The sequence below is a fragment of the Cibotium barometz genome, chromosome 3 (assembly GCF_041138505.1).
Source record: "Cibotium barometz isolate CiBa-2024 chromosome 3, ASM4113850v1, whole genome shotgun sequence".
NCBI lineage: Eukaryota > Viridiplantae > Streptophyta > Polypodiopsida > Cyatheales > Cibotiaceae > Cibotium > Cibotium barometz.
The window spans coordinates 66,600,167-66,667,811 of record NC_141048.1 but is presented as its reverse complement, the minus strand read 5'-3'; the positions used below and the strand labels follow the sequence as shown (position 1 = coordinate 66,667,811).

The 67,645-nt window shown below is 42.2% G+C and overlaps 2 protein-coding genes across 7 annotated transcripts; one reads left to right on the top strand and one right to left on the bottom strand.

Annotated features, from left to right (window-relative positions):
* Positions 1-32: 32 nt before the first annotated feature.
* On the top strand, positions 33-9,075 carry CYP704B1 (cytochrome P450, family 704, subfamily B, polypeptide 1). Its single transcript, XM_086825311.1, has 8 exons — positions 33-374; positions 646-861; positions 1,681-1,977; positions 2,802-3,209; positions 4,135-4,335; positions 5,167-5,351; positions 7,513-7,777; positions 8,968-9,075. The coding sequence occupies exons 1-8, from the start codon at positions 33-35 to the stop codon at positions 9,073-9,075; spliced, it is 2,022 nt and encodes a 673-aa protein (XP_086681437.1).
* Positions 9,076-31,679: 22,604 nt separating this feature from the next.
* Positions 31,680-61,939, bottom strand: LOC147640431 (uncharacterized). Of its 6 annotated transcripts, none has more exons than XR_015263037.1 (4): positions 61,491-61,864; positions 32,670-33,805; positions 32,221-32,528; positions 31,680-32,059 (listed from the first exon to the last, which is right to left on the bottom strand). XR_015263037.1 is itself a non-coding variant. In XM_086780453.1 (2 exons), exons 1-2 carry the CDS (start codon positions 61,827-61,829, stop codon positions 32,765-32,767), a joined length of 1,380 nt encoding a protein of 459 aa, XP_086636579.1. In that variant the 5' UTR covers positions 61,830-61,939; the 3' UTR covers positions 31,680-32,764. The 6 variants fall into 6 exon arrangements, 1 of the variants encoding a protein (XP_086636579.1); XR_015263039.1 differs by having other exon boundaries at positions 32,289-32,375; XR_015263031.1 differs by having other exon boundaries at positions 32,221-33,805; positions 61,491-61,939.
* Positions 61,940-67,645: the final 5,706 nt, after the last annotated feature.

The window sequence follows — 67,645 nt, the reverse complement described above, 5'->3', positions numbered from 1 at the left end:
ATTCGGTTTAAGTCTTTGAAACTCTCATCTTCATGGAGCATGTTGAGACTAGTTTTGCAACTGATGTTGGGGGCAAAAAGATCAATTCCATCTTTATTTTTACATTAGTGATGGGCATGGGCTCCTTGTTGATCTATTTATTTGTGTATAGATGGTGCCAACGTGACAAGGTTGGCCCAAAATCATGGCCACTTCTGGGGGCTTCTATCGAGCAATTGAGGAATTATGATAGGTTGCATGATTGGGTGCTAGGTTACTTGGAAAAGGCAGACACAGTACATGTCGCCATGCCCTTTGGCTATAGTTTCACGTACACTACTAACCCTGACAATGTGGAATACATCTTGAAATCCAACTTTGCCAACTTCCCTAAGGTTAGCCTTTCCATGATCATTTCATTTCTTTTATATTTGAGAGCACATAAATATATAGTAATTTTGGAAAGTGAAAATATGTATAGGAACCTATTATTTATTTACATCAAAGTGTTCATATGCACATGTGGTCATGTATCATAGAAACCTAAAAACAATTAGAAAAACATTACACCGATGGGGCTAATTAAACAGCATATAATGATAATTAGGCAGCATGCAATGATAATTAAACAACATATAATGACAATTAAGTGTTCATGTCATGTAGGGGGAAGCGTTTCATGAGAACATGGAAGAGCTTTTGGGCGATGGCATCTTCAATTCAGATGGGGATATGTGGAGGCAGCAAAGGAAGACAGCTAGCTTTGAGTTTGCATCAAAAGTGCTTCGTGATTTCAGCACAGTGGTGTTCCGAGACTATGCTCAAATGCTCGCTTTCATCTTGGCTCAGGCAGCTCGCAGAAAGTATCCAATGGACATGCAGGTATTATTATTATTATTATTAAGGCCTCTTTCTACTACCAACTAGTTAGTTTCCCAAAAAAATCAATTTAATCTCACAATAATTGTGGCACTTCTATTTATCAATCGCTATTAACCTTTCACACCTGTATGGAAATCCTATATATAATCATGGTAATGAGTATCTAATGAGGCAATTTATATACTCACACTTTTATACTCACCAGTGTGGGCAACCCGTCGTCGAAGCACTCTTTTTGAGACTCCAAATGGCAACCCAAACCTCCTCCTCCCCTTCCTGAACCTCCAAATTCTTCCTGCATGGCAGCTTTGTGAAACTCTTCCTTAAGATAATATAGACATAGAGATGAGACAATTTACATACTTATGGTATATTGTTGTATTTAACCTATTGATTAAGTTTGACTCATTTGCCTATGTAATTTTTATGAATATGGCTTCCGTATTTATCTAGATATAATTTTAATCAACCCTCTCAAAGTAAGTTTGGCTTTTTTTCTATGCGGTTCATGAAATACTTTTTTTTTGTTGTTACCTAGGTAACTTTTGCACACACAAGTTTGGTATTTATTTAAGTAGATTTTACAAATGTCACTTCTTATTGCTTTTGTATTCAACCACACCTAACTCCTATATATAAAGATTTGGTATTTATCTGGTACATACCTACCTATTTTTTATAAACATAGTTAAGATTGGCTAGTGTTAGCTTCTGAAAACCATTTTTTCTAAAAGCATAGTTAACATTGGCTGTGCTAGCTTGTGAAAAAAAAGCTAGCATTGGAGGCTCACAAAAATGTTAATGCTTTGTTTGGCATAGGAACTCTTTATGCGATTGACATTGGATTCAATATGTAAGATAGGATTTGGAGTGGACATGGGCACTTTGTCTCCACTCCTTCCAGAGGTACCCTTTGCAATTGCCTTTGATCAAGCCAACTACATTGTTAGCCTACGATTTATTGACCCACTCTGGAAGCTTAAGCGGCTACTCAACATCGGATATGAGGCCCTTCTCAAGAAAAGCTTGAGAGTTATTGATGATTTCACATACCGTGTAATTAAGACTAGAAGAGAAGAAATCAATGATTCAAAAGCTATAAAGAATCAAGATAATGTAAGTCCTCTTCATATAACCATTACAAAAAACTAAATATCTAACAATAATGACGTACCCATATTGGATAGCTATCCAATATGGGTACGTCATTATTGTTAGATATATATCAAGAAATACCTCATGAAATCTCTCTCTTATTCAGTCTCATGAGATAGGATATATTTGTATTTGAGAGACGCATTAGGAACTAGCATTCATATAAATCCTCATATTTGTGTGTATGTGTGAGAGAGTGTGAGTGTGTGTGAATGTGTGTGCAAGTGTGTGTGTATAAACATCTCTCTCTCATGTGTTTGTGTGTTAATTTAAATGGAAAAAAAATGAAAACTCGTGTTTGTGTGTGCGTGCGCACATCTCTCTGTCTCTGTCTCTCTCTCTCTCTCTCTCTCTCTCACACACACACACACACACACACACACACACACACACACACACACATTGTGCAAGTGCGTGCATGTGTGTATACGTGTGCATGTGCATAAACATCTCTCTCTCACACTTTGCATGTGTGTACGTGTGCATGTGCATAAACACATCTCTGTGCACACACAAGTGTACACACACATGCATGCACGCGTGAAGTGTGTGTGTGTGTGTGAGAGAGAGAGAGAGAGAGAGAGAGAGAGAGAGATGTGTGCGTATGCGCGTGTACACATATACGAACACGAGTATTCATTTTTTTTTGTTCCATTTAAGTAGTTTTTTTTCCCTTGTAAAAGTAGCTTAGGTACATCAATGCATTATTTATATTCGATTTTTTTTTTCTTTGGGGTAAGAATGTACAAATAAGTAAATAAATAATGGGCGCGGGCGGCTTTCAGGCGGGGGCGGCGGCGGCGGCAAGGCCAGCAGATATACTGTCGAGGTTCATAATGCTGAGTGAGGATCCGGAGAACAGGTTGAACGACAAATCGCTTCGTGACATTGTTCTCAACTTTGTGATAGCGGGACGCGACACAACGGCAGTTACGCTATCTTGGTTTATATACATGCTTACACGCCATGAAGATGTCGCAGCAAAAATCTATGATGAGCTTTGCAGTTTTGAAAAGCAGCAGCAGCAGGCGGCGGCTTCCAAGCAGCAGGAGGCCGCCGAGGAACGTCATGCAGATCTACAGGCTCGAATATCACAATTTGCACGGCTGCTCACGTATGATTCTATCACAAGCTTGCCATATTTGCACGCGGCTATCTCAGAAACACTGCGCCTATATCCAGCAGTACCAGAGGTAAGCTAGTAAGCAAGCTACCTCTCTCTCTCTCTCTCTCTCTCTCTCTCTCTCTCTCTCTCTCAGTACCAGAGGTGAGCGCTCACACACACACACACACACACACACACACACTCTCTCTCTCTCTCTTGTTTTTTGTTTTTCGAGCCGGGGTCAGAGATGAGCGAGCACGCTCGTCTCTGAGACTTGAGCAGAGAAACGCTTTTGTCATTAGCAGAGAAACGCTTTTGTCATTCTCTCTCTCTCTCACACACACACATTACATAATCATATGCACATAGCCCACATGCGCGTAGTCTAGTAGAACAGTTGGTTCCCATTATGGGGCCCTGAGTTCGATGGCAATGAGCTATATTGCAACGGGAGTTGCTTGTGAGCCGATGAGTAATCCACCTTCCCACTAAAAATGGTATGCACATAGTATGACTCAAAGATTTCAAGATGAAAAGATTGAATCATAACACCTTGAATATATAAATTTACCATTTTGGCCCTCCTTTGAGAAGACACTATGTTCACTTTGTTTTTGTCCAAACACTCAATAAACTTTTGGTTTGAGTGCATACCTCTATGTGTCTGTCCCATTTCATGCCATGTCTTGATATTTGTAGAGCCACTTGCCTAAGCCTTATCACTCAAACTTTCTTTCTCATCTTCTCCTTTTTCCCTTTTTATTTCTCTCTCTAGGGCACCCTTGTTATTGTGCTAATATTTTGCTTCTTTTACTATTATCTTCTTTTATTTAAGGATTACTACATCCACATTGACATTTGAGAGGAGAAAAAAAATCAAATCATTCCTTTAAATTCTTATCATTAAGACCTAAAACATAGATTAGAAAACCTATTGATTTTATCTTTATGAAAAGATAGAGTTATAAGAACAATGAACTTTGTAACCCTAAATTTTGAATCCTAATGTGTAGGACCCAAAAGGTGTTATGGACGATGATATTCTTCCAAATGGAGCACGGTTGAAAAAAGGTTGCATGGTAACCTATAGCCCATATTGTATGGGAAGAATGAAAGCAATATGGGGAGATGATGCAAATTCCTTTAATCCAGATAGATGGTTTAAAGATGGCATATTGCAATCTATCTCACCATTTAAATTTACACCATTTCAGGTCTCTCTCTCTCTCTCTCTCTCTCTCTCCCTATGTGTGTGTGAATTTATGTATTATGTATTTACGTGTGTATGTGTGCGTGTGTGTGAATTTACGTATGTATGTATGTATTTACATGTGTATGTGTGTGTGAGCATATATTTTTGTACGGTAATGTACATCTTTTTATTTACAGGAAAGAAGAAGGAAATGGGAGTATGAAGCTGTATATGTTTTTATATATGGGGAAGAAGTAGGCAGGAGAGGGCAAAAATGGAGATGTGTATATAAGGAGAGTGTGCATATACACATTGTGCATATACACAACACATCTCCTCCTCTCTTTGTATACATCATTTTATCATGTTTCCCTACTTCTTTCCCATATATAAGAGCACACAAACACACGAACATCTTAATTTTTGTGCTCCTTCTTTGCTTTTCCCCATATACGTGTGTGTGCGATGGAAATGGAGGTGTGCATGTGTGTGTGTGTGTGTGCGTGCACGCTCGCATAAGCACAAGTGTGCACATGTGTGTAAATGCATCTCCCTTTCCTACTTCCTCCCCAAATGAATATATATATATATATATATATATATATATATATATATATATATATATATATATATATATATATATATATATATATATATATATAGACATAGAATGAGGAAGACAAAGAGAAGATGCATGCATTTTATATGATATTGATTTAAAGTAAAGAATGGGTGGTACTATTGATTTTATATGGTATTGAATTAAAGTAAAGAGATGTAGAGCATGTAGCACAAATATGGTAGCATATTTCCTAGACATGACCGATTTACATTGAAAGCTTTCCGATTGCAGGCTGGACCACGCATTTGTATTGGAAAAGATTCGGCATTTCTACAAATGAAAATAACAACAGCAATTCTATGTAGATTTTTTTGCTTCAAGCTTGTTCAAGGACACCCTGTAAAATACAAAACTATGGCCATACTTGCTATGTCACATGGCTTAAAGGTGTTGATCTCTACTCGAGCTTGCCAAATGTAGTAACCTAATTTTAACACTATTTGCTACAAGTATTAAGATATGAATAAAAGGCCTATGACACCACCCATCATAGTTAATTAGGGTGAGATTCTCATGTGGATAAACTACATCCTTTATAATGGTACGTGGCAAGTTCTATTTAAGTTTTATTCTATTGACAAGTGATGATGTATGCATAAAGTAAGTGTAGTCTAGCTTTGAGGAATTACAAATGACCATTGCAACATGGTATTACATGATTTTTCCATAGTTTCTCCTTTTACCCTTCAATTGAGATTACATGACCCTGCTTGAAAAGTGTTATAACAATGCATAAACTAGTATGAAATATTTCTTTATTATTATCAAACAAGCATAATTTACATGCTTTTAGATGGATGTCTTTGAAATTTGAACCACAAGAAAATGCATGCACTAAATTACAACCACAAGAAAATGCATGCACTAAATTACAATTGCTTACATGCATATGAGAATATGCATGCACTAAATTACAACTGCTTACATGCATATGAGAATATGACATTAATAATACAACCACCTAAATGCATATGAGAATACGACATTAATAATACAGCCACCTACGTGCATATGAGAATGAGACATTAATTTTCTTTATAATTTCTTTTCATGAATGGGAATCAAAATGGCATGAACCTCTCTAGTAATCCATCAACATACATTGTTTGGATTTTGTTTCAAAGTTTTGTTGATTTGCGTTTAGGTTTCCTTTGATATAGGAAGCATCAAACCTTTCTCTCTCTCTCTCTCTCTCTCTCTCTCTCTCTCTCTCTCTCTCTCTCACACACACACACACACACACACACACACACACACACACACACACACACACGCACACACACACACACGCATGCATGCACACACGCACACACGCACACACACACACACACTTTTAGACGTATGTCATTGAAATTTGAATCACAACTTTAAGAAAATGCGTGCACTAAATTACAACCACTTACATGCATATGAGAATATGACATTAATTATACAACCACCTACATGCATATGAGAATAAGACATTGATTTGAATGGGAATGGCATGACCCTTGATGCATATAATAAAAGCCCAACAAAGCTATGAAGCATTGCTTTTAGCAGCTTAAGGCTAGTTTCAAGCATTTCTAGAGAGCTTGAATCATGCATAAATCTTTTTCCTCTCTAAGCACTCTCTGAATGCTTTAAAGCAATGTTGTATGTTTTACAAAGCTTTAAATCAATGTAACAAAGCTTTTAAGGCTATTATAGGGCTTTATAGCATTGTTTCTATGCTTTGAAAGGATTTAAAGCATTAAGACATGTGTTGATGAGATTTTGGAGGCTTTAAAGCTATATGTTTCTCCTCTGAATAATGGAGCAACTTTTACAGGTACTTGTGCTCTATGTGTGAGACATGCAAACCAAATTGGTCCATGTTTCATAAATATAAATGTCTCATGGGAACATGTTCTTCACGTGGTGTGCACAAATTGCCTCTTTGTCTCTCGAAGAGATGGTTGAGAATAACTTGTTGCTCCTCCCTGTTAAGGTCTTTCAAGATACAGAGACATGTATAGATGACAATGGGAAGTGAAAGAAGAGAAAAGATCTGATACATATAAAGATGCAATGTAGGGATATGATCAGCCTATTCCAATCTCACCCGGGCTTCTTCATCCAGACAACACAACTTCATTTAAAAGTGAAAGGCTGAGCAGTTTAAGGCATGCGTATCAAAATTTCCAGGTGATGTTGTTGTAGTCATAGACTTTGCTGAGAATTACTCATTTAAGGAGCAGAATGAAATACAGTCCATGCATTTAAAAGTGGCAGGCTAAGCAGTTTAAGGCATGCGTATCGAAATTTCCAGGTGATGTTGTTTTAGTCATAGACTTTGTTGAGAATTACTCATTTAAGGAGCAGAATGAAATACAATCCATGCAGTAGTATTCTAACTAGGTCACTATTTTGGTGCATATATATGCTATTAGTATCGCACACGAGGGTGAGGTGAAGAAGAGCACACACATTACTATATCTCATAAGATAAGGTACATGATAATTTATTTGTGCAACATTGCTTTCTTTTGCGTGATGCGTGGCTGAAAAGTCAAGATGTTCAGTGTAAGAGCCATTGGGTGTGGTTTGATGGAGCAGCGTTGCAGTTCAAAGAGCAAAGCGACCATTCTACTTTGTGGGTAGATTATTTGGGTTAACAGGAATTGAGATGACTTGGAACTTCTTTGATTTAGGTCATCGGAAAGAGGAACATGATGGGGTAGGTGCTGTGAGAGAGCACTCGCTCAAGTTGAATGGTGCAATTCTGAAATGTGCTACTGATGTGGTAGTTTTTGTTAGGGCTAGGTTTGAAGTTGCTGAATGCAGTGGATTGGTCAAAACTCGTGTCTTCTGGGAAATCAAAGTAAGTGAGGTGCAAAGATCACCAAAGTGGGACTGTAAACATATCCTAAATACACGCTCCCTATATTTTGTGAATGGGTATTCAACACTGACTCTTTCTTCTTTGAGATGCAGGAGGTTGTCATGTATTTGTGATTTTTGTATGCAAGGCTAGTAGAGAAGATGTGTCAACCGACCGCACATGGAGAGTTGGCAGTACTACATTATAGTCCCAGTGGATGATGGGTTGAAAGATGAGGGATTTGGATGCTTTGATGGTCCAACAAATGCGGGTCATTATGATGCTATATCTGATGCTTTTGTGTCTAGGGATAACTTTGTAGTGAATTGTGAGGAGACAATGCCAAAGGCGCAACCTTAAACATTCTGAAATGTGTAGCAGAAAAGGAATTAATCTTGAAGGCACAAAATGATGGGTGGGAAAACCACATCTTAGCTAGTTCTTACATAGTGAAGGCATACTGGTATGATCAGCCCATTACTCTCATATACTCACATTTGGTGAGAGCCATTAAGTTGAAAAGATGCAGGGGAGAAGGGAGCTTGAGCTCTTGCAAGCACACACAAACTCTCACAAAGCTTAGAAAAGCACACACAAGGTGAGAGGTTGAAAATTATTATTCTTCTTCTTCAACAAAAGAGGTCTACTAAGGAGATAAAGCGACTAACACACATACTAGAGTATATACAAGCGGTCCATAATGTGAACATGCTAAAGTGGAGTGGGTAGGTGTGGACTAGTCAGTGTAGTCCATTTGTAGAATCTCTGGTGAAGATATGTCGATGCCAGCTACCAAACCCACCAGTGATGTAAATGTCAAACACACAAGAGGTCTACTAAGGAGATAAAGTGACTAACACACATACTAGAATATATAGAAGCGGTCCATAATGTGAACACGCTAAAGTGGAGTGGGTAGGTGTGGACTAGTCAATGTAGTCCATCTGTATAATCTCTGGTGAAGATATGATGGTGCCAGCTATCAAACCTGCTAGTGATGTAAATGTTAAATGGTCATGCAGGTGCCTTGTGAGTGTCAGCTCATGTTGAGCTTTATATCTAAACACTGCCCCTCAAGCTCAACTCCAGCTCGTGATGAACTCCAAGCATATCTTGAAATTTACAGAGCTTCTTAGCTCCCAAGTCCTTTGTGAAGATGTTAAACGACATGATCCTGTGTGCTAACGCAGGTCAAGTCGATGTCGCCTGGGCAGCAAGACTCTCTTCTTGATGAAGTGGTAGTATACCTCAATGTGTTTTCTCCGTGCCTCTCCGTGCATGGAAAACTAGGTTCTTGAACAACTGTATATTGCTAGGATTGTCACAATATATGACAACCTTTCTCTCCACATTGTACTCTGTCGTTGTACTCGACAAGGCGATTGTGGGCTGCTTCTTGTTGCTCCATGTCATAGTAGCACTACCCAATGAAAACATAAATTCACTGTTAGATCTCCTATTTGAGATGCTAGTTGCCCAATCTGTATATGTGTACCCATATAGCTCCAATGGTACACTTGCTGCATAAAACAATGCACAATCAATAGTGATCCTCAAATACCGAAGTGTGCGTCGCACACTGTCAAGATGTGGTTTGTGTAGAACCTGCATAAAATGGCTCTCTAAGCCAACAGTGTAACTCAAATCTAGCCTGCTGATCGTGACATAGATCAAACTCCCCACAATCTTTCTGTACATAGTGGGGTTCTCCAACACATAACCTGCATCTACATTGAGCTTGCTATTTTGATCTAATGGCACCGAGATTGGCTTACATCCAGCCATCCCATACTTGGACATGTCCAGTACATACTGTCTTTGTGACAGCCAAATACTATCAAGTGTGCGAATGACCTCAATGCTCAAAAAGTAGCGGAGATCTCCCAAATCCTTCATGTCAAACTTTCTTTTGAGAGAAGACTTTTCACATGCTCAATCTCTTCCAAGGTGTCACCCCCAACAATAAGATCATCTACATAGATGATGATGATCACAATACCCTTATCACCCTTGCGCACATACAAAGAGTGATCTACATCTATGAAAACCAATAGTGACAAGATACTACAACAATCTTGTCATGCCATGCTCGTGGAGCTTGCTTCAGCCCATACAAGGCTTTACAAAGCTTACATACATACTCTAGGTGACCTGTATCCTCAAAACCAGGTGGTTGATCCATATACACTTCTTCTTGCAAGTTAACATGCAAGAACACATTTTTTACATCCATCTGATGTAAAAACCAGCCTTTACATGCAGCCAACCACAATCACAGGTCTCACAATTGCGATATTTGCAACCGGGGTAAATGTCTCCTCATAATAATCAATCCCATGTGTCTGTGCATATCCTTTGGCTACCAATCTAGCCTTGTACTTGCTTATGCTACCATCACTATTATGTTTCTCCTTATACACCCACTTACATCCAATAACTTTCTTACCTTTAGGCAATGGCACCAAATCCCAAGTCTCATTTCCATACAATGCATCCATCTCCTCATCCATTTCTTTCTCCCAATACACAGTTCCAATAGCCTCATTAAAACATGTGGGCTCTACAACCTGCACAACTTTTGCCATGTAAGCATAGTGATGTGCCACATAACTATAGCAAGTCAACCTCTGCACATGGTTTTTAACTCTTCCAGATCTTTGTAACTTTGCATTCATGGCTTCCAAAGCCTTCTTTACACTAGCTGTCCTCATTTTGTTGGAATCCCAAGCTCCTCATTAAGGCTCATCTCCAAGCCACTAGACTCTCCACATCAATAAGAGAATGCCATGCATAAATATCAAGCATACCAAGGGGCTCAACCACTTTCTCTTTGCCTTTATGTGATATACCAACTATATTTCCAGGACTCGTATTATGACGCAACGTGCCACTCCATGGTCTATCAACATAACCGCTGAATGAGGATTCTCCTAGTCCACTCACTGATTGTGATTGCTGACTTGCATTCTGTGGAACCACATTTTCACTTACATCAATCCCAAGATCATCTTTTTTAGCAACATACTAGCTACTCATCTCATCAAATACAACATCCCTGCTTACCCTCGATTCATGTGTCCCAGGATTATAACATCTATATCCCTTTTGCTCAAGGGAATACCCAATAAACACACATTTTCTACCTTTGGATCCAGCTTAGTACGTAACTCATCTGGCACACGCACATATGCAATACATCCAAAAACTTTCAAGTGAGACAAATTAGGTTTCTTGCCAATAAACCTCACCTCTGGCATTACATCATGTATGGTTGCAGCAGTAGGAGTCCTGTTCATGATATAAATCGCTGTAGACATAGTCTCAGCCCAAAAGCTGTGCGGCATATTCTTCTCTACCCATCCATGCTTGTGCTATCTCGGCAATGTGCATGTTTTTCTGCTCAACAACTCCATTTTGTTGCAGAGTGTATCTACATGTAAACTGTCTCTGAATGCCATTTTTCCATAAGAAATTAGAGAACTCATTGGAGAAGTATTCTCCCCCTCCATCTGACCATAGGAACTTCACATGCTTTCCTGTCTGCTTTTCAGCCAATCACTCTGAAATTCTGAAAATGAGTGAAAACTTCACTCTTCTCCTTCATGAAATATACCCACACTTTCCTCGTGTGGTCATCAATGAATGTTACATAGTACCTGCAGCCACCCATAGACATAGTCTTTGTAGGACCCCATACATCTGAATGCACAATATCTAGTACATTCCTGCTTACATTTATGTCATGTGGAAATACATGCTTTGTTTGGTTTCCAAATTGACATTCTTCACATACTTTCTGCATACCTTCAACCTTAAACTTAGGCAGCCCTGTCACAATTTCTTTAGTCTGCATAGACTTCATTCTTTGGACATTTACATGCCCAATTCTCTTATGCCAAATGTCTATATCTACAACAACTCCTGAACCATTTGCAAACATTGCAGCACTCACTTTAGGCATATTTACATTCAGTGTAAACATTCTGCCCACTCTGTTCCCTTTTGTAAAATGAACATGCACTTATCTTTAAAGTCTTTTATATAACAACCATCAGGGTTAAACAACCCTACTCAATCATCTATCCAACAAAAACCAGATTCTTTGTAATGTTCATAACATGAAGTACATCTACAAGATACTTCACTTTACCATCTTGCATAGACAATGGGATATCTCTAACATGGGCAATCGGATGAGCAGTGTCATCCCGTGTTTTAACAAAGCCTGGTCTTTCAAGACTCTTCCTTTCCTTAAACCACTCACCATGACTCGTCATGTGGTTTGAAGCACTTGAATCAACATACCATACATCATCCTTACATGCTACTACATCATTTCCAGACATAGCATTAACTACATGTTGCATAACAAACAGCCTCTCATTATTTTTGCTAGAGGATGCATAGTTATTTTGCTGCACTTTTCCATTTCGCATGCTGCTTCTTATAGTAATCTGCTTGCACATGTCCATGCTTACCATAGTAAAAACAGCTTCGTATATCATTATATTGCCTTTGCCAATTACCACGACCTCTTTGACTCCCCCTGGCTCTAAATTGGCCTCTTCCACTTGTGCGTTGTTGTGATTCATGGGATTGTTTGGTGTTGCTGCTGACGTAATTCTGATTACCTGTTCGGCCAACACCTTGGTCATGTCCACGACCTCTATCTCATCCTCTACCTAAACTTGTGTAGAAGGCCTATTGCTTTGAACTATTTTTGTTTTGTGAAGACTATTGATCTTCACCCAAATTCTTCTATTCAATAATCAGCATTGACACACCAAATTTGTAAAGTTGGGAATGTTTCTCCGAGTTTGAATAGATGTCTTGAATGCCCTATATGGCCCAAGAACATGTAGACATACTTCCACCTTATCGTCATCATCAACAGAAACACCAATAGATACAAGGGATTCCACAATGCCCTTGATCTTCGAGGGGCATAATCATTCACAGACATGTTTTTCTTCTCCACAGTATGAAGCTCATTCTTCAACTGAATCTTTCGTGTCTTAGTGTTAGTTTCATTCAGCTTCACCAAGGTGTCCCATGCCTCCTTGGGTGACTTGGCATCTTGTATATGCCCAAGGTGTCCCATGCCTCCTTGGGTGACTTGGCATCTTGTATATGCCCAATCACGGTGTCCTATATGCTAATAGAAAGAAAATACATGACTTTCCTTGCTCCTTGATTCCAATCCTTGTACTCTTTTATATCTACAGCAATTGGATTAATCTCCGATATCTCTGGTGCCTCCTCATGTTCACCTTCAATGTAGTCCCAATAGCCTTTTCCCATCAGAAAATTTGTCAATCTAAACCTCCAAGCATTAAAGTTGTTCTTGTCAAGCTTCTCTGTAGTAACAATCTGGTTAATTCCATCATTTGACATCTTGTTTGCAACACAAACTCACCAAAAACAGCATTCTTGTTTGACCTGCACAAACTGCTGTATTCTTTGTTGTACAACGGTACTATGCTACACCCAAACTGTCACAACCAATGACCTCAACTTGCATACATATACCCAATAACACCTATAAGACCTCTTTGTAGTACAATAGTGTCTGCACAACCAATCGCCCTTCTTGCAGTACCAAAAACAGAATTCTGCACAGAATTGAAACTTACCTCCTGCAGTGCCTGTGAACTAAAAAACGGAGGTCCAGACTCGTCCGAAACGTATTTTCAGCTTGAAAAATTGACCAAAGGAGAGTATAGTTGCCCTTACACTCCACTCCCATGAATAGAGCTCCTCAATCAGAGTTCGTTTGCTCCCGAGAGTATAGTTGCCCTTACACTCCACTCCCATGAATAGAGCTCCTCAATCAGAGTTTGTTTGCTCTCGAAGATCTCCCGACAAGGGTATAGTAGCCAACACAAAGGGGGAAGAGTAGATGAAACTCTTACCCTCGTACTGCTTCCTGTGCTTCTCTTGCTTGCCACTCAGCTCTTAGCATGAACCAAGCTCTGATACCATGAAAAGATGCAAGGGAGAACGGAGCTTGAGCTCTTGCAAGCACACACACCCTCCCCCTGTGTGAATAGACTTAAGGGAGAAATCTCCCCCTCTCTCGTTGTACGTGTAGCCCTTTGCCTCAAAATCCAGTTTAAGGACACCTTTCCTCCCCCCGTTTGCGGGATGACTTTAGTAAGAGCTCTTTGGCTCTTTAGAGGTGGTTCTCACCTAGGAGTTTTATGCTCATAATGTGAGCAAACGAGCTCCGATTTGTGATCCGACTGAAGCGTTGCACTCGCAGCAATGTGGGCTACGAAAGGTGAAGAGAATGGCTCCTGCATGAAGATGCCAAAATACCGCTCAGGAAGCATGCATAACAGCGACCCCTTGGGAGTCCCACAAGGAATTAATGGCCAAGTTAGCATGGTCATCGTTTAAAAAGAGGTTTTTGATTGAATTTTTAATATTAGCATTAATTAATTAAGAAGAAAGATATCACTATTCTTGCTTTGAAAAATACCAAAATAATTGTGATAATATTGTTTTCTCGTGAAGGTGATGTTGATATCGTATTATATAGTTTAGTTTAGCAATTGTTATCTTGATTAAAAAGTATAGGTACATCTTCTCCCTGCCTCGATGCTAACCTCGTTTCCATGCTTGTGTAGCCAGGCAGCAATGTTAGCAAGGCTCGGAGTTGGCCTAAGGTATCCCTCCTACCATTGGAAAGATGAGATTCACTAGTTTAGGTGAGTAATATGATGCTGCCTAGTTCTACGGGCCCAGGCTAGTGTGGTGAATAAGCCCTCCCTAGCGTGTAGACATCCCTCTGAGAGGAGCGAGAGGATCAAGCGATGGAGCCTAGAGGCAACAAGCCGGCTTGAGTCCTTGCCAGCTGCTGCTACCGACGATGATGAGGCGTATGGTCTCGTAGGGATTGCCCCAGTCTATGTGAGAACCCTGCCCCCTCTACGCAGCAAACTCTGGAGTGCTAACAACAGAAGTAGCAACCTCGCGTGCAAGGCAGAGCTTCCCACTCAGGGCCTCACCCATGATTGTCCGGACAAGAGACTAATCCCTTGGTTCCAAAATTGAACCTGAAAGAAACTTCCCTCGCCCAGAAAGCATAGGCGATTCCTCCAGGAAAAATCTTCTAACGTAGTCAAAGAGCCTTAACTATCCTTTGTATTTCGACCAAACCCGTGGGTCACATGGCCAGTTCAAAGGAGGAACTTGCACTTGGTTCATAGAGACCAATGCTTTTTACCCCATCAAAAGAGGCACAACCGTTGATTCTTTTTCATAGAGCAAGAATTATCCAGTGACTTACTTCAACTATCGTAACTTGAACAAAATTGAATTTTATTATAGGAATCCATCAATCCAGCCTAACCCCATCCAATCCTATGGGTTAGCCAACTGCCCAACCACTGTATTGATAGGATTCATTATAAAAATTTGGTCATGTTTTGTCCCGAGTACTAGGGAAAAGAGTTTTCAGGTCCCCTAGCTGGCACTCATGAAAAATTTAAATAGACACAACACTTATGCACCCAATATGAAATTGCCTTTTTCTCGGATTCAACTATTTCCAAACAAAATTACAATAAAACCACAGTGTTTCTCGGATTCAACTATTTCCAAACAAAATTACAATAAAACCACAATGTTTCCATCATAATCCTCAGTATTCCATTTCCACGGTCCAATTTCTAACTTTTCCACTTAGGTCCCCATGACCTTATTCCAAATCCAATTTCCAGTCATTCCTTCCTCAGTGTACCTATGGCATCATCGACAACCTGGTTAGTCCCTCTAGGCTCACCTAGTACTTCACTCAGAGGCCTTTCCTAGCTCATAGTACCCAGGAGTATAATCACGTTTTTTCCATAAAATCCATATGGACTCTCCGTTGAAGATCAGCTAGATCAACCAACAAGATCCATTTACCAAAAAAAGCCATGAACTCATCCGTTTGAAGACCAGCAAGGCTAATCAACCAAATCCATGCCCGTGTTCAAAAAATAACTCCAACTCATTTTCTTCCTCGACACATGCGTGGATATCCTGGGCGACCTAGAGCCCGCCGAGCACCGTATGGTCAGCACCGTCTAGGCTCCTTTGCAGGTGACCTAGCGCTTCACTCATAGGCTGCTTCCTTCGCCCCTCGAGAGAGGCTTGACCATCAAGTAGGAAAGGGTAATCTCCAAGAGAAGAAGAGGATTAGTGAAGCACCAAAGCTTCACAATTTCAAAGCTTCACAATGGAGAGGCAAGGAAGAGGGAAGATGAAAATACACTAAAATGAAAATTACACTAGCATGTAAATACACTAAGATGAAAATACAAAGGAATTGGGGTCTATTTATAGGTGAGGGAGGCCACCAACCAAGTCCAACTGGGATTTAGAGGCTTCTAGCTTCAGTTTGATCCAATTTGGACAAGTTTTGGACTAGTTAGGCCCACTTTTTTGATCTAGCTTGAAAGAGGTGAGAGGAGAGATGAAATATCTCATTTTTTGAATTAAAAATTGGGGTAATGATGAGGATTCTAGGTGCCTCCTTCATGAGCTCGACTCACCCTTTGAGGTGTCAAAATTTCTATTTTTTAACTATTAAGTGCTAGTACTAGTCAACTCTTCATCTTATGTGAGAATTTACTCATTTTTAGGAGATTTTATTTTATTCTTACATTTTTTTAATTCAAACACTTGGATTAATCCTATAGGCCCATTAGAACACTCTTTGGGCCTTAATTTATAATTTTCTAAAAATAGATACTCTTAGGCTAAGGTGTCCAATGCACATTTCAATTAATTTCTAATGCACATTGGAAAACTCTTTTTAAACTTTTGTTTCAAAGGATCACTTTCTATTGAATGGAAGAAAATACTTATCCAAAATATTTCAAAACTGTATTACCTCTCTCTAGACCAAAACAGGGTCAAACAAGATCTTTTTCCATTTCTGAAGGGGGGGATGATAACAAGAGACTGAAGGGGGGATGATTACAAAGAGACTGAAGGGGAGGTTCTTACATCTTTACATCATCAAAAGCTGGAAGGAGGAATCTTACACTATAGGGGCTGGAAGGCCGAATTCTAGATCAGAATAAAGTAAAGAAATAAGAGAGCCTGGATTTGGCTATGGATAATTTTGAACATTGTATCTATTTCTTTTATTAAATCCTTTGTTTGTAAGCATTGTTGTATCATTGTTAAAGGCTGTTTAAACAAATGATGTGTAAGGATATTAATTAAGGAACTTGTCTATATATGTCACATAGCGTGGTAGGACTAATCAAAAAATAAAATTGATGCGTGTGTTGGGTGGAAAGTGGGAGGATGGAATGCCTTGACGGCACCATCCTATGGATGGGTGGACCCGATTAGTCAGGTGACGGCACCATCCTATGGATGGGTGGACCCGATTAGTTAGGTAGCTTTCCAACAGATTAATTATAGGTTCTACATTAGGTAAGTAGGTTCTCGGGCAACTCTACTCTAGAGGACTAGGCCAGTGGCTGTGCCTTGCATATATATGGAAAAAAGCGTTGTTTCTAGGAATCAAAATACAGGTTGCCCCATTTAAGGTCAGCCACTCTATGAGTGATCTGATTTTAAGAGTCGTTTAGAAGACCACGCTCCCCCTGCAGGATAGAACTAGGTCTTACCTATACGAATCGTATCCTTGTATCTTTACATGGTCAAGGTGTCGATCAATAAGAAATTTTTGAGTTAGACTTAGTAGACTATCTTATGGTTTTCCCTTGTTTCTTTAAGGGGGAGAACCTTACAACCATTTTTATCATGCCATACAATATGCAAGGTTTTTTATCTTGTTGGTGTAATGCTTTATCTTCTCTCTAGTCAAACTTGGATGTATATATTTTTAAAATATACAAGTGTCTAGAATATTACACAAATTGCTTTTTGAAGCAGTTATCAGTATGCTTTCAAGCACTCTACCAGAACATCATCAAAATAGCCAAATAGGTCTATCTGCACTTTTTAAAGTTAGTGACTTAGCTAGACTTGCATGTATTTAGATTCCTCCTTACACTGCCTTGAATCAATTCAATATTGATTTTCAGTAGTACTTTAAAATACTGCAGTAGAGATATAAAGCATTGTATCAAAGCGTTTAAGCACTATACTAGAGCTTTTAGGCACTGTGTTAGAGATTTTAAGCACTATACCAGAACTGTAAAGCATTGCACATCAGAGCTTTAAAGTGTATTGAAATTGCAAAACTTTCAATGATCGAAAAAAGAAAGATGCAAAAAACTAAGAACTGTTAAAAGTTCAACCTCTTCAATATTAAAAGCATAAGTGTCAGTAGCCCATTGGAATCTATGCATAAGCATCAACATGGTTGATGTATATAGACCTAAGTAAAAGGATGTTGAAACCTATACAATTTTCTGGAATCTATACATAAGTATCTGAATAAGTGTAATCTATACCTTATTGACTTGGGGGATTTGGGGGACTTAAGGTTCTTTTTAGAATCAGGGGAGTGTTGGGTCTTTGTTGCACATGCATGCTATGGAGTCTTCATTGCTGAATGGCATATGAGACAAAATGGACCTGTGGATGTACAATTAGGAAGTTAACATTAATTACATTCAAGGAATTACATTACTCAATTTCTTTTTTCAAAACATAGAGTTTCAATGCCGATTTGTGCATCAAAGACCTATGCATTAGTAGAGGGAGGGAGGAAGAGAGAAGACTTTTGGGGTAGGGGTAGGAGGGAGAGAGAGAGAGAGAGAGAGAGAGAGAGAGAGAGAGAGAGAGAGAGAGAGAGAGAGAGAGAGAGAGAGATGATAGTTGCTTCTTGAGCCAAGAACAAGCAGCTTTCAGAGAGAAAGGGGAGCCATATCCACAGTTTGGAAGCTCTCGCTGCTTTTACTTGGGAGCCATATCCACGCGTTTGTTTGAATCCACAGTGCTTTCACACGAGGTCAAAAGAACCTTACACTAAAGAAAGGGCCAATTTGAAAATTTGAAATCAATCAGCATTTGAATTTTAAAATGCATTTGGATTTTAACACTTTAAAATATTTCCACCCAGAAATTCCCACCCACCTAGCCTTTCAAGCTCCCTAAAAATATTACTTCCATGTAACTTTTATAAGTGCACCACTTTTTAGAAAGAAAAAAAAGAAAAAAGTGTACAACCCCTTTTTCCTTTCACCCTTGTACGATTAAAAAAATAATTGCATCACTGCATTGCATGAGCAGCTGCCAGGATAAATAAGGAGCTCTTATACTGCTAGGAGATGAAGCTGATTGCAGCTTGGCTACTACATATGCAGCTATGCTATTGCTCCAATCCTACTATGAAGCTGTGTTGCAAACTAGAGCGAGGGTTGGGGAAGCTGGTACAGTCCTCTCTCTCTCTCTCTCTCTCTCTCAATTCAGTACCTGCAGCAAAATGCTTGTCTCAAGAGACCTACAGAAGGAGGAAAAGACTCATTTCCAAACCCTAAATCAACTAATACCTTCCTTTGTGTCTTGAGAAAGATATTAGTTGATTTAGGGTTTGGAAATGAGTGTGTTTTCCAAACCCCAAATCAGCCGATATCTTCCTCTGTGTTCTCTTTCTGTTGGTTCCACTTCGTTTTCTTGGATATCCTTAAGTTCCTACGTCTTGAGCTTCAGCTTCTGATAGTCTGGTTTGCAAGATTTTCTCCCTGTATGACATAAAAATATGTTCTTTAGCTTGGTTGGCCTTTTTATAGGTTTTCTTCTGTGCTTGCTCCCTTTTGGTGATTGAATCAACCCTCCCTTTTGTCTTTTGTTTCAGGGCTTCCCTACTTTCTCTGCATTCTTGCTCTTTACTATTCTTGATCTTATCCTAGATTTTCACAGAGTTCTTACTCACCTCTAGCTCTTTTTGTTAACCCTCTTGCTTTCTTGCCTCTATTTTGCTCATATTTTTGTTGTCTGGACCACTTGTTCTTGATCTCCTCCTATATTTTTATAGGAGGAGATCACTTGTTCTTGATCTCCTCCTATATTTTTGTTGTCTGGACCACTTGTTCTTGATCTCCTCCTATATTTTGCTCATATTTTTGTTGTCTGGACCACTTGTTCTTGATCTCCTCCTATATTTTTTTCCAATCTTCTTCTTATTCTTTTTGGCTTCTTCCTGGGCTTTATTCTTTCTCTCTGGCTTTTAGTAGCTAGTCTCTCCTTTCCTATTTCTCCTTTGAATCATGCATACTTCCCAGGCTCTTTTGGCCCCTTTCTGCTTTTCCTCTAGTCTCTCTTTCATGTGCTCTCTTGGCCTTGCCTTCTTGGACTGCTTCTTCCTGTTCTTTCTAGAGTTCTTAATTTGGCTTGACTTCTTTTTGAGCTTGTTTGGCCTTCTTCTTTCTTCTATCCTTCTGCATTTAGTTGGGTCATTCATTCAAACTTAAACAATTGGTTGTTATATTCTAGCTATGCTGATATTTCTAATTCCTTCTCAATCTCTTTGGTCATTTTTTATTGCTACCTAGATTGTTCTTGAGCATTCAAGTAGTTCTATTATTTCTTTCCGTGCTTTTTCTTCATTCATCCTATTAGAAGACTTTTGTTGCCTACCTTTATCTCTACTCATGGGCGGTTTGGTTCCTCTACAGTCGTTCTTCTTATAGGCTTTCTGGATTGTGGCTGTAGTTTGCCCTCTTCTTTTGTAATTACTAGGCTAACTCATGGAGTGTTTTCCTTTCCCAAGCTTTTGTGGCCTTTCTTTAGTAGTGGGCATTTTGTTTTTATGTGATCCACTTCATCATAGGCAAAGCAGCTTAATGGTTGCCCTCCTTGACTTGGAAAACTTCATTCCATGTGAATGTGATTGTAGGAGATTCTTCAATTCCTACATAGTTTACTATTGGTACCTTAGGTTTATACCAGCAATCATGGGTGAAATGGCTTGCTTTATTGTAGTGTGTACAAAAATGTTTTCCTAGCAACAATCTCCTATAGCATGGCCTAAGTTTCCACACCTAGCACGCTTTGACTACGAGGCTACTTTATTTTTCTTAGTTATATCTATGCGCTTTTGCCGCATGTGTCGGAGCTAGGGACTTGCCAAGCACTCTGTGCGAGCCACGAATGGTTGCAAGCACACAACCAGGAAACCAACAAAAGCTCAAAACAGGCTGCAATGGTGTGTCATTCACCGCTCAGACCGCCATCGTTGAAGGATTCTCGCGCGGCGATGAAGGAGTCGCCGCTGTCGCCGCTCTGTCGCCCACGTAATGCTCGATCGCCACACACTCTCTCTCTCTGTCTCTCTCTTACACACACACACACGCTGGAGAAGGAGATGGAGAAGATGAAGCAAGAGTACTCCGTGTATTCAACACTTAGAGAATGAGAGGTTTTAGGTTACATTTGACTTTTATATGTGACATGGCCATTCACACATGGGTGCCCACACATGGCCGGCCGATCCTAACCCTTATCCTGATGAAATTCGAGGTGTGCCTCTCATCGACGATCACCCAATCCCTTTACCCTTTACATGTAGTGCCGACAAGCCCGGCCCATGACTCAGAATACGTAAAATAACTATATGACGTAAAAAGTAATACGTCTCAATGTCCGCCACTATAGGTTAACATGCCCCCCTTCCTGATGTAGATTCTGTCCTCGGAAGCTATAGTATGGTAAGCTCGACAGGCTGGTAGGCTGTATCTGCAAAACACGGAAGTAGAGTGAAAGCATGCTTGGTCTTTAAAAGATATAGAGTGTATCAAAAATAAAATCAAGCATGTTAGACCATAATGGAAGTATGCCATGAGAACCTAGTTTAAGAGGTCACATTAAGGAGCTAGCGTAGCAAATCAATAAGAGTTTAAAACTATTGAAAATAATTCAAGAGTTAGCAAGGTGTCGAAGGTTAATTAAGGTCTACAACTGGCCTAAGTCAAGGAAAATTACCAAGCTTAATAAATAAACAAATGACCACAATGTGTCTATTCTAAGAACAAGCTAATCCCAAGAGCTTAAGGACACAAGAAATATTAGAGTCATAGGAGTCTTTTGCCTTTATTTCTTTTATGCACGTGACAATTTTTACAAACAATGGCGACCTCCCTAAAGCAAAACTAGCATCGACCCTGGTGTCATGTTTACCACAAGGCCTTCTCCAGGACTTTATCCCCAACTTAGATGTCCTTGTTTTTCAGGTGGCGATCAAACCATTTCTTCCTTCTATCCTTCTCTACAAGGGCATTGTACACTGCCAATTATCTTTCTTTGTCTAACCGCTCAAGGATATACAAATGCTCTACTACGGGATTACCATCCCAGCCCTCTTGAGTAGCAACACGAAGACTAGGAATGACAAATTTCCACGGCATGACTGCTTCTTAGCCATATACCATCTTGAATGGTGTGCAATTAATAGCCACTTTGTACGTCGTACGATAGGCCCATAAAGATGACGTAAGCTTTAGATCCCAATCCGTGCGATGAGCCTTAACTGTCTTTGTCAGAATAGAGATTGTCTTGTTGGTACTCTCAGCTTGGCCATTCGCTTGCGGATAATAAGGAGTAGATTTATAATGGGATATCATGAAATTTGTTGAGCTCCTTAATTACTTCATTTATAAAATGCATACCATTGTCACTCACAAGTTCAAAAGGACAACCGAAGCGTGTGATTATATTTTCAAAGAGGAACTTGGCTCTTGTCTTCGCATCTGCCTTACGTGTCGCTTTCGCTTCAGCCCATTTGGTCACATAGTCGGTGGCCACAATAATATAGTGAGATTGTATATTACGGGCTGCTGGGCTAATTGGACCTACAAAGTCTAAACCCCACTTTTCAAACGGTTGGTTTACTTTAATTAGATGTAGGGACATCTGATCTTTCCGCTGGGGTTTCTTGTTGCGTTGGCATTCATCACAACCCTTCACAAAAAGTGATGCATCTTGGAACATAGTGGGCTACCAATACCCTGATTGCAATATCTTTCGCGCAGTTAAGTCTCCTGAAAAGTGACCACTTGCTACGCCCATATGTGCCTCTTGCAAAATATATAGATACTCATCCTCTCGGACACAATGCCTAAGAACGTCACCCTTTCCTCTTTTATAAAGAGTCCCGGCCATTAGGCAATAGGGTTCGCATTCTTTGATCAGCTTTTGAGCTAGATCTTTACGAAGCTCTTTGGGTGGAAAACCATTAACCGAGAAGTTAATAATCTTCTCACTCCATTCAGGTGTTGTCTCCACCATGAACAAGGAAGTGTCAGGTAAGTCATCATCAACTCCCGTAGGAGCTTCACCACCATTAGGTATGCGAGACAAATGATTAGCCACAATGACATGTTTTTTGCCAGGTCTCACAAACAATAGTGAAATCAAACTCAAGAAGAATCAACAACCATCGTGTGATTCTTCCTGTGGAGCATGGTTTGTTCACCAGATACAACAATGCTTGATGATCCACATAGAAAACAAACTTGGTGGCAAGAAGGTAATAACAAAATTTCTTTACTGCATATATCATTGCCAACCCTTCTCACTCCGTAGTGGTGTAGTTCATTTCAGCATCGTTCAACTGGCGAGACTGGCAAAGCTAATGGAGTAGTCTAGTTTATGTTCTCCAGGTTGAGTTAGTACACACCCAATAGCAAAGTTTGATGCAATAATATGCACATGGAAGATTAAATCCCAGTCAGGTATTCGCAAGATTGGAGCACTCACCAGGATCTTCTTTAATAACTCATATGCATGCACAATCTTCGGTCCAAATAAACTCGATGAGAAGCTTGTACAATGGCCGAGCTATCTCAGCGAAGAATAAAATAAACCTTTGATAATAACCAACATGGCCCATAAAGTGCTGGACTCCCTCATAGTTGGTGGGTGGGGGCAATTCCAGAATGACCTTGATTTTACTTTCGTCGTTGGAAATCCCATTTTTGGACATTATATGCCCTAGAATAACTCAATGTTTAACCCAGAATTGGCATTTGAAAGGATTCAATGAGATGCGATATAATCTACACCTTTCAAATACTTTTCATAAAACACATCAAGTGCTCGTCCCAAGAGGAATGAACACAAAGATCATCTAAGAAGGCTTCACAAAAGTCCCTTAGATATTCCTTAAAGGCTGTGTTTATCAATCATTGGAATGTTGCAGGTGCATTGGTTAAGCCAAAGGCCATGACGCGAAAGGCAAACACTCCAAACACTCCAAACTCCATTATAAAAGCTGTTTTAGCTTGGTTCTCTACTGCAATTGTGATCTGATTATAACCAGAGTACCCGTCTAAAAAGCTATAAGCCTCCTTGCCTACAACTCTTTCAAGCACATGTTTCGAATACGGCAAGGGGTAATGATCTCTTCTAGTGGCTGCATTAACCTTTTTGAGATCAACGCACACTCTGAGTTTTCCATTCTTCTTTGGTACAATGACTATCGGAGAAACCCATTCTGAGTGCTCAATAGGACATATGAATCCACATTTTATAAGCTTTTCAAATTCCTCTTGTACAATCTTTGCATACTTAGGATTCATTGGGTAGGGACGTTGCTGGACTGGTTTAGCAGTACTAATCATTGGAATTGTGTGTTGCACCACATTGGGTGGAACACCCTTCATATCATGGTATGTCCAAGCAAATATGTCCTTGAATTCTTTAAGAAGCATCTTAAGTGTAGCTTCTTCCTTCTTGGTGAGTGAGCAATAAAAACTGGTTTAGACTCTTCACCTGGATCTACTAGTGCTATCTCCTTAACTACCGCTGGGCCATCGTAGACACCGCTACTCCCATTGGTGGTAGGCATTCGTTGGGCTTTTGTGTAGACGACTTGGTAAAAGATTTGAAATGCTCAGGTGTGAGGTGTAATTCTACCGGTTCTTATTGTGCCATGCTTTTTTCTTTAATTTTCGCTTCCTTTTGTTGCTGAGCTAACTCTCAGTTTTGATGCCTTCTCGCAGTATGACTTAGTTTCGGCTTCTCTTCGATTTCTAATTGGGTGATGTCATGAGGTTGCGGACTACACCACACGACACTTTGGAGGTATTCTCCCCAATTATCCACTAACTTCCGATGAGCGTCATATGCTCCTACATAACTAAGCCATTTTGCAGTGGATCTCTCTTTGTTTATTCTAGCTTGTACATTATCTTGATAGCGTTGTCGCTTATGTCTCGTCTTCTTCTTACCTAGTTTCTGATTTTTGTTTATATCAGATTCAGACTCACTTGATCGATCTTTTTAAGATATCAACCCTTGACTAGGGACTGGTGAAGATGGAATCACTTTCTCTTCGATGGGGTCTGGTATTCCCTCACTAAACATTCTTTCAAGCAAGAAGGGTGTCTGCCCACTTCCTGATGTCCTATCCTCGCTTTCTTCTTGAATGATACTAGGTATAGCTAACGGTTTATGGCTCCTGTGAGGCTGAACTCGTGTAGGAAACATTGTGTCTGGGATCTTGATTTTTCTAGGTTCTGGCTCCAGTTCTCTTTGTGTTTCTTTCACCAAAACCCTTAAGTGTTTCACTTGTTCAATCTCCTCTACTGGGTTTGGATAAGTCCCAATCTTTTCTTAAGGGTTTTTGGCCCACGTGGCTTGTCTTTGAGAGTCTCAGTCAATCTGGGTAGCCGAGAGGGTATTAGCTAACTTGGTTGTAGGGCAGGAGGAGTTTCTTTTTGTTTTCCCTGATTTATGTCTTTGCTTGATTCTCCTTCATTGCGCTCCCGAGTGGGTTTCTCCCTTAAAGTAGTGGCTTTGGTCTCCATGGTTTCTATTGACATTCATCTTTAGTAATAGTTTTTGTGCATTGGCTTGCTCCTCATGTGCATCTAAGTCACATGTCACTATCTCCTGTCCCTATATTAGTCTTTGAACTAGGTTTGGAGCTTGTCGCATTAAGCGATCTCTTCCGTCGCGTTTTCTTTTTCTATGCTCGAGCAATTGATGTAGTATCTCTCTCTTCAAGAATGTAGTTTTGATTTTGAAGCATTGACCGTGTGACTACATTTGCGGGTACAATAGGTGTGGTTTCCTAGTGCCTCATTGGTGACCTCAACCAAATTCAATGGCGTAATCTTGGGTGCAATTGGATTATGTGGACATTGAGCAATCAAATGATCTATGCCACAACGATTACATGTAAGTACCGGCATTCCCGACGTACTCCCTTGATTTGGTTGCATTTGAGTAGCGATCTTCTGTAGCCTATTAGGGCACTCTGCTACACGATGCGGTCCACCACAATTGTAGCATTGAAGAGGTGGTCTCCTGGCAAAGGTATTAAGGTTTTGCCCTCTTGTGACGAGAGCAGCCGCTTGTTGATATACAGGCTTGACTTGCTCGAAATGATCCTCCATGTAATACTGGGGGGAGTCATTTCAAACGTATCAATCCCATATGGAACAGTGGGGTCTATATCCTCTTCATAATCCCCACACGCACTATGTGACTCACAACCCATCTGGTTTATAGGGGTAACCCTCGGATATGGAGGTTGTGGTCCACTGGCGGTGATAACGGCACAGACTGGACTAAATTTGGGTTCCTTGGTAAAATGTGTTGGGACGGTTGCTCGACAGGTGGTGCAGGCATCAGTGCGAGTACCTGAGGTGTGTTTGACCACGCTAGTGGTGCTTGATTCGCTAACATACCCTTAAGTACTAGGCAATCCTTAGATTGATGGCCATACTTACCACATGTATTGCAAGTCCCATTGAATTTAACTCTGAATGTGGGACATTCACTCGTGCTATGTGGTCCTAAGCAAACCGAAGACCATTGTTGCTCTCTTCTTGGGTACATATGGCTATTTTGAGGAGCTCGATTACCCCTAAAGTATTCTTGGAGAGCCTTAGTAAGGTCAGCTATAGACATTTCGGATATCTTGGGCTCCTTGGCAATAGGTTTTACAGTCATTAGATACTTGTGAACTAACAGACTTTGTCTCCGAAGAAGACATCTTTTTACCTACAATCATCAAGTTGTCTTCTAACTGGATTGCATTGGCAGTGACTGCTTCCCACCCCGTAAGACTAATGACTAGGCCATTGTATATGTCCTCATGGCACAATCCTCGGATGAATCTATCAAGAGTTGGTTGTTATTGAATCTATCAAGAGATGGTTGTTATTGAAGCGCTCGTCGGGAATACAATGAGAATTTAGATGCTTTAGTCGACTAATAAAGTCTCTCACAACACTGACTCTCCTTCCTCGCGTTCAACTTTTTGGAGTTGAGATGCTACACCCCAAAGCACACCCTCACGTATGTATTCTTTCAAGAACAATCTCTTGAGAGTGGGATAGAGTACGCTCTTCAACCCTTAAAGTTCGATACCAATCTCCGGCTTTTCCACTCAAGGTTAAGCCTAAGGCTTTACACTTACGTAGCTCATTGTGCTCTTCCAAGGAATCACACACGTGTTCAAAAACTTCAATGTGCTTCCTAACATCTTCGTTACCACACTGAAGTTCTGAGTGAGCTTGGCAACTTGTATCGCCTTGCTTCTAGGCTCTCTCTCTCAGGTATGCCACGCATGTTTTCCGTAATAGATCATCCGATCGTTTGAGAAAACGCTGCTAGATCACCTAAGTGAGCAGGCATAGCTGGTGGAGGCACTTCTGGGATGGCCTGGTTGATAGGAGTTAGCATTGGTCTTGGTATGTATGCAACTGACGTAGGATATGATATGTGACTATGCATAGCTCCTCTTGGATAAGGGTTCTGATAAGGCATTCGTGGAGCATATGCCATTGGCATAACAGGAGGCGTAGGAGCTACATGAGCATGAGTAGCAATAGGTACATATGTGGTCGATATGCACTGGTACGCACTGTTGTAGGTACTGTACCACTAGGTAGCGGTGTTGTACTAACTACAGTGGTAACGGGTAAACTTTTCATCATGCTCATCGTCGGAGTAGGCATTATGGATTCCCTAATGATGGAAAGTTGAGCCAAAGTTGGAAAGCTAAAGTTACTGCTCGTGGGCTCAACCTCCATTGAGACTTCAGGTGAAACAACATACGAAGGATCTACAGGACTCACCAAGGGAGTCTCCAATTGCGACAGGGTTGGTTGTTTAGCCTTGCCCGTATACAAAAATCTCATAGGGCCAGTTGAAACTAGGTTCACTCCCCTATTCTGCCTCTCGAATTGGATAATTCTATAGATAACTTCACATATCATTTGTTGTTGTTCATCTAGATTGGTGACACTAGATGTAGATCGTATGACTTCTAATCAACCTACATGGTATGTGTAACCCGTGTATAGGTCAGTCAGAGTCTCCGTGTGTAGGTCATATTCCCAATCTTCATTGAGAAATATCCCATCCAAACTTGGAGTGCCAAAAGGTTCTCTCGAAGTGGACGCAATGTCACTTCTTGTGGTTTGACTTCTAGGGGCCTCTACTTTAGGAAGAGCGTCAGAAGGTGGTAGCTCAGTAGGGCCTTCATCAAATGAAGTGGGTAGAATATCCACATGGACACTCTTTGGGAGGGCAGGGTCTACATGAGATGTGAATGGCGAATCTACTTCCCCATCTCCTTTGTTTACTTCACTTGTTTTGCAGGTTCAGAGCGTAGCTCTACTAAAAGTCTCTATTAGACGACTAAACATGCTGCAGGTTCAGAGCGCGTAACTCTACTAAAAGTCTCTATTAGACAACTAAACATGCTAGATCTGGGTTGTGAGGCCCAAACTGGCATGTTTTGGCTTGCTTCCTCAGAGTTATGGGGGGTAGAATGCCCTTCCATGACTTCAGAGTCAAAGGACGAGTCACTAGCCGCTATTCGTGGATCTTGGGTTGCACTTTCTTGGGTTCCAAGCCAAGATGCTAACGTGGAGAGATGGTGTGAGCTTGTGTAAACTGAAACGCTTTCTAGTTGCTCTGACTCTAGCACCCGTCCAGAGCGTAGATGCATGTGACGTGGGTATCCTACGGGCGTTGGTAACTACCCTTGAAGCCCACACAAGTGGTTTCTCAGGTGTTTCGCACCCCGTTTTTACTTGTTTTTGTCTCGTTTTTAACCCGTTTTTACTCCCTTATGGTCGAAGCTGGACTAAGGCGTGTGATAGCTCAAGACGAGCGTATCGTTCAAGGGATCCTAGCATGCTTTACAGCACAGTGTTCGCCTATCCAGAGCTCCCGTGGCCCTCAGAACACTCTATTTGTGCCTGTGGGTGGTGGGTGAAGGCTTTGTCCCACATGCCCACTCCACTCCTTGGGGGGTAGACTATATAGAGAGCTTCACTGTCCTTAAGCTTCCACTTGAGAGAAAGCTATGGAGGCTCACTCTCCTATATATATATATATATATATCAAAAGACCGAGGTTGGGGTCGGGATCGATTGGGGGTTTTTTCTTTTTCAAATTTTTTTTTCAATAAAAAAATTTCTTTCCACGTGGAGTTTTTATTTTTAAAAATATTTTTTTGGGTGCACACACACACTAACAGCTAACACAGAACTGATATGTGTAGAAAATGAAGAAAATAGAACTAAAAAGTGACTGAAGAACAGCAGCAAACACACAAACACGCCTCTCTTTGCCTTTTCTCCTGCAGGATAAAATAGGCTTCAAGCAACAGGTCGAGCTGCATCTGGAGCTTGGTGCAGGGCAATTCCTCGGCAGCGACACCAAAAATGTGCGCTTTTGCCGCACGTGTCGGAGCTAGGGACTTGCCAAGCACCGTGTGTGAGCCATGAATGGCTACAAAAGCACACAACTAGGAAACCAGCAAGCTCAAAACATGGAGCAATGGTGTGTCACTCACCGCTCAGACCACCGTCGTGAAGGATTCTCGCGCCACGAATGACGGAGGAGCCACCGTCCACCGCTCTGCTGCCCCGCCGACAACCGTGCTACCACGCAATGCTCGATCGCTACACACTCTCTCTCTCTCTCTCTCTCTCTCTCTCTCTCTCACACACACACACACACACACATGCTGGAGAAGGAGATGGAGAAGAAGAAGCAAGAGCACTCCTTGTATTCAACACTCAGAGAATGAGAGATTTTAGGTTACATTTGACTTTTATATGTGACCTGGCCGTCCACACATGGGCGCTCACACATGGTCGATCGATCCTAACCCTTATCCTGATGAAATTTGAGGTGCGTCTCTCATCGGCGATCACCCAATCCCTTTACCCTTTACATGTGGTGCCGACAAGCCCGGCCCATGACTCAAAATACGTAAAATATCTATATGACGTAAAAAGTAATACGTCTCAATGTCCGCCATAGGTTAACAATATCTCAGATATTTGGTTGGTTAATTTTTCCACTTGTTTCTTCAACTTATTGAGTTCTCTCTTCTTCATAGTGTTGACTCATGACTCAAGTGGTTATTAAGTAAAAGGTGTAATCGCTAAAGACTAGAGCGGGTTACTCGAAAAGAAGGGACGAGAGGGAAAGGAGCACGAAAAGACGGGGTAGGAACAAAATGAAGGGGGAGAGTGAGGGGTTGTGCAAGGAACGAGGGGGCATGTGCAAGCCCAGTAGCTCACTAAGCTAGAGCTTGATTATCATTACTACTTCAACTACTTTTTGTAACCAAGTGGAAAAATCACTCAATCTTCTTTGATTAAATGCAAGAATTCTTCTTGTTTTGATGCATCATCCTTAGGTTAGGGTAGTCTTGGTCTTGTGCAAGGGCTTCTTTGTGGCATGGGTTGCCCTTATGTTCTTCAAGGCTTCTTCGTGGCATGGGTTGCCCTTATGTTCTTCTTTGGTACAAACATTTACATGATTTGAGCCTACTTTTGGTGGTTCATGAAGGAGTGGCTTGGAAGAGTTGCTTAAAAATTATGCTCTTACGAAGTGTTCAAACCTTCCTCTTCTCTTGAAAGTTTTTTTCAAGGACAAGAAGGGCTCCTTTCATTTGAGCCAAAGTTGTTTCTTTGGATGTAGAGGAGGGCTAGTTAGAGATTCTCCATTGTGGGGTTTTGCATATATGCTTGTGTGGGAACTTGTGTTCCTATTTGGATTTCTTCAAGAAATACTTCAAATACGACTGTTACTTCATCATATACAAGCAGTAAACATTAGCACTTGATCTTCGTCGTAGATGACCTTGATGTTGAGGGTCGCACAAGATCCATAAAATTGATAAAATGACCACGACCCTTGTTTGATCTAGTTTGTCTTGCTTTCTCCTCATTGGAAAAAGCTCCTCAAAGAAAGAAAATAAAAGAAGTTATTTGCTCAATATAAAAAGGATAAGGGATTAATTAAAATTAGGAGTGAATTTTTTGCTCAGAGTAGATATTTATAATCACCATAAATCTGGGTTTAACTAGGACGAAATAAGGACCATAGATCAAGGATTTTACCTTGGGTTGATAAGGATAGATATAAGAAGAAAATTTAAGGGAGGTGGGAAGTTTATTTCTTTAGTATGACATAGAAAATGATTTAAAATTAAATCAAAAGAGAAGGTGGAGTGAAAGCGACCAGGGCATCCTTGAGCTTGGTCCTACTTGTTAGGCACGAACCCATCGAGACTAGAACTCAACTTATTGCACAAGATCCCGTCAATAAGAGGAGAGCATTAGAACCATTCTTTAGGCTTTTTCACTCTCGTGTCGAGGAGAGGCACAAACATTGATAGGTCATCTACTTACCAAGAATGCTTGCAGGCAAGATAGCCTGGAATACACATCAATGCTTAAGGATCATTCTCTCTTAAGAACAAACCTTAAATAAACAAGCATTCTAGCAATACTTCCTGACAATCATCATCAAGACCCTTGACCCTTAAAACAAGAAAGTAGGATCTTCCATTAACTAAAGAATGGTAATGGTATGAACTTTGCATGGTCCGTATGAATAATCGATCTCACCGCTCAATTCGAATTCTCACATGCAACATCATGCTGAATCCCACTACAAATAATTCAAATCATGACACAAGCATGAAACCTCACAAGTTCCAAGGAGAATGGAAAAACCTCACAAATTAGTCCTTGTGGAGAACTCAGACTGAGCGATGAAAATCATTATCATCTTTGTGTCCATCCCTTTAAATGGCTCAAATAGACTGGGTAGGATACACATGCTTTTCTAATTACTTCCATAGAGAGAAGCAAACACAAGCAATATGGAGACGAGTGGCAAATACAAGACATATTAGTTGAGAGTCTCTGTCCAAAACCAGAAAAAAAAAATCTTTAGACCTTTGACATGAAAAGAGCACATTAAACCCATTCACCATGGCTCATCTTTGAGTAATAAAACAACAATCAGTCTACTATATAGTAAACATCCATTAAGGATTCTACTCATCTCCACAGTTTAGCATTATAATCAAGACTGTCACTAAGCCTGCACATAAACAAAGGGCAAAGTCAGCAGGGTCTCTGCACGAGTGGCTGTTTGAACCACTCTGCCCAGAATGGGCATGATTTCAAACCCTCACACCTATGTTCAAATATATAACTCACTACCGGAAAAAATGGTAAAAGGTAAAGATCTTAGTTTCTTACCCTCATAACTTACTTGCAATGTTGCTAGACAGACACTCCAAGCCTTCATACCATTTTTACCCTCATACCTTGCTTGCAATGTTGCTAGACACCCACTCCAAGCCTTCATACCATCATTAAAGGCAGGCTAAACTGTCACTGAAATGGTCCCCAACCTGGCAATCGGCCCGGATGTGCATGTTGACATCCAAACAGGCTTGCACATGCTCAAAAATTCAAAGCCTGATACTTGGTGCAGCTACTGTGCATTCTCAAAACAGTGCCTTCACCATCTGGACCTCTGGTTCCAGCCTGCCCATGCTGTTAGCCTAACAGCAAGCTCACAGAATTAATCTACATATCATACCTTCTCTCTTCATTTTGAAGAGGCTTTGTAATTTTTGGAAGCTCTCTCACAACATATTAAGATACACCATTACTCTTCAGACTCTACTCCTCTCGTTCCTTACCTGCTCTCTTCATTTTGACGAGGCCTTGTAATTTTTGGAAACATATTAAGAACACCATTCCTCTTCAGACTGCCAATCACCATCTACTCCACCTCTCATTCCTCTTTCCTGGTAGCCATGCTAAGGATAGCTTTTGTGTACCTGTCAGCCTGAATGCCTCTATCCTCCATTTCCATGAGCACTTGGTGCATCTCAACCTTCTTGTCAGCTCTTCTATATGCATCCAAAGCAGCGTTATAAACAGCAGTATCAGGCTCCACATTTGAATTCCGCATTTGTCGCAAAATCTTCTCAACCTTCATCCAAAGCCCTTGTTTGCCAAAAGCATCTATCAGAGCACAGAATGTGCGTACGTCTTCTCTCACCCCCTGTGTCAACATCTGTCTGTAAACCTCTTTGACCTGCTTGATGTGGCCTGCTTTCCCATAAGCATCAATGACAGTGTTATAGGTCACAGTAGTACCTCTGTAGTGATACGTATGAATGAAATCTAGCACCGATTCCATTTTCTCAAACAGAGACTCCTTCCCATAAGCAGTTAGAAGGGTATTAAATGTGATGATATTAGGTTGGTATCCAAAGCTTTGCATCTTGGCATACCAGTACTCCATTCGTTCAATATTTCCTACCCGGGCATGGCTTCGCAGTATAGCATTCTGAGTCCAAGTATCAGGGCTGCATCCCTCACCTTCAACCATCTCCATAAACACATCTTCCATTTCTTCAAACATGCCTGCCTTCCCATAGGCATCCACTATAATATTGTAAGTCACCGTATTTGGTATCAACCCAACGCTCCTCATCTCTGAGAGCAGCATGTAAACCCGATCGAAATCTAAGGCTTCACTACAAGCTCTGATCATTTCACTGTACGTGTACACATCGGGCTGACAATCGGGCACCTTTCTCATTTCTTCCATGATGATGAATGCTTTGTCCAAAAGATTGCTTCTAGTATACGCTGACAGAAGAGCTGTGTAAGCTTGCACAGATGGGCCACATTTCTCATCTAACATTGTGCGAAAGACAGAAAATGCCAGCTCAGGCTGTTTGCATTTTCCAAGCATATCGATTAGCTTTATGTGCGTCCCAGCATCAGGCTCATACCACTCTTGCTCCTGAAGCAGCTTAAATACCTGCCAAAAGATGAGGCTATAAGAGGGGTTGAAAAGGAAACAATCTCAGATAATTCAACAATGAAGATAGGTATGGTTCAAAATAAATACATTATTTAGTGATTAGAAACAGCTTCAGGCCAATCTTCACCCATAGAGTTGTTTGCTTGGGTTAATCAACTTGAAGGTAATCAAAACTGAGGGTAGATGCAAAGCCCACCCCAAAGGACCACTTGATACACAAGCTAACAAGGTTAGTACATACAAAAGGGTGCAGGCAAACTCAAGGAATCGTAATCTTGTCCCAAATAGAGATCATGAGGCTGTCATAAGTCTAGAACACTAATCCATGACAATCCTGCCTCAAGTAAAACTGTGTTTGTAGCAACTCATTGGCCCAAATCATACCTACATAAGGCTGGCCAGATCCTGATTATGCTACAGGTAAACCCTATGAACCTAAGTTCAAAACTCGGGAGGATAGTCTCAGGGAATGCCATCTTTACCCGGAATAGTACCGTTTCTCGAAAGAAACCATAAATCCCATTCGAAGTTGCTAAACTCTCCCAAGGAACCGACCATAATACCCACCTCCACCTTTGTATTTGCGCACTGAAAGAAACTCAAGCCCCCATCCAAAAGATAAAATCATCGGATAATCAAGTTTTATCCAAGAACCCCATCTTACATGCAATAAGTGATAGCCTCACTCATCTCAGAATCTGAGATGACACAAAGGTGTATCCAAAATGCTACCCGCTACCATTATAGCATGCAAGAACTCCAAAACAAATGCTATCCAAACATTTGAAATGATCTTGGGCTAGAGCACATATGTGAGCCAAAGGTATCTAGAAATCAAGTATAGGTCATTCCATCAATGCTGTGTATATCTATCACGTGCATCTTGCACTGGAGTGCTATGTGACACACTCGCTCTACATCAGCGCGCCATTCAACAGTAGGAATTACCTTTTTTTTTGGAATATTTTGTCGTATGCCATGGCCCCATTGTGAGCCCTCAGTCCAGGGATGGTTCGGCATGAGCTACGTAAATCAGTGTCTAAGCCTTAGAGGTCAGTCAAGTGTTAGTCCTCTTAACCCACTTGGAGAATTATCAGATAGTGCAGTCAGCCTTAGTATTAGGTTGCATTAGAGCATATAGGTAGGCCTTGGGGCAGGCCATGGCATGGCCAGCCCAATGGAGCAACATCCAAGCCATAGGAGGGCCTGGGCAGCCAGTTGGCAGCTCACATAAGCCCTTCCTGCAGTCGGGTAGCATTTAATGCTACCAGGCTCTAGTCGGCCAGCATAAGAAGGTGCTCAGCCTGCAGTCGGGGGACATCCAATCGGCCAGTATCAATTATAACATTTTTTGCTAAAGCGCATCATTATTATTAGTAGTTAATGCTAATTTTTGTCCAAGAGCTGCTGGCCGACCAGCAGCCTAGGACCATATAAATACAAACGCTTCAGTCCCCTACTAATTCATTCAAGTATTCAGCAAATTCAACACTAGACAGGATCAGTTCCAAGCATTCCCAGGTCTCCATGAAGGGCATCTTCATAATTCAGCCAGCATACGTGCATCACTCAGTTTTGGGGTTGCATAGTGGTCATTGAAGTGCCATTCAAAGGAGCTTGGACAGCATCTAGATCAGCCTGTGTTGGGTCTACATCGTCCTTGTGTTTGGCAGTCCTCAATCATCCTTCATACTCACTGTAAGTTCTCCAAAGATTAATATAAGCAAATACTCCTGCTTGCAGAAGGGGTGGGAGGGGCTTTGAGTGGGTAAATTGGGACCAAATACTGTGTCGACTCTTATTTGCTTTCTCTCTCTCTTTCTCTAAGTGAAATTGCACAAACTCACGGAAATAAAGTGTTAGAATTGTGCATCTCAGTGTTATGGGGCTTCTACTATTTATCTGACATTTTTTTGTATCTCTCCTATTTATTTGTCCTGTGAGCACTCAGCCAGTACTAGAGGCAGTCGGCCAGCTCACTAAGGCACTATATAAGGAGTTCCCCTTTATTCACTTCTTCATCCAATCCACTTGCATAGTTCAACATTCAGTTGTCGGCCATTGCCATTGTAAAGCTTTACTGCTGTTATAAAAGGTGATCTTGTCCACCTCTCTCTATCTACTTTGCACTCTCATATGTTTACTGTTTATGCTTCCGCCTGTGCTATCTCCTTCATGGTATCATACGCTTAGGTCCAGGCTGCTCCAAACCTTGCAAATCTGCCCACTTCTGCTGTGTGTTTTGCCTCCATCACTTCTCCGGCATACAGTTGATGCGTTTTCAGTACCTTTCTGCGTTTCTGGTCCAACCCTCTTTTGGATGCTGTCGGCCAGCCTACAGGCTCTGTTGTGCTCTTCAGAAGCAGATCTTGAAGTGTTTTGCCTGCGTTTTCTCCTACAGAGGATTTCCGGCCAGTTTTGGTGGCTGCGTTTTCTTCTATAGAGATAGACGGTGGAGTTGTGGCTGTGTTTTCTGCACTAGCATCAGATGTGGTGAGTTCTCTTGCATTTGGAGTTGCCAGACAAGTGGCTGTACATTTTCTTCTTCCTCCACGAGTCCTTGTGTAAATGGAAGGGCAACTGAACACGGAAAATCTAATCAATCATGAACTCTGAAAATACATATAAGCATGCCAGATAAAACAAGATGACAAATCTGCACAGTACACCACACTAGGGGCCAGAAGATGGGCTGACCCCCCCCTTTATGGTTAGATTACCAAAAAGGAGTCTGCTTCCAATACAACTTTGAAGGTGCCCAGGGTTCACCACTGGCTGCACCTATTTCTTCCAATACAATATGAAAACGAGAAAACATCACATAAACTGAATTTGCTGACAATTCTCAGCACAAGTGAGCATTCCCGGCATCAAGCACATGCAGGACAACTATGGACAGCCCATAGCACACCCACATCAGCCCGGGACAGCTCAACATCATCATCTTCTTCCTGTCTGACTCGTAGAGCAAGTCGACCAGCCCTCAAAGGCTGTTTTCAGCAGTCAACCGGCCCTCAGTAGCCTCAGAAGAAAGCGACCAGCAGTTGTACACAAGCCTGCAAACCCCCGGTCGGAAGGAAAACTGTCTAGATGCCCACAACCAGCTCTTCCTCTCTATTTTTAACCTCTGTCCAGCCTCTGTTGAAGCTGTAAATCACCCAGCCAGCAATGGAGAACATGCATGAGGAGTCAGCCAGCACCTCCCATGCACTTGTTAGGTATTCGTCATGATAGAAAGCTGTAAACAGCTTGGAGAAGCAATCGACCAGCCCCCATGCACCTGGAAAAACAGGCGCCTACCTCCAAACTGGAGTTTTCTCCCATAATAGGGCTTCCCTGCTGAAAATAGCCCACACGTGTGCTTTTCTGGTCCAGAAAGGGGGTGCCTACATGGAGGTCTAAATAATGTCCAGTGCCCAGTTTTTGGCTGCCACGTGTATTGAATAAGTCCTGCTCAATGTGTACTCACTTATAAGTTGTCCGGTCACTTATAAGTGAGTGTGAACTTGCACCAATAATTATTAACATGTGAACTCATAAAGCTGTAAATCGAGTTTTTGGGAATACTTACCACCTGCAAAACTCATGTAGACCACCTGTCAGTCCCAAACAGGTGTGCACATACACGTCCACAAGGTGCCCAAGCATCCCCAGTCCCATGGTCGACACAGGCAGAAATCTCAGGCATTGTCCAAGCAAACAAGACAAGTCATCCAAAGATAAAATCAAGGTCATGCACACACATGAGTGCAGTTATATTGGAAGAAACACCCATCTGCTCAGTTGTATCTCATAAAATGTCTAGGGCTCATGATCCTTCCGGAACCTTCCCAGAACATAAATACAAAAGATCTCCAAGATAGCTAGTCCCAGAGAATTTCATCTCGTGTGGAACAAATGTCATGTCCTCGACATATATGATTTCTTGAGGAGTAACTAATTGGTTTGTTCCACCCAGTACTTCCTTAAGTCTACTGACATGAAATACAGGATGAACCACGCTCTGATACCACTGTAAACAGAAGGGCAACTGAACATGGAAAATCTAATCAATCATGAAATCTGAAAATACACAAGCATGCCAGATAAAACAAGACGACAAATCTGCACAGTACACCACACTAGTGCCAGAAGATGGGCTGAATCCCCCCTCCCTCCTTTTATGGTTAGATTATCAAAAAGGAGTTTGCTTCCAATACAACTTTGCGGGTGCCCAAGGTTCACCACTGGTTGCACCTGTTTCTTCCTATACAATATGGAAACAAGAAATTATCACATAAACTGAATTTGCTGATAGTTCTCAGCACAAGTGAGCATTCCCAGCATCAAGCACATGCAGGACAACTATGGACAGCCCATAGCACTCCCACATCAGCCCGGGACAACTCAACATCATCATCTTCTTCCTGTCTGGCTCATAGAGCAAGTCGACCAGCCCTCAAAGGCTGTTTTCAGCAATCAACCAGCTCTCAGTAGCCTCAAAAGAAAGCGAGCAGCAGTTGTACACAAGCCTCGGTCGGAAGGAAAACTGTCTAGATGCCCACGACCAGCTCTTCCTCTCTATTTTTAACCTTTGTCTAGCCTCTGTTGAACCTGTAAATCAACCGGCCAGCAGTGGAGAGCATGTAGAAGGAGTCGGCCAGCGCCTCCCATGCACCTGTTAGGTATTCGTCACGATAGAAGGCTGTAAACAGCTTGGAGAAGTCAACCAACCCCCATGCATCTAGAAAAACAGGCGCCTACCTCCAAACTGGAGTTTTCTCCCATAATAGGGCTTCCTTGCTAGAAATAGCCCATACATGTGCTTTTCTGGTCCAGAGAGGAGGTGCCTACATGAAGGAGGTCCAAATAATATCCAGTGCCCAGTTTTTGGCCGCCACGTGTATTAAATAAGTCCTGCTCAATGTGTACTCACTTATAAGTTGTCTGGTCACTTATAAGTGAGTGTGAACCTGGACCAATAATTATTAACATGTGAACTCCTAATGCTGTAAATTGAGTTTTTGGGAATACTTACCACCTGCAAAACTCATGTATGAAAGAGTGCACAAATCGGAAGCAAAGGGGCACTAGAGTGTGCTGAATAGAGAGTGCAAGAGAGAGAGATATGGAGCAAACTATGCTGAATATACTGAAGCAAAACAGTGCCAAGCAAGAGACACTACAAGTCTCATAAGTGAGGGAGCAAATATGTACAAGACTGAATGAATAATGAGAGGCCAGCACCTCCTATTTATAGTCGAGGTGAGCTGGCCAACTGGGGCAGCTAGAACTGGCCGACTGGAGCTAATAAACTAGCCGACTGGGAAAATGCCAGAAGGCTGGGAAAAATCCCAAAAAAATATATAAAAAAGGGGTGGCCAGCCCACAATCTAGGGCCATACAAGAGGGACCAAATGGGCACCAAAAATGGGTAGAAACTGGGGATGAATGTGCTCACACCCCCTCTCAGTACCAAATGCTGAACGAACTCCAAGAAGCCGAAGAAGTCGTCCTCTGTCAAAGACAAAAGAATGCAGCAACAATAGGAAAGCTCCACAAGCAATCTCCACAGCAACTCAGCTACAAAAGCAACAGAACAAGCTGCCAGGTACATTGTTCTTCTAGAAGAAATCAACCATGAAGGTTGCGTCGTGCTGCTCCAAATATCAGTGCCAAACCCAAATATAAACAGAGTGTCACAAGAATCCCTAGAAGCCTGTAGCTCCAAGAAGATAATACCCTCAAAAGAAATAGAGTCCATCTGCTTCAACTCTGTACCAAGAGTAGCCAAATGCTGTATAATAGCACCCTCCTCGAAGGTCGGCATCACCAGATGTAAGAACTCAACTGCTCTCTCTGAAAACTGATGTCGGAACTCCACAGGCCCAACCAAATCCAAATCCCAATCCTTCAATCCGTGGAAGTATCACTGTGCCCCAGGCACGGTCACAGACACACCTGACCACAATCCAAAATCCTCACACAGAGTAAGGGAAATAGGAACATTCACAGTAGTGTTAACTGAAGTAGTAGTAGCCTCCTCAATAGCATCACACAGCGTAGAAGCAAGCTCCTCCATAGAGGACAAAGACACCAGCAACATGTCACCATTTGGTCCATCTCCATTTTTGGAGCCACTTCTGAGACTGTCACTCCATAGAGCGGCCAAATTTGTGCCATGTTCACATGGGACCAGGCCAATGTCCCATGTGAAAGGGCCAGTTTTATGGTGTCAAATGGACGGGAGCTAGGTCAGTGCCACCCGTGTGCGCTCACACGGACGGGAATCAATTTTGTGTCACCCGTGTGTGATTTGCTTCGTGTTGTATGAACGGGAGCTTGTTGGTGCCACCCGTGTATGGCCAGGATGGTGTCTTACCTATGGGACTGTCACTCCATAGAAAGACCAAGACATATTTATTTATATTTGTCGCGCCAGTTTTGTGCCCGACAAGAACCTCTTGTACAAGTTTCATGAAAGGGAGATTTCGTCCACTATTTGTGCACATGCATTTATGCCTACATGCATAAAATTGTTTTTGCATGACTTGTTTGCGTGTGTCTTCCTGTTATGCCGTGCCAGTACACTGGACGGGGACGCCCCCAGTGTACCGTGGAATGCTATGGTTAACTTTAATGTTTATAAGCTAATGTGTTCACACACATTTAAAAAGGGGCTAGACATTTTCTTTTGGATGGTGCCCATAAGTGTCAATTATGTATTAAGGTTTTATAACCTTTGATAAGGCTTCTGCATGGAACATTATTGAAAATTTCCCACGTGGTGGGTTGGTGGTCTCTTTTCTCTCCATCGCCTGCAGCCTATTCTATCCATCGCCTATACTCGCCTGAAGCTGCCCACGCCTCCTTGCTGCTGGTTGTACCCGCCTCCTTGCTGTTGGCTGTACCTGATCTGTACTTGGCTGCTATACCCGCCTGTACCTGCCCTGTACCTACCTGCTGTACACGCCTTGCAGCCTTGCTGTACACGCCTGGCAGCCCTGCGGTACCCGCCACACAGCCCTGCTGGCTGCCCACGCTTGTACCAGCTGTTGTACCCGCTTGAAGCTGCCCACGTGTACGTACTGGCTGCCCTGGTGTACTTGTTGTACCTGCTGACTGCCCTGGTGTACCTGTTGTACCTGCTACAAGTACACGTAGTACCTGCATAGTACCTGGCTGGTTGTACCTACACGTGTGAAGTACCTAAAGTGCTTGATTGTACCTGCTACAAATTGTACTGGTTGTATCTGGATTGTACTCACCGTACCAGATGCTCTCATATTCTTTTTCTCATTTGACTAAATCTGAAATTTGCTAATTTAAATTCAAAAAATGCTTCAAGTTGTGTAGGAGCATGGAATGTATATGCTGACCATGTTCAGGAAATTGTTCCTGGTGTGGCTAGTATATTTCCCTGTGTGGTGTTGTTAACGCGCTCTCAGAGCTTCTGAGAGCCAGTAAAGGTTAGACTCACCAGGGAATTTGGGAGCAAAGCTCATTGGGGAGAACCATGCCACGTTCCCTCCGCGGTGTACCCCTTGGCCTGCATTAGTATGGGCGTGCCTGTTTTTGGTGCACGGTCCCGGAAGACCAGTGAAAGGAAGGTGTTCACCCAGTGAAGGTGGGAATGAGCCTGTGATTTGGGGCGACTCCAACCAACATCTCTTCACATCGACTTGAACCAGTTTTATTTGGTTGTTTTCACTCCCTTGTGGAGAAATCTGGCCTGTCAGGCCCGTGACACTTGTACAAATATAAATCCTCCAAGAAATACAAAAAGTATTGAGGGGGGGGAGGGCAGCCCTTTCCAGTCCCAGTGCTAGTGTCATTTGTATTTTCAGTATTTCCAGTATTTGTATTGTTGATGTTGTTTCCATTGTTTAATAACAGTTAAATTAAGTGTTCTAAATATGTGTATATTGTCTTCCAATCTGTAGGCCTCCTGTAGGGAGCGGTCACATTTGTATCAAAGCCCGGTCGTCTCTCTTTCTCAAGAGGAGACACGGAGTTTTGAGATCGGAAGCAAGCACGAACACTTAATTCAATGGACAGCCAGGGCAACCCATTGGAAGTGCCGAATTCGAGGGGCCAATCAAGCGCTTCACGGGAATCCGATGCATTGCATGGAAGGCATAAGTCTCTTGAGAGAGTCTATGACAATGCATACATGGGATAGCCATCACGTGGTAAAGAACCCAGGAAGAGCCCATGCATTGAGGGCTAAGTTGGAGCACATGAAGAGGCTCTTGCAGGCAAAAGAGCAAGAGCTAAAATTCTTGCATGAGGACCCCCATGTACAAAGTGTCATAGAAGGCAAGAAAGCTGATGCTATGGTGGACATGACTTTTGAGTCTATGGCTTGAGAAGTGGGTAAGAAGCCAAGGGAGCTGGCACTCTCTTATCTTATCCGCAAGGGTGACCTTAGAGAGGGAGAGGATGGACAGCTTATGTTCAAGAATCCACTCCGTTTGCACCATGGAGACCCAGCCTCTCAAAGGTTGAGATCATATTTGCATAAAGAAGAAGTATCGGTCACCTCTCGCCATGCATCCACTCCTCAGGGCACAGGAGGAAACAGATTTATGCATGCTCAAGGCCATTTGGATTCTAGGTATGTACATCATGGGGACAGTGGTCGGCATGCAATCCAAAAGACCTTGCCTATTGAGTTGTCTCGTGGCGAGACAAGGCATCTTCAGCGAGGTCACATGCAGTGGGGCCACTAGAATCAAAGACCCATGTCACTTTGGCTAGTGGAACACCAATCATTGCCCATGAAGCTCATGCAGAGAGAGCTGCCCCGTTGGAAGAGAAAAAGAGAAGAACATGTACCACATCCCAAGAAGCTCAAGGAGTTCAAGGCAGGGGACAAGTTCGTGAAATTTGATGCCTTTCATGGAGAGTATGATGCCTCTAAGGTGCTAGCTTTTGTGGCCCAGTTTGATATTGCTTTTAGTGATGAGGACTTCACTGAGAAGTCCAAAATTCGTCATGCAAGCATGTTCTTGAAGGGGACAGCTGCCCATTGGTGGATCACTGAAAAGACCACTAAAGATCCCATTTGCACTTGAAAAGAGTTTAAGGACAGATTTTATGCCCAATTCTTGCCTTCTAATGTGGAGCAAACTCTCACCCAAAAGTGGGATAGACTTGAGCAAAAAGATAATGAAAGTGTGCAGCAGTATGTCAGTAAGTTTTGGAAAGTGTTGCTTGAGGTAACTCCCTTTATGCAAATCTCCGAGGATGAAAGAAAGAGTAAGTTTTGCTCCGGATTGCAACCTGCTTATCGTTCGAGCATTGAATTGCACCCAAAACACACTCTGCAATAGCTTATAGCCTCTGCTCTTGCTACGGAGCAATTGGTGCTCAAAATTAAGCAAGATTAAGGGGGTTCTAAGGACAAAGAGAAGGCTTTTTCCCAAACTTGCAAAAAGGTGGACAGCCACCTAAAAAGAGCTTCCGGGATGTCCAGAAGGGAGGTAAAGCGGAAAATACCTCGTCCAAGGATCAGGGACCAAAGAGAAGAACAAATTTGGCTTGACCCCCGAGCAAAGGCAACAATATGCAAAGGAGGGGAAATGCTTTTCTTGTGGCAGCAAAGAGCATATGTTTAGACAATGCCCTAACCGCAAACCAAAGCATGAGGACAAGCAACCCAAGGCAAATGTGCATGCAGTTCCCAATGTGGAGAGAAACACAAAGCATGATGGAAAAGAGAGGGTCAAATCAAGGATCAGCCCACTCTATTTATATTTGACGATTGTGCAACAGATAACTTCATCTCTATTCAGACAGCAGCCGCCTTGGGTATTGAGGTTGAGAACATGGGGCCTCAAATTGAAGCAGAAGCTACCTTTGTTTTGGTAAAGAGGTGCAGGTTACCCCACTTATTGGGAGCTTGCGCATACATATCCAGGGTTACCTTGATCATGAGTATTTCTTAGTTGCACCACTTAATGGATGCGATGTATTGCTTGGCAAGCCATGGCATCATAGGCTTGAGCCCCGCAAAGAGTACAAGACAAACAAGATTTCCTTTATGCATAGAGGCCGCATGCATGTTATTGATGCTGGCAAGGAAGGGGATTCTATTCCACTTATATCTCACATCCAGATTAATAAAGCAATGAAAAAGAGTCTTTCTGCGTACTTGGTTTTTGTTCGTGATAGCATTGAACCAAGTCATCAAAATGTGGATGTTTTGACTTAGGATAGGCTGAATTTTCTTCATGCATATAAAGATTGTTTTGCTGATGCATTGCCAAGTGAACTACCTCTTCAAAGGCCCAAGGATCATCGCATAGATCTTGTGCCAGGTAGTTCTCCACCTAACAAACCCGCATATCGTGTGAGTGCCGCACAACAAGAAGAGATCATGAAGTAGGTTAATGAGCTTTTGGAAAAAGGTTTGGTTCAGCCAAGTTTCTCACCTTATTGCTCTCCCGTGCTTCTTGTTCAAAAGAAAGATGGGTCATTCCGCATGTGTGTGGATTATAGAGCTCTAAATAAGCTCACCATCAAGAATAGATTTCCAATCCCGCGTGTATTAATGACATTCTGGATAAGCTTGATGGCTCAGCTTGTTTCAGCCGTATTGATTTGAAGAGTGGTTATCACCAAATACGAGTGGTGCCACTGAATGTCCACAAAACTGCATTTAGGACAGCTTTTGGATTGTATGAATTTTTGGTGATGCCTTTTGGTCTCACCAATGCCCCAGCCACATTCAATCGTATGATGGATAGGATATTCCGACCCCATCGAAAATTCACAGGTGTATTCTTTGATGACATCTTGGTTTTCTCCAAGAATGAGCAGGAGCATAGGACTCATTTGGCCACAGTGTTTGAAGAGTTGCGGAAGCGTAAACTCTTCATTAATGCCAAGAAAAGTGAGTTCTTCCTTTCAGAGATACATTATTTGGGTCACATTGTATCCAAGGATGATGTAAGAATGGATCTTGCCAAGATTGAAACCATTCGAAATTGGCCAGACTTGCAAAATGTACATCAAGTACGTAGTTTTCTGGGGTTATGTTCATATTATACGCGTTTCATAAGGCATTTTGCTATGATAGCCACCCCTCTACATGATCTCACGAAGAAGAAAGCACTTTTAAATAGACTCCAAAGGAGCAGGATGCCTTCTTGCAACTCAAGAATGCTATCATATGTGGACCCGTATTGATTGTTCCTGACTTGCAAAGGTCATTCATAGTGGAATGTGATGCTTGTGGCGATTGTATAGGGGCTGTCCTAAACCAAGGTCATGCAGTTGCATATGAGAGCCGTCGATTGCATGATGCCGAGCTTCATATGGATATCTATGAGAAAGAGCTCTTGGCTGTAATTCATGCCTTAAAGATATGGAAACATTATCTTCTTGGGACTGAATTTGTAGTCAAAACAAAGCTTGAGATACTTTCTATCTCAAACAAAGCTTTCGGAGATGCAGATGAGAATGGCAAACTTTCTTTCCATGTTTCATTTTCAGATTGTACTACTCCGGGAAAGAAAAATGTGGTGACAGATGCATTATCCAAGAGGCCTTATGTGGCTGTAGTTTTAGTGGCCTGAGGCCTCTCATGGGGACTTATCTGCCATGCGAGATTTGTATCATTTGGATGCTGATTTTTGCCATATATGGACTGATTTGATGGCTGGTCACTCACATGCCTCTTATGTGATCAAAGAGGGTTATCTTATGAAGGATAACTACTTATGTGTGGTGAAGGAAATGCATCCAAAGGTTATGGAAGAATGTCACGCTCCACCTTATGCTGATCATAGAGGTATCATGCCTACTACACACATGATTGAGAGAGATTTCTTTTGGCCAAGCATGCGTAAAGACATTGACGCATATGTGCGTACATGTCTTACTTGCCAAAAGGTGAAATTTGATAGGCAAAAGCCTCCAGGTTTGCTTCAGCCATTGCCTGTTCCCTCGCAGCCATGGGAAAGTATTACTATGGACTTTATTATGGACTTGCCTAGATCCCAGCATGGGAATGATGCTATTTGGACCATTGTGGACAGGTTTAGCAAGCAAGCTCACTTCTTGCCCGTCAAGAAAACCATTAAAGTTGATCATATGGTGAAGCTTTTTCTTGCTAACATCTTCAAGCATCATGGTATGCCTAAGTCCATTGTTGGGGATAGAGATCCCAGGACTACGAGCCTCTTTTGGAGAGCTTTATTTGATAACATGGACACTAAACTTGAGTTTTCATCAGCTTATCATCCCCAAACGGATGGCCAAAGTGAAGCTGCAAATTCAGCCGTGTTGGATTTGTTGAAGTGTTATGTGGCAGATCAAAAGACTGCATGGGAGAAGTATCTTCCACTTGTAGAGTTTGCCTACAACAATACAGTTCATGCCTCCACCGGAAAGGCATCGTTTGAGATTATTTATGGCAGAGTAGTCTTACCACCCATCCTTCGTACAAAGGATGAGATTTTTGCAGCTGATGAGTATGTGTGTGACTTTGATGTAGCCTTTGCTCAGGTGCGGACAGCCATTGCAAGGTCACAAGATAAGCATAAAAGGGTTGCTGACAAGCATAGGAGAGACATGCAAGTCAAGGAAGGTGATTGGGTATTACTGAAATTTGAGAAAGCTAGGCCTCGGAAGAGGCCAGGACGGGAGAGATCATATCCAAAGCTTTCTACTCGATATTATGGACCCTTCCAAGTGATTGACAAGATCAATGAAGTGTCCTTCAGGCTTGCTTTACCCAGCCATTGGAAGATTCACAATGCTTTTCATGTGAGTCTTTTGCAGAAGTATGTGGGGCCAGATCCAGAGGAGCCTATCACAGAAGATCCGCCAGAAGTTGATGAGCTTGCGGAGATCCTTCGGCCAGAGCAGATTGTATTTCACAAGGAGAGAAAGTTACCACATGGGAAGCTTTCCAGGAGATACCTTGTGAAATTTAAAAAATTATTTACCAATTGATGCAAAGTGGGTAGATGAGGATTATTTTGCTGACTACCCTCAGCTTCCACAGGCATATCTTGAGGCTTTTTAGTTGAGGTCAACTGTTTAGAAGCCCGGGGGATGTCACCATTTGGTCCATCTCCATTTCTAGAGCCACTTCTATGGGACTGTCACTCCATAGAGCGGCCAGATTTGTGCCATGTTCACATGGGGCCAGGCCAGTGTCCCATGTGAAAGGGCCAGTTTTATGGTGTCATATGGACGAGAGCCAGATCAGTGCCACCCGTGTGCGACCAGTGCTGCGTCACATGAACGGGAACCAGTTTCGTGTCACCCGTGTGTGATTTGCTTCGTGCGGTATGGACGGGAGCCTGTTGGTGCCACCCATGTATGGCCAGGATGGTGTCTTACCTATGGGACTGTCACTCCATAGAAAGACCAGGACATATTTATTTATATTTGTCGTGCTAGTTTTGTGCCCGACAAGAAGTATTACCATTTTGGTCCTTTTAAAATGTAAATCCATAAACTATGGTTAACTTTAATGTTTATAAGCTAATGTGTTCACACACATTTAAAAAGAGGCTAGACATTTTCTTTTGGATGGTGCCCATAAGTGTTAATTATGTATTAAGGTAATTTCTGTCGATTTTCTGTTGAAATTCAATAGGTGGCATGTTGATGCATGGAATGCTCTCCCGTGTGCGTGGGATCCTCTTCGTCTCTCAATTCCAAATTTTTCTCTCGCGTGTATAAACCTCTCTTTAAAAAACATATTTTTTATTAATATTAATCATAACTATGATTTAATTATGATTAAAAAAGATTAATTAAAAGTTAATCCTTCTTCTTGATTAAGATTAACAAAGGAGGAGAGGGAGTGAGGAGGAGGGATTGAGAAGAGTGGAAGAGAGGAAAGAGGGGAGAGGAGAGGGCTTCTCCCTCTTTATCAATCTTGCGATTGCAACACGGTAATCACCACCCCCTCAAAACGTTTTATTAAAAATCCATTAAAATTATAAATTTTCATTGGATTTGAGAATTGTCGGGTAGAATTGAAAATTTCATCAACGATGGGATTCTCATGAGAAATTAGCAATGTTCTAGAAATTATTTTTAGAAATCCTAAAAATTGATATTTTTAAAATATCAATGGTATTTTGACAAATTTAATTGCTAAATTTTTAAAAAAAAATATAGGTTTAGAATGCTACAAGATAGGTTTGGTGGGATTCAAAATTATCATATTTTGAGGCCCTATAAAATTAAAAAAAAATTAAAAAAATCATGATAATTCTTTTCTTGAGAATTTAATATTTTCGAAGATTATTTAATGTTGAAGTGCGTTTTCTCATGCTGACATTAGATAGATGCGAGTTATTCGCATATTATTAATACGATTGTACCTCGTATTAGTAGTTGTTTTTGTTTGGATTAATTCTAAACGATGTTTTCATGATTTTTGACCTTTGTTTAGCCATTCTTTTTGGACATGTTCCTTAATTTCTTTTGATAGCTATACTTTGCGTTCAAAGCGTGTTTCACCTTTGACACTTTTCTATAATAATTTATTTTGCACTTTTTTAAGTATGGTTTATGCTTAATTTCTTAAGCCTAAGACAAATTCTATCATGGATTAGTTGATCTATTTGTTTTGGTGGATTTTATTGAATGTTTTCCAAGTTTTATATGGACTCATCAAGTTCTGCCTAGATCACTTGTGTCTAGGGGTTTTTTATTGAGTGCTACACACATGTATGAATGGGAGATTTAATTAGGATTAGAGTTCATGTGGGAGACATACACAGAGAAACAAGGAAGAGAGAGAGAGAGAGAGAGAGAGAGAGAGTTGTGGGAATAAGTCAACTCACCAAGTGTTGAGTGTGTGACTCCCCTATCACACATGTATATTGCACTAGTACACATAGTGCACTTAGTACATTAAAAGTACTAAGTGTACTATGTACTATAACTTATGGGCTTGTACACACTATAAGGGTGGGCATAATGCCTTTACCCCAACAATCTCCCACTTAAAGGCAAAGTGCCCTTAAGTAAAGGAAAAGAAAAATCAGCATGTACATGATAATATACAAGGCCATATCAAGGCTGAAACTGGCCTCATCCAATGCCCATCAAGTGTCTGCAATGAGCAAACTGCTCTGGAGGCAAACTCTTTGTCAACAGATCAGCCGGTTGTCATCCGTATGAATCTTAACAAGCTGAATTTGCTTGTTCTCTATCACCTCTCTGATGAAGTGATACTTCACATCCACATGCTTCGTCTTTGCATGAAAGACAGGGTTCTTTGCCAACTGGATGGCACTCTGACTGTCACAATGTAACAATGGAATATCCCCTGTATAGCCCAAATCAACCACTAACCGAGATAGCCATAATGCCTCCTTGCAAGCCTTTCTGGCTGCAATATACTCGGCCTCTGTAGTAGATAAGGCTGTGCACTTCTGCATCCTGGATATCCATGACACAGCACCTCCTGTGAATGTAAACACATAACCGGTAGTAGACTTCCGGTGATCTGGATGACCGGCATAATCCGAATCCATGTACCCATGCACTAATGCATCCTGTTTGCCAAAGCAAATGCACATATCATGTGTGCCCTTCAGGTATCTCATGACACCTTTCACTGCTTCCCAATGCTTCTTGCCAGGGTTGGCCATATATCTACTAACCACTCCCACTGCAAATGCAATGTCCGGCCTAGTAGCAACCATGGCATACATGAGACTGCCACAAGCTGAAGCATACGGAATCTTGGCCATATCAGCCCTGCCACTATCTGACTGTGGGCTGTCCATAGCACTGAGTTTCACATATGGAGGCAAAGGAGTACTAGTCTTCTTCCCCCCGTCCATATTGAACCTCTGCAAAACTTTGCCAATGTATTCCTTCTGAGATAAATACAACACATGCTGATTTCTGTCCCGAAGTATCCGCATACCCAAAATGTGATTTGCATCACCCAAATCCGTTATATCAAAGGTTTGATGCAGCCTCTTCTTCAAGGCATCCATCTCTTTACGAGATTTTCCAGCAATCAACATATCATCAACATACAAGATGAGGATCAATAGACTGCCATCCAAAGCTTTCTTGGTGTACAAGCAGTGATCTATGTCACTTCTCCTGAAATTCTGAGATTTCATGAATGTATCAAATTTATGATACCATTCCCTTGGTGCCTGTTTGAGCCCATAAAGACTCTTTTTCAGCTTGCATACAAGCTTCTCCTTTCCATTCGCTACATAACCCTCTGGCTGTTGCATATATATCTCCTCATGGAGATCACCGTGAAGAAATGCAGTCTTCACATCCATCTGAATCAAGTCCAGATCATCATGTGCAACCAAAGCTAATACAGCTCTAAGTGTGGTCATTTTGACCACTGGAGAGAAGATCTCCTCAAAGTCCACACCATATTCCTGCTTGAAGCCCTTAGCCACTAACCTGGCTTTGTATCTTGGCTTTGCATCAGGTGCAACTTTGAGTCTGTAAACCCACTTGCATGGCAAAACCTTCTTGCCTGCAGGCAAATGCACCAACTTCCATGTTCCATTTTTGTGCAGAGAATCCATCTCTGACTTCATGGCACGCTCCCAAAGAGCTTTGTCTGCCCTCTGTAAAGCCTCCTTATAACATGAGGGCTCCCCACAGTCAGTAAGCATCAAGTAGTCAACCCCTCGAACAAACCTGTTAGGGGCTCTGGAGGGTCTTGTGGACCTCCGTACCCAATGACCATCATTTGCAGGTTGCTGTCCAGCCTGCATATCACCTATTGGTGGCTCCTGTTCCATGCCATAAGGCTGAAATATCATGCCCGGTATCTCTTCTAACTGTGGCATATCCATAGGGATATCTTCTGCCATGTCTGGCTGTCCATTTGGACCATTTTCAGCACCATTTAAGGGCTGGTTTTGCTGCTGTAATGGCTGATTTGCAGCCCTTGGTTGTTGTCCATGATGTCCATCATCATCAAAGATGACTCTGCTAGGCTCCTGTTGCCTTGCAGGCTCCTTATACATGCATGTTTCATCAAAAATGACATCATTGCTGCGTATAATCTTTCTATTCACGGGATCCCAAAGTCTATACCCCATTTCACCTCTGTCACCATATCCTAGGAATATGCATTTGTGAGACTTAGGATCAAGTTTGGTGCGCATTTCTCTGCGTATGTGCACGTACGCAACGCAACCAAACACTCTCAAGTGCTTGTATGACGGAGGCTTCCCTGTCCATACTTCCTCTGGCACTTTCCCACCAAGCCTCGTGTTAGGTGACCTGTTTATAAGGTGAACGGCTGTCGTAACAGCTTCAGCCCAAAAACCATGAGGTAATGCAGCATGTGACAACATAGAACGGACCTTCTCCTGTATGGTCCTGTTCATCCTCTCTGCTGTCCCGTTTTGTGGAGGATCATAAGGAGTAGAGAGCTCCCTCTTGATGCCTTTAGCATCACAAAAGTCCTGAAACTGTTTGGACATATACTCTCCACCATTGTCGGAACGCAAAGCCTTCAGTGTTCTGCCAGTTTGATTCTCAACAAGAGCAACAAACTTCTCAAACACTGAGAATGTATCACTCTTCAAACGAAGAGGATAAACCCACACCTTACTTGTGGCAACAAACTTCTCAAACACTGAGAATGTATCACTCTTCAAACGAAGAGGATAAACCCACACCTTACTTGTGGCATCATCAATAAAAGACACAAAATATTTTGCCCCTCCCAAAGAAAGCTGAGGCATCTCACATACATCTGTATGCACAAGCTCTAACTGAGCATCTTTCTGTCCAAGAGCTTTCTTGTGGGAGCACTGGAGTTGCCTGCCATATATACAATGCTCACAAAACTGAAAACTTGAAAACTTTAGAGAAGGCAAGTAACCCAAACGAGACAATTGCTCCATTCCTTTGACACTCATGTGTCCCAACCGGCTATGCCACATAAAGATTTCCGGCAGCTCGGTTGCATTTACATTAGCATGGTGACAAACACCTGCATGCATGAAGTAAAGAGTGTCCACCTTAGAGCCTCTGGCAACAACCAGTGAGCCCTTACTAATTTTCCACTTTCCACGACCAAATGTGGTAACATAATCAGCATCATCAAGCTGTCCAGTAGAAAGCAGATTCTTCTTGATCTCAGGCACATGCCTGACATCATGGAGCATAAGCTGTGAGCCATCTGAAAACACAAGCCTCACATCACCTCTGCCAAGAATCTTGCATGCATGGTTATCACCCAAATAAACTACTCCTTCATTGCCAGCAGTATACCTGACAAACAAGTCTCTGCACGGCAGCCAGTGATCTTGCCAGTGGCCTGCAGGAGATCAGTCGGATGCTCAGACTGGCTGCCTTGGACCGTCTGGAGGCCTTCAGAGAGCAGGAGAGGAGCCTACGGAGGAGTCTAGCGTCCCTTCAGAGACTCCAGGAGAGAGATCCTCTGAGCCCCTCGATCTCAGAGCAGATGGAGACAGCCCGCACTGAGATCAGATCCATCGAGGAGAGGCGGGTGGAGTTTCGATTCCATGCTCGGGCTTCTTTTTGGACTCAGGCTGGAGACAGAGTGACTCGGGATTTCTTTGAGGCGAATGGGCCTCGATTCAGACGAGAGGGTCTCAGGCGGCTTCGCCAGGCTGATGGCCAGGTTGTGGTGGATCCCCCCAGGGTTCGGGCGATAGCCACAGATTTTTACAGGGATCTTCTCTCGGCTGAGCCAGCAGACGACAGGGTGAGAGAGGCTAGGGAGGCGGTCTGGAGCTTCACGAGACCGGTTGTGCCGGTCCATTTGCAGCACTCCCTTCTCTCCCCTTTCTCGGATGTCCTACTGGAGGAGGCTCTGCAGGCATTACCTCGGGGCAAATGCCCAGGAGAGGACGGTCTCTCAGTGGCTTTCTTCCAGAGATACTGGGGCCTCCTTCATAGGGGCTTCAGATTGGCACTCCAGGAGATTATGGAGACGGGAGTCATGCCGGACAGCATGGCAGAGGGGTTGATCCACTTGATCCCCAAAGAGGGAGGAGACAGACTGGAGATTAGACAGTGGAGACCGATCACCCTGCTAGGCACGGCCTACAAGGTCCTAGCTAAGGCGATCAGCAGGCGGCTTCAGCCTCACCTTCCGGACATCATCCACTCCACGCAGACAGGCTTCATCCAGGATAGGAGCATTCTGGATAACATTTTCTCTTTCTGGGAGGCTACGGCTTTGGCTAGATTTCGACAGGAGGATCTTGGCGGTGCTCCTTCTCGACTTTGAGAAGGCATATGATCGGGTGGACTGGGCCTTTCTGGAAGGCACTATGGAGAGGATGGGCTTCCCCCCTCAGTGGATTCGTGGGGTCTCTGCACTCTACACTTCGGCTCATAGCCAGGTGCTGATACAGGGCGTGTGCGGAGAGAGGTTCCAGCTCTCGCGCTCGGTGCGGCAGGGGTGCCCCTTGGCGCCCTTTCTTTTTCTTTTTGTGGCGGAGGCCATGAGCACCTTCTTGACGGCACAGGATACAGGTTTGAGGGGCCTCCAGCTTCCCATCCGCACCTCGGAGGAGCTCCTGGACTCGGAGTTTGCGGATGACACTGCTGTCTATCTTCAGGGAGGTGAGGAGAACCTCCGCCGCTTCGCCTCAGCCATGGACAGGTTCTGCAGAGCTTCGGGCGCTTTGATCAACTGGCACAAGTCGTGTGGGCTGTGGGTCAGTTCTATGCCCCCCCCGACTTGGAGGCCAGTTGATGGTTTTCAGTGGCTGTCCCCCGGCACTACAGTGCGTTATTTGGGATGCTATGTGGGCATTGATATATCTCCGGAGCAGCAGATAGCCCCCCTTCTTCTGAGTATTCGGAAGAAGCTCCTGTATTGGAGTACCGCTCGTTTATCTCTGGTTGGCCGAGTAGTTGTGGCCAACCAGGTTCTGCTCGCTACCATGTGGTACATCACTTCTTGCTGGGCCTTCTCTCGGGCGTGCATTGGCCAGGTGCAGAGGCTCATCAGGAACTTTCTTTGGTCCGGAGGCGACGGGCGACCCGCCAGGGCCAAGGTGGCATGGGCTGTGATCACTCAGCCGAGGGAGAGAGGCGGCCTGGGCATTGTAGATCCTATTTGCCAAAGTCGTGCTCTGCTTGGCAAGTTGGTAGTTCGTGGTCTCCTGCCAGGCGCTGAGCCGTGGAAGGAGTTTCTTGTTTCCAGGATGCTCAGCCGCACTCCTTCTCTTAGCGACCCCTGGACCCCCAGCATCAGGTGGATCTTTACGGAGCAGCGATCCAGAGGAGTGGGCCTTGGCTTCGAGGAGCGTTTTGCAGCCAGCCTTCTGAGGGCCTGGGCACATCTGAGGCCGTCCCTTTTCCAGACTCCCCCGGGCACCGATGAGGAACGCTTGCGGCAACCATTGATCTGGAACCCCTTGATTCGACTTCCCAGTGGCCATATGGTTGGCTCGCGGTCTCACGTGTCGTGGGGCCCGTTGAGCTCCGGCCCGGCCCAGTCCCTAGACGACTGGATATGTTTTCAGCAGTTGCCTCCAGAGGTTCAGGAGAGGAGGCTCAGTGGGATGAGGGGCAGAGAGTTGATGAGACAGGACATTGAGGCGGCCATCCCCCGGGAGTGGCGGACCCCAGTACAGGACCCTCCACCTCCACAGTGGATGGGTGTCTTTACTCGGCATGAGATCCTTCTAGCGGTCTGCGGCACAGCGGAGAGCGTCTCCCCACTCACTTTCGAGGTGGGAGAGGGTGGCCAGCTCCAGAGGACACGACTGGATTTGGATGGGCTCCAGGGTTGTATTCTTCAGAGGGTATGGGTGGTCGGCTTTCATCAGAGGCAGTGGTATGTAGACCCCTCACCGGCCTCGATAGGGGAGGACTGCTCTTGGAGATTATGGGCGTGGGACAGCAGGCCTCTTATTCGCCTCCAGTGGGATCCAGGTGAGTGGTTTTGGCGAGATCCCTACTCGGCCCCTACCAGCCCTGCCATCCCCTTCTTTCAGTACACAGCGAGGCTGGGGCGGCGGATTCAGAGACACAGGATAGCGAGCACCCCGGCAGCGGCCGAGCATTGGCGGCGACAGGGGCTCTCTCCTGCCTTTCTTAGGGACTTCTGGCAGCGCCTTTGGGCTAGTTTCCGGCCCCGGAAGGTGACGCTTTTTCTCTGGCTCACAGCGCATAGAGGATTGGCTGTGGGGGCTTGGCTAGCTTTTGGCAGACACCCAGCGTCCTGCCCTCGGTGCAGCCATGCACAGGAGTCACAGCGGCACTGCTTATGGGATTGCCCACAGGCACAGCAGGTCTGGCAGCGCGCTCTCAGGATGGTTTTTGCAGGCTCACCACGTGAGATGTTGGTGACGTGGAGTGCGGTGGCTTGGGCCACGGACAGCGGCCCTGCACTTGGATATGAGGACGTCCCTGGCAGTGTGACCATCCAGGTCTCTGACAGGGCGATGGCGGTGGTTCCGACACCAGACTTCTCTTCGGCAGCCTCTCAGGAGGGGGTCGGGCAGAGATGGGAGATGATCAGCAGCATGACGGATTGGCACATATGGAGAGCCCGATGCAGGGAGGCCATTGACCACCAGGCGACCCCACCAGCGGAGGTCATACAGGCCCTCTGGGTGGACATCATTCACACCTTGAGAGGACACTGGGGGAAACTCCAGGGCGACTCGGATCGCATGAGAGGGCGCCGCAAGGCTTTCCTCCGCACTTGGCAGCCTGGTCCTTTCCTCACCGCCGCGAGTGACGAGGATGTCACTTGGCACTATAGACCGCCAGTTTGGCTTTTCTCACCTCCATCATGTATTACTAGGTAGCCCCCCCCAGAGAGCGGCCAGCCACGGGGGGGAGCTCAGGTGTTCATTGTGTTTTTTATCCCTCCTTGCGAGGTGAGCTTTGTAGCCATATGGCGTTTTCTCATTAACTAATAGAAGGATCGTTTTTCCAAAAAAAAAAAAAAAAAAAAACAAGTCTCTGCAACCTGTGACATGAAAGGAGGCACCTGAATCAATGATCCATGAGTGCATACCATGACCATCTCCTGTAAGAAGTGATGGGCATCAAGTGAAGACGTGAATAGGACCTCATCCTCACTGTCACCTGCATGTGACACATTGATTTCTTCAATTTTGACTCCACTTTTGCCCTTTGGCTTTACATCTTTGGCTTCATCTTTGTCTTTGTCTTTGCCTTTTTCCTTTTCCTTTTGATCATTTTTCCATTTGTAGCATTGCTTTTTGATGTGTCCCTTCTTGCCACAATAATGGCATTCCAAGTCCTTTTTGGAGCGGAACTTGCTCCTTCCCCGTTCTTGGCTTTTACCCCTTTGCTGGGATCTCCCACGTGCATTCATTGCATTGGACTTTCCAACAGAGTTGTTTTTCCTGTTCATCTCTTCTTGAAGAAGAGCACCCTCAACATCTGCATATGACAGCATAGCATTCGAATTGCTAGTGGCTGTCCTGAATGTGTCCCAACTCTCTGGCAAAGTGCATAAGAGAAAAGTGGCTTTGAACTCATCGTCCGTTGCCAACTTTTGATTTATAACTTGGCTGACAATACCATTAAACTCATTTAGATGGGCTGTCATAGACGCCCCTTCCTTCATCTGAAGACCTATGAGTTTCTTCAACCAATACACTTTGCTTGAGGCACTTTGCTGGGCATACAAGTCCTGCAATCTCTGCCACATTCCCCAAGCTGTCTTCTCTTCACGAATGCTGAAAAGTAAAGAGTCTGACACAGATAACATGATAGTAGATCTTGCCAGCTCATCCATATCTTCCCACTCTTCAACAGTAAGAGAAGCGGGCTTTACACCCCTTTCTTTGATAGGCTTGTGCTGCTTCTTCTGGAGCAACACATTATAGCACTGGGTTTGCCAAATATCATAGTTATGTGAGCCTTCAAGCTTCTTGATGTGAAGCAATGAAGAGCTCTCACCTGTGGTTGCCATAGCAATATGCAACCTATCAATGCCTGACTCCCTGCAAAATGTGCAAACACTGCACCAAAAGCACACAAAGTGCTCACAGTTGTTCTCCCAAGCTTTATCTCCCACTGCGGAAGCACAAATGCAACTTTTCTCCCACTGTATGTGATGAAATCACCAAAATCTGGTTGCTGCAGATTTAGGACAGCACCTTAAATGTGCTCTGTTGCCCTTCCAAAGTACTGTACAGCAGTACCAAACCTGTACCGGCAAGTACAGCAGCTGAAAATGAACCTTTTGCTCACTCAAATCAATGTGCAGCCATGCCAAAACTTGTACAAAGCTGTACCAAATCTGTACCAACAGGTACAATTGCAATAAATGCTCTCCTGGCTGTCCAAATGAGTGAAAATCAGACTTCTACAGTCCCGAACACTGCATACAACAGTCCCGAACAGAAATTGGGCAAAAGCCCCTTGACTGCAAGCTGATTTCTGAGGATTCAAGGCATAAAAGTCTTGCCTGCTGCTTTGCCAAGCTCAACAAGCATAAAATCTTGAAAAGCCCCTTGATTTAAGATCAATTTCTGATCATACATGGTACATTAGCGCACATGAAGGCATCCAGAGTCTTCACGATGCTTCCCCCTGGCCACATATACATCCAATACATGAAAGCCCCTTGATTTACAGGCACATTGAGTGCTTGTCGGGCATCAACACGTTACCCAAAGCATCAAATGCGAGTGCCTGCATGCAAATCAATCCAATCGGCACAAAAGCCCCTTGATTTGCACTGCAATTTGTTGCAATTTTGCCCGAATGTGCGATTTCTCACATCATACAGCATGTATGAATGCTTAATTGCACAATTACATCAAAAGCCCCAAATTTCGACATCCAATTTCCTGCAAATTGATCCTGATTGTGACCAATGTCACCCAATTTTGCCAATTTTGCTCAAAAATTGAGCAATTCGGCAACTGTACCTGCTCAATTGATTGAATTGATAAGAAATTCCCAAAATTGAAGGCAAATACCTCTAAATTTTTGAATTTCTCTGAGATTTGCAGGCTGAATTTCTGTTGATGTTGTTGCAAAAATCTGATGCAGAAGAGAGGGGGGAGGCGAAACTTGCTGATGTTGATGCTGATTCTGCTGCTGCAAAAGGGTGAGCTTCTTCTGTCGTATTGAACGATGAAGGCCGCCCGTTAGTGTTGGCACCACCATGCTTGGCGAGTCGCTTTTTGATTCTCGTCTCACCAAAACCGTGGGAACGGAGGAGGCGCCCGTGGGTTTCTACCTGGCTGTTGGCTACCTGCGCTAGGCAGCCTGGGCTTCACTGGTACACGCACCACAGCTACTCCTCGCTCGCCTGTCTTCAGCAAATTACTAGCCCAATTCGTTGGCTGCCATACACTTACGTGGCTTCCCATACACTTACGTGGCTTAGCGTACAACTGTGTGAAGCGATTCACTTCCTTGCAGCCCCCTTTGTGGTACGCTGTTGCTACTGTAACCTACCCGCGTGACACTGCGTACAATGCTTGGCTGCCTGTAGCAAGAATCGGCCGCTTCACTCTACAGCACTTTATCCCTGAAACCTGTGCAAGTGACTGCAAGTTGCTCACGCCAAATTCCAGCTCTTCGCCCTCTTCTCCACCTGCGCCTTCCTGCTATCTGGCTTCTTCATGGAGCTTTGCCATTAGCCCACGCACTGTACTTTGCTGCCTAGCAGCTGGGCAAAGAAGTGAAGAAGCGAATCTCTACAGTTCAAGAGAAAAACAGGGTGCAGCCATCATAAGAAGAGGGAGGGGATCAAGAATGCTCTGATACCAGTTGAATGGGAGATTTAATTAGGATTAGAGTTCATGTGGGAGATATACACAGAGAAACAAGGGAGAGAGAGAGAGAGAGAGAGAGAGTTGTGGAAATAAGTCAACTCACCAAGTGTTGAGTGTGTGACTCCCCTATCACACATGTACATTGCACTAGTACACATAGTGCACTTAGTACATTAAAAGTACTAAGTGTACTATGTACTATAACTTATGGGCTTGTACACACTATAAGGGTGGGCATAATGCCTTTACCCCAACAATGTATTTCACTTGCTTACTATGAAGTTTTGTTTGAACGACACCACGTTCATATACTCCGGATTAATGAGTTGGCTACCAATTTTAATGCTTCTTTTGGCATGATTAATATCCATTAAATATTATGTGTGCATAAACTAGAAGGCTAACCCACATTAGGCTTATGAGCATGTGAGCATGGGAACAAGCTTTAGTGGAGCATGGGTTAGAACTAACCTTAAGGGTTAAGGTTAGGATCAACAGGCATCCAAGGGTCACACATGGGAAATGGAGAGTCAAGAGTCACTTGAGAGTCCTCCTATATAATAGGAGCATGGGGCATACTCAAGGGAGGCTTGGAGACTTAGGCTATGGTCTCTTGTGTAGAGATCCATATCTACTCACCTACCATTTCACACTATAGCTACATGCTATTGGATTGGAGTTATACCTCTTGATGGTATGGGACATCAAGGTAGAGATATGATGTATTTCATTTATAATTCATGTGTGCATCCCTTGGGCTCGGGGGTGGTCGGGTGGTTGAGTTTATGCTTGATTTATGCATAACAATTATCTAGAGAGATTTTAGGGTTTTAACACATAGGCTCTCTCATTAAAGGTTAAAGACCCTAGTCTAAACCTAGTCTAACACCTATTACCCCAACAAGGTGAGAGAAGCCAATCATGAGCTATACGCAGCCTTTTATAGGCTTGGGAAGCATATATGGACTGGTTGACCTATGTCGGCCAAGTCCCTCAACATGAGATATTATCTTGTTGCCGACAGCCTCTTGATAGATCCTTCCTCTACTGGCCGACAACCACCTGATCCCACCATAACATCTTTCCTACCAATATTAGCTGTAGAAGCTCCTAAATCTGGTTATAAAACTCATCTTTATATGTTGCCCCTTCAAGGAATAGCTATGGGATCAGCATGTACATGTCAACAGATTGGTACAAACCTCCTAAGAGGGGTGCAAGCTAGCTCACCACCCAATTGATGGTTTGCATCCACAAACCTCCCCCCCAGACCAAAGGCATAGGCTCCAATTCACGAACCATGCCAGTTAGCATTGATATACCACCAACGCCTCCTTGCTCAGGCTTCGGTCCTTGCTCCATCGAATCCAATCATGTTCCCGATAGTAATCTTGGTTCATCACAAACTGTCACCGCTTGGGGTATATGCAGGTCTCCTCTCCAAGGGAGAGAGTGTAGAGAAGCCTTAAGGGCTGATTGGAACGAGAGAGATGAAGGCTTTGATGGTATTATGGCTGCAGGCAACAGGGACATCAGATGAACAGCAGCCAATCAAGTCGCCGACAGCTGAAACAATCAGCCCGCAGGTGGCACCACATCAACACTACGCAAGTACCACGTGGCAACAGGGGAGTGCTTTTTCAAACTCGCCTTCAGCTTTTTCTCTCTTATCATGAGTGTGCATGCAAAAAGCAAAGCTTTTGGTTGTTAAAAAAAAGTTATTCTTAATTATTTCCAAAAGCCACAATTTTTTGGAAAAGCTAGGGCTGCCATTATGGCACCACCATCATAAACATCATGGACATGAACATAGATAGCATCACATCCACATACAGATGGGCACATCAACCATGCACCACAAGACCGGCAGATATGCAAGGCATGGGGACGGCTTAAAGATCAGTCCGCCTTTGATGATTGCTCCATGGACAACTTCATCTCACCCCAGATGGCTGCTGCCTTGGGTTTGGAATGGGGACCTGAATAACCACACATGCTAATATGCTATACATAGGCGCCCAGATGCAACTCAGCCCATTCCCATGCTATCAGCCTGTAAAGGACTGACCCACGCCTGCATTCATGCTGGCTGACTGCTTTTGATGATGACCCACTGCCATGTGGCAGTCCACGTGGCACCTGCGCTGGTGTCCCTTTCTGCCCATCTGCAACTGCCGCTATGTCATCATAGCCCTAGGTTGCATTACCGCCTGAACTTTCTCCTACAAACAAGACAGTCGGTGCTGTACATGTCAGCATCACGGAAACCTTGATGCAATGTGCTGATATGTCCTGGTGTGCTGAGTTGGTGAGTTATTGCCCCATCACTCGTCACATCAATTCATTGTCTGATAAGCTGGCCACCTAATCTGTGATGCTTGTAAGTCTTTGCTCCCCAAGGACTATAGTGACTGGGAACAGCCTTTGCAAGCCCATTTTCCAAGTAAGAAAGGCCCTTTGATGGCCTATCCTTAATTCTTCATCTTATGCTCTTTACCGATGAGCAATACTCGGCCAAGGACTCATGATGGTCCAGGCGTCTCATTCACTAATCCATCATTACCTAAGCAACAAGAGTGCTCTAGATAGCTTGGAGTGCGACATCAGCACCTTCCTCGTTCTCCAAAAGTTGCTCAGCCCAAAGCTATTTTCCATTCGTTTTAACATGAGCTGCACAGGGGAATGGAGGCTACGGACACCTCTATCACGGGCCTGAGGCCAACTCCAAACCAGTGGAGCTGACTTCAAGGGAATTGCATCATGTGCAGGTGAAAAATCCCCTTCACGTATCCTGTCGTTTCATTGAAACATTGCCGGATTTGCCTTATTTTCTCTAGAAAAAATACGTGAAGAATGTTACCCTTCTACCATGTGCTACAGACTCTTTTTTTTTGGGGAAGTATGTAATTACACCTCAAAAAATCTTGGAAACATATCAAAACCAGTGAAGATTCCATAGCAAGGCATCACACCTTTAGGGCAGCCTGCCATTTGCGATGCTGGATGCGGTCTGCCAGAGCGTCCAGGAGGGTGGTTGCCACGAGGCGAGTGGCCTTTCTGAGGTTTGGGGGGTCATCATCTGCAGATGTCTCTACCAAGCGGACCACGTCAAGCGTCTTCATGCCTGCCCTCTTCAAAGAAGAAGGGACAGCAAAACCACTCGAGCAGATAACCCTAGTAAACCTGAAACGGGGGCATTTTCTGAGATGGACGGTCGAGATTCCTGCTCTTATCATGCTATTCATTCCTGCGGTGGGATTGAGCTCATCGGTAGCAGGCGCGCTGCATGCGCTCGCAGATGTGCGAGGCATGGCGATGCTATCAGAAATGTCGCTAACGTAGCCATGACTCGTTTGGCCTGTACACGTGGCCTTCTATCATGATATTACTGGTGCACAGTTCTCCACGTTGGAAATTGTATATTAAAACTAGAGATGACACGGGTAGTGGTCAGTGTTCGTTTTTTCCAAAAAAAAAATGGTGGACCTTCAAGTTTTAAATTTGAAGGTATTTGTAGGTGCAAAGTACACTAAACTCGGGTTTTTTTTCAAACACTGGTAGTAATTAACAAAGAGAAGTATCATGCGAAAGAGTGCATATTCCATAAGTCATAAGTCGGTGCATGTAAGAATAAACGAGGAACCTCACCCGTAGGAGGCTACCCCTCCTCGAACCTCCAAACTGCATGCTTGAGCCTCCCAATTCTTACCATGTTGCCACATAGCAGCCCAGTGAAATTCGTCCTTTATATAATATAGAGATAAGTCTCAAACGATATAGTCTCACGTATGCACCTCACAATGAATAGTACTACTTTTATGCGAAGCATTGACCCCACAAGAAGTCCTTGTACTGCTGAAATTGTAAGATAATGCAAGTTGTGGGGTCGACTAACCATATACTAGGAAAATATTCAGGTCATATGAAATTGTAAGATAATGCAAGTTGTGGGGTCGACTAACCATATATTAGGAAAATATTCAGGTCATATGAAACTTTTTCCAACATAAGACAAGGTATTTGCTTTTTATACTGTGTGAAAAAAGACCATACGAAATGTATGGCAAAGAGATGGCATAATTCTCTCCACAATTTATAATCATAGGAGAACATGCCCTTAGAGAAAACACTTGCAGTGTTGAAAGTGCAAAGAATGAATCATTTTTATAGTGCTGCATAAGATGTCCTTACAGCATTGAACTTATGCTGTAAGGACACACTCGTTCTTCAAGTTTCTGATGTTGAACTCATTGCTTACAATGCCTTTTATTGCCACATGCTTTGTTCTTCCAACCTCAAATTCGTAATGCAAAGCTGGAAAAAAGGAAGAAAAATGCTACGTATGGCGTTCTTACTTTCGATGCGTTGCAAACTTTTAAAGCTTGTGGTAAGGTAGGAGCTTGGGGCCCAATCTAAAATCAAGAAAAAAAAAAGTGTTAGAGTAGTCTGCATATGAAGGAATTAATTATAATAGGAAGGAGACCTTAGAGAAATGTTTTTATATCCATGTTAGCTTTCATCGTCCTTTTCATAAAGGCACATAACTAATCTCTATAACTTAATGAAAAGTAATCATGAGCTATTCAACATCCGCCTTTTGAAAAATACTCTTTGAAGAATGAGGAGTAACTTCTATGATATACCATCATTTCTTGTCATTTAGGTTTGATTAAAACACAACCTAGTACAAAAGAACACATAAAGTGTTAATTAAACATGCACAAGGAACTATATAATAAAAGCTTGAATAAAATATTTATGGTTAAATTTTACTGGTTCACAATGTTGAGGTAGCACAAATAGGTCTCTCTCTGTTTGCCAAATCTTTGTATACTTAATCGCCATAAATCCATTCGGCTGCTTTTTCATGGTTGCTTCAGGACCTAGATACACCACATCCTTGAACCATTTCACATATAAAATATAAAATTGAAATGTCCTTAGAATGTAAAGAACACATAAAGTGTTAATTAAACATGCACAAGGAACTATATAATAAAAGCTTGAATAAAATATTTATGGTTAAATTTTACTGATTCACAATGTTGAGGTAGCACAAATAGGTCTCTCTCTGTTTGCCAAATCTTTGTATACTTAATCGCCATAAATCCATTCGGATGCTTTTTCATGGTTGCTTCAGGACCTAGATACACCACATCCTTGAACCATTTCACATATAAAATATAAAATTGAAATGTCCTTAGAATGTTTTGAATCATGCCACAATAATCCAGCATTGCTCCCCTCTCTTACTCAAAACTTGCCATAACTGCACAATCTTAAGTATTTCTCTTTGTATCTATATGTTGAGTACGAAAGTGTCTTCTCTCGGGGCCACATGGCATTGTAAACCTTAAAGTACCACCAACATCAACCAAATATATATAATGAATAACCATATAATGTGATTCTATTTGGGTAAGTTAGGAGTTATAGAGACACACTTACTTGAGGCTCGCACCCTCTTACGTACTGCCATTCCTCTTGTGTCACCACCTCCCTATCTTTTTTTGCCTCCATTTCTTCATCAAGCCATTCAATGCTATAATCTTTTGGAAGTAATGAAGGTTAAGTAGAAATAGCAAGCATTTCGAATGCCCTTCTGTCCTCATTTCTAATCAACACCAATTTAGGAATTTTGGCACTTATTCAAGTGCCATTTTCGTAAGTCCTTATTATCAAGTCCTCAACTTTTTGGCACTTATTCAAGAAAATGAAACAAACACAATTTCTCTACAATGTACTTCTAGTTGTAAACTTTTAGGATTTCCTTTCCTTTCACTACAAAATTAAACTTGAAGAATTTGTTTCAAGATCAAACTCAAGTTTGATCCTCTATAAATAAAGCTTCATTGTACATTGATTGTTTTGAAGCACACAAGTTGAAATTTAAGAATTCATTTACATAAATTTAGTTCAAGCTCCAACTCAAAAGTAAGCCTCTAATACATGAAGCTACAGTGTACATTGATAATGTTTATGCACGAACTTAATTTCATAGCTTTAATGTGAGTTAACTAACTTTTTCTAATAATTCAAAAAGACTGGAGAGCTAAAAAAATTTGCCTCTTGATTTAATAGCAAAGATATCATTTTTACTTAAATATTAGAATTTGATTTTAATTAAATGAAATTATATTTATACTTTTAATTAAATAAATTTTAATATTAAACAAATGTATATATATATATATATATATATATATATATATATATTCACCATTTTCAAAGACATGTAGTAGAGGTATCCTATAGAAAGAAATGCATATAGTTCTTGCATACCATGTATTACAATATGCAAATCAATTCCTCATAAGCTTCTTATCATATAATCACGATAAACTATATTGATTTGTCTTTCACATATCTAAGCTAGCATCAATCAAATAAACAAGTACAATGATGATCTCATGAATCATTGTGGCGTTGATAAACACCGTTGTAATAACTCCAAATTAAATGGTGTTTTTATGTAATCAACTCATCTGGCATCGGTACATGATTTATTCAAAGTAATACTTATAAGCAAATTCATTATATTCTCAACATATCACTAGATTGATTGTGCCTTCCAAAAGTTCAATATGTTTGTGGTCGCGCCTTGGTCAATGATAATAAATTTATAACATATGGGTTACTCAAGATTTATAACTATGTACTAGAAGGATTTCAAGAGAGCCTCAAAAACTAGCAGATGCAGATTGCAAGTATGTACAAACACAATACGAATCAAATGTATCGTAGATAAGCTGATGAATACATAAACTTCCATGACCCAAATACTTGGAATCCTCATATTGTATGCATTTGAATGTTCTTTCTTATACGATTAATTCAACTACATCAATGATACTATAATGTTAGGAACTAAACATATCAAATCAAACTCTCAAACTGACTTTACAAGTTGTAACAAACATAGCTCAAAGAAACATAGGCAATACAAGTTGAAATGATATTGCACTATAAAATCCCCTAGTACAATGTGTTTAATCAAACTCATAGTCTGCAAATAACTCATCACCTATGCAAATCTCTTCTATATAGTCTGCAAACAACTCATCACCTATGCAAATCTCTTCTATATAGTCTACAAACAACTCATCACCTATGCAAATCTCTTCTATAGTCACAATACATATGTAGCCATATTCGGCACTGTTTATAATGTCTCTTGTTTTAGACCTAGAGGTAAATCATGGGCAAGAGTGTAGCAAACATTTGGTCTGATGTTTATTTTTCTAGAGCTATTAATATATCCTGCCACATTGGGTCCAATCCCCCCTCAAGTTGGAAAAATAAACATCTTGAAGAAGACCCAAAAATATTACCATATCTTGAAGAAGACCCAAAAATAGAGTGCACCACATTGGGTCCAATCTCCCCCCTCAAGTTGGGTGGCTCACGCTTCCCTAACTTGAGTATTAATAGCTTGAGCCAAAAATACATAATGCTTTTCCACTTTTAAGCTTAGTGGATAACTATTTAATTTATCTTAGCCCTTGGGCCACAAAATAAATAGAAATACATGTGCAGTGTGCACACACGGTCTAGGCCTCCACACAAGGCTCATGAATAAGTATTTCTTTATGTGCCAGGGCCCGTTTCGCTTAGGGTCCGCTATTGCTTAATTTATTAAGGTTGTTCTCATAACAGTCCTCCCATTTGAAGAGAAACTGACATCAGTTGCGTAGAAGATCACAGATCAGTAGCTTTGTAGAAGTAATTATAGTTCATATGTGGCGCACTAAGCTGTAGTTTAGTCACACACCATACATGTGTTGCGCACAAAGCTATGATTTGAGTACCCACAAAAGAGAAAGAAGTGGCGCACTAAGCTATGATTTGAGTACCCACAAAAGAGAAAGAAGTGGTGCACTAAGCTATGATTTGAGTACCCACAAAAGAGAAAGAAGTGGTGCACTAAGCTGTAATGAAGTCTCACACCGCATAGGTGTGGCACACAAAGCCTCGACTTACTACCCACTATAGTCACTCACCCTCAGGTGACGCACATAGCTATGACTCACACACAAAGTGTGATGACTATCGCACAAAGCTTGAATGTAAATTGTATTTCGCACGGAATCACCCACGATACAAAGAATTTAAAATTAAGGTTATTATAAACTAATTAAAATTTTGCAAGATGCTTCAACATCAGTCCCAAAGGTTTTTCACATGTGGTCTATGAATTCAAGATCGGGAAACATTAGAGTTGAGCTAGCACAATCAAATAGGCACATGTACTTGAAAGGATACTGGTTTTTGCAAGATAATACATGTACATTTTTCTACATGTTAATACAAAATTATAAAACTGTTAACTTAAATTTAATTTCCAACTAAAACAATTATTTATATACGACATGTAAAGATACATGTTTTCCATGCAGTAGTTAAACACATATAGTGATTGACAACAATCATAACTTTAATAGGAGAGAATGGTTTCTTGTTTTCCTCGGAGATGATTTTGCAAATATGTGAATATTGAATAACATGCTTTTAATTTAACATGTAAATAACTTGGTTAACTATAATTATTAATTTTTTTATTAATTAAGAAAATAAATTTAAAAATAAATATAGATTTTAAAAAATGTGAATAATATATTTTTAACATTTAATCATAAAAATAAATAATCTAGATATTAACGGAGTGGATGCATGAACTGGAGGACAATAGGCTAGTAGGAAAACATTAAAATTATGAAAACATTCACTTACATGAATTTTCTACATTTTTATAAGAATTAAAAGTATTTTACAAGTAATTTTAAATGGTTAGACAAATGATTAAATAACTAATTTAAAATGAAAATGATAAAAATAAATTATTGAAATTTTTCTAAGGGTCAATAAGCATGTAACGATTAACCCAAAATTTACTCATAATTTTCAGACTATTTTAACTAATTTTAATATAATTTTAACTAAACTATGCATAAATTAATGATATAACTTATTAATATTTATCAAAATAATTCTGAAAGTTATTCTATAAAAAAAGTAGACAAATCTTTCACAACCTGAATTCATATTTTTAATAAATTGTCTAACATAATATGATATTTTTAGATAATTTTAACTAGAAATAATGAAATAAATACTTTAAATAATTATT

Excerpts from the sequence above, each read along its gene's own strand:
- LOC147640431 (XM_086780453.1), bottom strand. The coding sequence starts at position 61,829 with ATGCCTCGCACATCTGCGAGCGCATGCAGCGCGCCTGCTACCGATGAG. Across the intron at positions 33,806-61,490 it reads AATGGCAGGCTGCCCTAAAG|GTATTTAAGCTGCTTCAGGA; the intron begins GTGTGATGCCTT and ends ATCTTTTGGCAG.
- CYP704B1 (XM_086825311.1), top strand. The coding sequence starts at position 33 with ATGGAGCATGTTGAGACTAGTTTTGCAACTGATGTTGGGGGCAAAAAG. Across the intron at positions 3,210-4,134 it reads TATATCCAGCAGTACCAGAG|GACCCAAAAGGTGTTATGGA; the intron begins GTAAGCTAGTAA and ends CCTAATGTGTAG. Across the intron at positions 5,352-7,512 it reads TCTACTCGAGCTTGCCAAAT|CGTTGCAGTTCAAAGAGCAA; the intron begins GTAGTAACCTAA and ends TTGATGGAGCAG.